Source organism: Phoenix dactylifera, chromosome 6 (assembly GCF_009389715.1).
Source record: "Phoenix dactylifera cultivar Barhee BC4 chromosome 6, palm_55x_up_171113_PBpolish2nd_filt_p, whole genome shotgun sequence".
In the NCBI taxonomy this organism is placed as follows: domain Eukaryota; kingdom Viridiplantae; phylum Streptophyta; class Magnoliopsida; order Arecales; family Arecaceae; genus Phoenix; species Phoenix dactylifera.
Window position 1 is genome coordinate 2688969 of NC_052397.1, and position 66269 is coordinate 2755237.

At 37.3% G+C, this 66269-nt stretch overlaps 6 protein-coding genes across 9 annotated transcripts; 4 read left to right on the forward strand and 2 right to left on the reverse strand.

The window, feature by feature from the left end:
• Positions 1-5878: 5878 nt before the first annotated feature.
• On the forward strand, positions 5879-14766 carry LOC103713191 (65-kDa microtubule-associated protein 6). The gene is made up of 12 exons (XM_008800023.4): positions 5879-6410; positions 7077-7280; positions 10557-10814; positions 12208-12423; positions 12539-12694; positions 12773-12932; positions 13016-13167; positions 13377-13464; positions 13548-13621; positions 13729-13803; positions 13896-14256; positions 14413-14766. The coding sequence occupies exons 1-11, from the start codon at positions 6342-6344 to the stop codon at positions 14238-14240; spliced, it is 1797 nt and encodes a 598-aa protein (XP_008798245.2). The 5' UTR covers positions 5879-6341; the 3' UTR covers positions 14241-14256; positions 14413-14766.
• Positions 14767-16020: 1254 nt separating this feature from the next.
• On the reverse strand, positions 16021-22063 carry LOC103713170 (protein OPI10 homolog). Of its 4 annotated transcripts, none has more exons than XM_008800008.4 (3): positions 21702-22062; positions 21127-21621; positions 16021-16324 (listed from the first exon to the last, which is right to left on the reverse strand). In XM_008800008.4, exons 1-2 carry the CDS (start codon positions 21802-21804, stop codon positions 21146-21148), a joined length of 579 nt encoding a protein of 192 aa, XP_008798230.1. In that variant the 5' UTR covers positions 21805-22062; the 3' UTR covers positions 16021-16324; positions 21127-21145. The 4 variants fall into 4 exon arrangements, with proteins under 4 accessions (XP_008798230.1, XP_038983036.1, XP_008798236.1 ...); XM_039127108.1 differs by lacking the exon at positions 16021-16324 and adding an exon at positions 16512-16832 and having other exon boundaries at positions 21702-22063; XM_008800014.4 differs by lacking the exon at positions 16021-16324 and adding an exon at positions 17691-20698.
• Positions 22064-25487: 3424 nt separating this feature from the next.
• LOC103713163 (calmodulin) lies at positions 25488-35348 on the forward strand. Its single transcript, XM_008799990.4, has 4 exons — positions 25488-25753; positions 31335-31492; positions 34648-34728; positions 34899-35348. Exons 1-4 carry the CDS (start codon positions 25678-25680, stop codon positions 35031-35033), a joined length of 450 nt encoding a protein of 149 aa, XP_008798212.1. The 5' UTR covers positions 25488-25677; the 3' UTR covers positions 35034-35348.
• A 3806-nt stretch (positions 35349-39154) lies between these two features.
• Positions 39155-43691, forward strand: LOC103713153 (cytochrome c oxidase assembly protein COX11, mitochondrial). Its single transcript, XM_008799980.4, has 6 exons — positions 39155-39653; positions 39853-39905; positions 42028-42100; positions 42184-42288; positions 43054-43134; positions 43235-43691. Exons 1-6 carry the CDS (start codon positions 39270-39272, stop codon positions 43340-43342), a joined length of 804 nt encoding a protein of 267 aa, XP_008798202.1. The 5' UTR covers positions 39155-39269; the 3' UTR covers positions 43343-43691.
• Positions 43692-47143: 3452 nt separating this feature from the next.
• Positions 47144-48016, reverse strand: LOC103713783 (zinc-finger homeodomain protein 11-like). The gene has a single exon (XM_026806476.2). The coding sequence runs from the start codon at positions 47969-47971 to the stop codon at positions 47393-47395; it is 579 nt and encodes a 192-aa protein (XP_026662277.1). The 5' UTR covers positions 47972-48016; the 3' UTR covers positions 47144-47392.
• A 7603-nt stretch (positions 48017-55619) lies between these two features.
• LOC103713775 (homeobox-leucine zipper protein ROC8-like) lies at positions 55620-59202 on the forward strand. Its single transcript, XM_008800802.2, has 5 exons — positions 55620-55827; positions 55964-56079; positions 56208-56398; positions 58523-58984; positions 59068-59202. Exons 1-5 carry the CDS (start codon positions 55733-55735, stop codon positions 59200-59202), a joined length of 999 nt encoding a protein of 332 aa, XP_008799024.2. The 5' UTR covers positions 55620-55732.
• Positions 59203-66269: the final 7067 nt, after the last annotated feature.

The window sequence follows — 66269 nt, forward strand, 5'->3', positions numbered from 1 at the left end:
TTTATTCACCCTCTTGGCATGTAAAGTTGAACAAAGTTTACATAATGTATCTTAGCCATGGTTCGAATAATGCCATTATGATCACTGAATCTTTCTCAAAAACATCATGATCACTGAATGACCATATTCCTAAAACTGCTGGGTGCTTTTATTGTTTTATTATGAATGTTATTTAGCTAAGAGAATTTGAAAATTGGTGCTACTCTGATTTCATGGAATTATCCATATAACAACTTATGACAAAAAAATATATATTATAATTTTTTATGACATCTCTAGAAACAATCATGTCATATACAAATAACAATATCATATATTTGATTACAAAATAGTTGTTTATGTACCTGACATTAAATTTAAATGGTGCAGTGCTAACCGAAAAATACTATGGCCATTATATAGTGCCATTTCAAAGGTTTTCAGAATCATTATGACGGTTGCTATAATGATAGAACATTCACTATCTGAGGCTAACCTGACATGTGCAAAGTTACATTCCCACATCAAATCTTATGTTAGAAAAGCATTAAATGGCCTCTAAGATATATGACCCAAGTATCAGAAAAGCAGATAGTATTTGGAAAGTCTTGAATAAATTTCAACTGGTCCAAGTGTAATAAAGGAGTGGTCCTGAAATCTCCATCCTTAAGGTGGACCCTGTATAATTGTTGTGAAATCATAAGCAAATTGACAGTACAACTTATAACAATCAATGTGAGCCCCACTGACCATGATACTATGTGGTTGGAATACTGGTCTGCAGAGAGCTGTGGAGCAACCTACACCTAATTGGTGCAAGTCTTTCCGTCTTCTTGTTCTTCCTTCATTTTTCTTTTAATTTTCATAAAAGAAAACAAGAGAAAAAAAAACAAAGACTAATACCACTAATATAACCCAAGAGGAAGGGTAGATATGGATTATTTATGGTTATTCTTGTCGTGCATCTTAAAGACAAAGTATTTATGGTTTGACCTTAAGAACCCGGTTGTTGTTGCAGTGAAATTTGTTACTTCCTATGATGAAGAGGACCTCAGACTGTGACAAATGACCACAGAGCAGAAGCTTGATGAAGTAACTTCATTGTGAAGCTTGTCATGGAATGGGAAGAGTGCTAAGACTAGCATCTAGTGACTTCCTAACTAATTCATGTAATGGATGACAGTAATAAGGGCTCTTGTCATTTGCTATGAAAGTTTCAGGTTTCAATTTGCCTGTTCATTTGCCATGTCACAGACCAAATATATATTTTCACTCTGTTCTTGTGTTTGCTGTAAATTTGGAAAAAAAAAGGAAAATCTAATGGGAATTCATATGATACAGTTATGCAATGTCTTTGTGGAATCGCAAATATAACCAGCAAGCCTTATCCTGACTACCTGTTACAATATATAAATACATGCATGCGTGCAAGTTGTGCAAGCAAACAAGTGCTGCAGTTTTCACTGGTGAAGTTAAATTTCAACAGGGTTCAGGAATTAAAAACCAAGATGTATCTGTAGGATAATTTGTGGGGGTCCCCAGTGAGAAAGGACCATGATGAGTGTCCTCTTAGATCCAAACCCACCAGGAAACTTCTTTAAAAACTTGAAGGTAACGTAGTGCCATATGATTGGCCTAATCATTATGAAAGGACTCATTCATGTTATCTTTTTCCAAATGGGGAGGGAGAGAGAGAGAGAGAGAGCAGTTCTAGGAACCTCTCTTAGCACCGTGGCCCAGACTTGAGTGCATTGCAATCATAGATGTTAATCAACTGAAGGACTTTTCCTAGTGTAATGACATGTAATGGAGCAGAAAGAGCTTCAATTAGGAACAGCATTAAGGACCAGTGTACCAGCTTAGAGGCAACCGTAGGTATATTTTTTATCAAAAAATATCAAAGTTGGTGGCAGTACGCACATGAGGTAGCAATGTCTCAAGTCCTAAGAAATCCATGGCAGTCATAAGAGTCAATGTATAGCTCTTACACATGGCAGGCTGAATAAAACAATGGTCAATTCTTGTAGATGTGAAGCTTTTGCCTTATAATTTAGCCTTGATTTACTAAAGTAACAATAATTAAGCCTTGATCACTGATCGCGAGGTGTAAACATATGATATATCTTTAATTTATGCTCAATTGCGATGCATGGGAGCCGCTTCCTCGTCATATGTGTGTGCACGAGCACGAGACCAGCATTGTGGTATACCAAAGGATTAGGATCGAGATGAGGAAGGAGAAGACTCAGAATAACATGATCTGATGTGGGAAAGGAAGAACTTGACAAATTCTCCATCTCTTTCTACATTACTTCCACCTGTGGCTTTCTTAGAAGTGAGTGACATAGAGTTTATGTAAACAACTTGTCTGAATTGTGGAGCTTTTAATTCATATATGCAGTCGCTACCAAATTTTATAAACATCTTTTCTCAAAAAATACACCTTCATAGAAGACCTAAAAATTAAATGGTAATCTTGTAAAGGTTCACTGAGAGTTTCTACAGTGTCTCTACAAATGAATTTCATGTTGGAATATTGTTTTGGTGATTAAACTAATGTGTCAGACTAAGAGAAAGTTCGAGTCCTGCAAGTAGTTCAGCTGTAAGAATCGAAGTGTCAAAGCCCCATTAGACCTCTCATATAAGTCCAGTTCATCCTAATAGTTAATGAGATTCTTAAATTTTTTATGTCATGCTTCTCTCTCTCTCTCTCTTATATCTATGGTTTCCCTTTTACACTGTACATCAGAATGAATCCATGAACTATTATATTTGGATCACCCAATTTGTTTGGTGATTTCTCCCAAAAATTTGTCTGATGACAAGCTATAACCCATTTATGAGTTTTTTCTCAAAAAAAAAAACATTTTTGAGTAGTTCAATTTTTGTTCCACTGCAGGTAACTGAGATGAGTGCAAAGTAGCATTGACTATCTGTACCTATGCATGATTAGAATCAAGGATACGTACAAGATCATACCAATTTATGCTTCTTGCTCCGTTCTTGGCATTCTTTAGCTAACATTTGAACCTTATCTGTGTGTTTTTGGACTATATGCTATAAATGGATACAAATAGGGCCAGATAACTATAGCTACATTATAGAATCAAAATAAGCTCTTTTGTTTCTCAAAATTAACTGATATATGAAGTTATTTTATCAGCCAAGGCCAAGAGAAACTAATTTAGGTCTAAAAAAATCGATTTTCAGAAAATCTGTATCCTACCCACCAGCTTCTGTGATTATGTTTAAGCTTGCTGAATCACAGAAGTTGGTGGATGGAACATATTCAAAAAAAAAAAAAAAGCCAGGAAGCAGGGTAGTTGCGAATTCTTATCGTGATCTTCATGCGATCGATATTTTAGCATCTAAATGTTACAATATAATTGTTTCATTTATTCCTTGAATTCACCACCATGTCATGTGTGTTCTTTTTGACTGCAAGAGAGAGTGCTTCATGGCTGTTAAGATGCCAAAAGAGCACTTAACTTCCTGAATCATGGTCAATAACTTCTCTTCTATGATTATGATGGCAAAGCTGAAGATAAATGGAATTGATGGTTGGATAAAAGCCAATCATTTTCCATGCCAGCTATCATTTGGTTGTCTTGTCTCTATCCTTGTTCTTAGTGTTCTCGTGTCATTCATACCCCACCGCCGAATTCTTTTGCTTTAGTTGGTATTTGTATTCCTTTAGCTTTATGTGACAACCCCTCTTTGCCAAAGCTTAAGCACTTCATTACAGGTAATAACAGCACTCACTGCCATACTTCTGCGTTTCAGAAAAATGGTGCAATTACATGACTTTTATCTTCAAGTATTGAGCAGGCTTACGATCATTATGGAATTATAAACCTTTATGTTTGTTCATGGCCTAACTTGAGCATGCTCAACTAATACAAGAGATTGAATAAATATTGGAACTATGCCGAGTTGATTGTGCATACACTGTATGCAAAGCCTTTAGAGGAACCTACATGCAGTTAGAGCTTCTCCTAGAGATAATTTTGTTGATATTTTCTACATTGTAATCCAAGAATTGCAAGTTTATAATAAATCACTCATGATTAAAATACTTGACATTTGAAGCTATATCGATCCAAAATAAAAACCTAAATATCTGGATGCGTACTTCAAATTTGGATCATAAATTTAGACCGGATTTTCGAACTAGTGGAGCAGGTTGGCGAAATTGGCTCGACTTGACCAAAATTTGTACCCAGTCTATTTCAAACATATAATTTGTTAGTTTTGGATCTGAATGTCAGGCCTGGAATCAAACCATGGAAAACATCACAATTACTTGAAAGCATATAACATCCTTGAAGCCTTCAATCTACGCCTAACATAACAGGGCTACCTCACCTACTGAAAAAATCTGCAAGGCTAAGATCCAACTTGGAGAGCCAATGGAAACTAATTAAGGTAGTTGGATGGTACCACCAACAAATTCCTTTTGGCTTTGTTTATCCTGTAGTCAAGGCAACAATAAATCATAGAGAATAGTTTGAGAAAATTGGCCGGAGGTCACAATCTCTTGCGTCTCCATATTTCTCACCACTTTGCTATGCCAATTGTAGTAGAGAGGGACTCACTATCTACTTGTGCTGAAAATCTAGCATAACATTCAAATGTGGCTCGCCATCCTTTTCGGACGGAAGTTGAGATTAGATTTGTCGCTACAATTAGAAGTAAGAAAAATATGTTTGAAGTTGAGATTAAATTTGTTGTCATAACAATTAGAAGTTAAAAAAATATGTTCGACATGAAAGGAAAAACAAATTTTAAATTTTGATATATATAAGAGGTGGAATTCTATGTTGATATCCAAACAAAGCATATCCTTTTTTTTTTTTTTAACGAACAAGCTTGTGGTGCACCAAATTATCTTGCAATTAGTATATCCAATTCTTGTAAAAAATTTCTTTTTTTCATTTCCCCAAATTTTTTTTTTTTTAAGGAATGAGAAAGACTTATTTCAATTCCTACTCAAAAAAAGTGAGAAGCTAAAGAAAATTTTCCCTAGATATAGGAAAGATGTGACTTTAATACACCTCATTTCAAATTTATTGAAGAAGTATAAAAAAAATAAACACTCATTGACAACACCACCTTACCTAAATAAATAAAAATCTACAGGACACCTTATAACACCAAATGTAGGTAGATAGATACATAGAATACACACACCTAACATCCCATTATGCGGTCCCCTTCAATTTCTAATGGTTGACTTCAGGCTAAAGCATCCCAATGGACCCAAACTATAGATGCAAACTATTAGAATATAGAATTAAACAATCTATATATAATTTGGTAATTTACCTATTTATTTAATGAAGTACCACCACAGTAAATGATCCAAGAGCTCTTCAAAACCCTAACAACAACATCAGCTCTTGTCAGGATCTCTCTTTTTTTTTTGGTTTGTCAGGATCTCTTTCCACCATGCTAAATTAACTAACAAACTGATAAATATATACAAAGTTATATCACATCCAACTGCTAGAGTCCCTGGGCTTGCAACTTTTCTTGCTATATATTCCTATTGATAAAAAATATAAAAATTAGGAAATAACATTAATGATGCCATGTTAAAGAAAAAATAGAAATATTAATCATCAAATAGTACTGAATAGAAAATATAAAACGCATTGGACAAATATTAGAAATTAAATAAAACAAAATAATAAATAATAAAAGAACATGAAATAAAAACCATAAAATATGAATATAAATATAAATATAAAAAATGACATTTATTGATTCTGTTGTAATATACAACTAGTGTTATTCAACTTCTGTTCTTTTTTATTATTTTTTATTCTCATTTTTAATTTGATATTTTTATTCCTGGCAACAAAAAAATAGTAAGAAAATTTTTAAAATTCTCTCAGTCTGCTCACTCTTCCTCCTATCTCTACCAAAACCCTGTACTTCCCTGTTTCTTCTTCTGTGGGTACTTCCCTCCTGAACCCTAGAAGTAGAAGCTGCTCTTAACTCAAACCTCTCAAAGCCTTCTCTCTAGTCCTACTTTATCAACATCAATTGCACCCTTCTCTCTCAGTCTCCATCGTTCCATCCAAACAGTTCTTTGGGAACTCAAATCAGTTTTTCTCATTCTTCCTTCTTCTCTCTAGAAACGAGAGAAGGCCCAGAGGAGAAAGAAGACGAAATGCATCCATTTTTTAAGTAAAAGAACCAGCATTGCCCCGTTTGTTTAGTTCTTTTTAGGTTTTTTCTATTCCTTCCTTTTGCGTGGCCCGAGAAGAAGAGGAAAGTCGGCCTTTTTTTTTCTTTTTGTTCTCCGTGTCCTCTTCTCTTTCTTTCTCCAGTGGAAAGGGGAAGGAGAAGAAAGGGGAATGGGGGGATTGGAGAGAACCAGTATCAGCATGGAGACCACCTGTGGTGCTTTGCTCAGAGAGCTCGAGGTCCGCTCTCTCTCTCTCTCTCTCTCTCTCTCATATCTTCTGTATTTCTTCTTTTTTTATTATTTCGTGGCCTAAGGGGAACGGGAAATGGGATTTCTTTAGTGGTCTTAAAGTTGAATTTCCGGGCATTTTTCGTGCTTTTGGGATCTTTTTTCGTGCTTTAGGTCTCTTGATTCCTTTCTTCTTTTTTCTCTTCTTTTCTCTGGGTTTTCAAAATTGGACGCTTTCGTGATTCCTTTCTTTTTTTTCTTTTTTTTGGCTTTTTACTGCGTATTTTTTTCTTAATTTTTAGCAATCTCTCAGTTGCAGAAAGAAAAAAAAAAAAACTTTAAAACAATTCGACGAAAATGCTTAGGAATTGAATAGATTCATGATGCTATTTCTAACTATTGTGTATTGGGTACCTGGATATACCTCTCTTAATTGTCCTTGTTCAAAAATGGAAAATTTTGAACGCATCGTTATCTTTCCATGAGTTGTCTTCTTGAAGATGGGGATTTCTTCTGACTTATTTTGAAATCCTTCTTTTTGATGATTTGAGTAATTTCAAGGATTAAGAATATCAGATCAAATTTTGTAATGATGCTCGTGTCAGATCTTGTTTACAAAATCTGGTTTTTCTGATACTACCAATGTAATTATGTGTTTATGGTTGCGGGAGAGCAGCAAATATGGGCAGAGATTGGGGTGAGCGAAGATGAGAAAGACCGCATGTTATTGGAGTTGGAGAGGGAGTGCATGCAAGTGTACACGAGGAAGGTCGATGAAGCGAGCAGCTCAAGGGCACGGCTCCATCAGTCATTGGTTGCAAAGGAAGCAGAACTTGCAGCTCTGGTTGTCTCCCTTGGTGAACACAGCCTCCAATTGAAGGTAGCCTCTCTCATCCATTTCTTCTTCCTGTCCATGGGATCAATATCAAGTGCTCCTACTAGATATTGTGCATGTAATCAAACACTTAATTTTCAGTCAACTTTTCAGTAAATAATTGCAATCTAAGTTGAGATTTGGAGGTGATTAAAGAGGTATTTATGTATTTCAAGGTCTCAGTTTGGACTACAATAACATATCTTGAGTTTTGACCAAATTGATCGGCTACACAAATCTTTGTTATACTCTTTCAGCAATCTTTCTGCAGGGTATTGTCAATAATAGCTTAGATACTATTGTATATTTAGACTGCTGTCTGGGAAATAAGAACAGAATAAGCTTACCTGTCCTGGGTCAGACAGGATACAGCAATATGAGCTGGCCTGTTGATCGTTGATTGGATAAACAGGTGGGTACACAGGCCATGTCAGATTGGCCAAACTAAATGAGAGTGGAAGATTACATGTCCCAACATGACATGGTGAGTGGATCCCACATTATATGCCTACTTAATTTCAGAGCCCCGTATCCCGTCTTGGGCAAGTCAGCATAGCAGTTCCAGATTATAGTGCAGAGCATTGTCTCATTAGCAATGTTCATACGTGTCTGATCAAAATAAATTTTGAATTGCATATATTTTTCCATAGGCTCTGAAACAACCAAGACCTCTTCCTCACGGAGTCCTACAATACATTTTGTTTATTAAAACATCTACTGCACCATTTCTTTGCATAATCATCTCCACCTTTACGCACACTTCCCTAATTGTTCATCCCTGTAAACCAGCAAGTAGTCTGTGCAGAACATATTATCATCCACTCTGTGGATGCATCCATGCCAATAAAGCTTGCAGGCTGTATGTTCTTAATCTGGAAATGGAAGGCATTATTAGATATTTACTGCTTGATAATGAAGCATATTTGCTCACCAGCCATGAATATTCCAGGCTCAGTAACTTCAGGAGGACATTAGCTGAGAACACGTAAGGAGCTGTACAAGCAACATGATGACTACTACTATTTACGCAGCCATCCATCATTGGGCAAATTATGTCACCTGCCGGCACTTTGTGCTGGCTGCACATAAAATCACGTATGTGTCATTTATGCATGCTCCTTAGGTTGTACCCATTTTCGAGAACTCTTTGTCCATTTCTTTCCAGTATAATTATAATGGGTCGAGATCCAATTCCTACACCATGAAGTTGTAATCAATTGCTGAATTAGTATTTTAGAATAACATAAGAATCAGTTCTTAACTTGGCAATAACACAAATGGAAGGAACGTTCTAAATACATGTGCAAATGAGTGACCCCTAAATAGCTTCCAATGACATTATTGATGGAAACATGATTATATAAATGTCTTAGTGAACAGAAATGAGGTGGCACCATGGCAGGGCTTTACTAAAAGAAACTATGGATTCTAATTCCATCTGAACTAGTTGTAGGAGTATCTCATTTACAACTAAAATCTCAACTAACAAATAGGCCATTACTCTGATATGCAGATATAGATCAAGGTTTTAAATCCCATGGAACTGGGCTTTCCCAGTTTCTCCATGGAACGGGACGTCCAATTGTCTCGTCCGGTCCAGTGGCCCTCCTGGTCAAGCATCTAGGTAGATGTTCTCTATCTCTCTCACCTTCTTTTATTTATTTATTTCTTTCTTTGTTCTTTTTCTTTTTCTTTCCTTCTTCCTTCTTTCCTTCATTCCTTTCTTTTTCTTCTTTTATTCTCTTCTTCTTCTTTTTTCTTTCCCTTCTTTCTTATTTCCTTCCAACCTATCTTCCTCTTCACCCTTCTTTCCTTTCTTTCTTTCCTTTTTCTTCTTCTTTCTTTCTTTTCATTATTGTTTCTCCATTTTTTTCTTTCCCCTTTTTTCCTTTCTTTCTTTCCTTTTTCTTCTTCTTTCCTTTTTTCTATTTTCTTTTTCTTTCCTTACTTTCTTTGTTTCCTCTTTCTTCTTCTTTCCTTTTTTCTATTTTCTTTTCTTTCCTTACTTTCTTTGTTTCCTCTCTCTTCTTCTTTCCATGCATCAATGGGTTTCAAAGTCCCACCCCCATCCCGGTCCCCTTTTTCTCATACAAATAGGACAGGAATGCAGGGATGCCCCCGGCCCCGCTGGGATTTAGAACATGGATATAGATAACGTCTTTATGAGAATCTCCTAGTGTCCATGGAGATCTCAGTATCACACTCACAAGGGAATGGAATCTTGTTGCTCAAAACATTTTATGATTGATTTAGAAAGTTACATTTGATGGATCAGAGTTCTTTTTAGAGAAGGTTGAAGAGGAATGCATCATCAAAAATCACCCTGTCCAGAATTTGACGGCGATGCTGGACTTTCCAAAGTTGCCTGATTTTGGAAGTTTGGATGATGATACCGGGTTCTAAAGTGATGATAAGACTTAGTTTACGGAAAACAACTGGAAGGATATTTAGCACTCTTACACGACCACAAACGTTGGCCTGCCAATTTTCAAAACTATATTGTACAGCATGGGAACTGTTTCACCAATCAAGCATCTGGGTGATTAGAAAATTTTGTAACAGCAGGCAATGTTGCATGGAAACAGGATAATGCTGAGGTTTTCTGATTTCCTCCAAATTATACAGGAATTTTAGATTAGAATTTTATGCAAGCCACATAGCTCTTTTGAATTGTGTTTGATTTTCTTAATTTTTGGTCAGCTGAATTGCCCATAGCTTCTATATAATCCCACTTAGTCATGTAATTTTGCATGCCAATAATATTTTAATATCTGCTTTTTTCGCTCACAGCATTATAAAATGTGTGCCTGATTATGCATGTGCTAAAGGGAGCATTATGTATATGTTTGTTTTTGTGATTATTTTTTAAGGCTTTGACTTATGAAGTAGAGATAAACATTTTTATGGTTTTACTTGGTAGTGATCATAATTTTGTACTTGACATTCTGAAATAAATTACTAACTGCAAGAAGTAAAATGATGTTTTTAGTTATGAAAACAAACAATTTGATATTCTATTTTTTAAGTTATACCTTTCAACTTTCTTCTGCACCAGGCTGGCACTGGAGGTACTACAAGTTAATTCCCATTATTTATATGTTTTTCTGTTCAGCATCATCTATCAGTTTCAATGGATTTAATAGCATAAATTATGCCAATTAAACAAGAGTTCCTTTCCTTCCATGCAACTGAAAATGATGTTTAACTTATGCTAATTTCTTTGGGACTTCCATGTCATGGCTCATTGCAGCAGTTGACTGTTTGATAAACTTATGTATGTAGATGGAGAAACAAACATCGTTAAGGGAGCAGCTCGCTTCAGTTACACCCCTTTTGGAAGAATTACAAGTAAAGAAGGGGGAACGGGTCAAACAATTTGCTGAGTTGCAATCACAGATTGAGAAGATCAGTGCAGAGATTACAGGCTATAGTCATCGGTCTGATGCTCTAAATCATCCCTTTACTGTGGAAGAACATGATTTGTCAATCACAAAGCTTACTGAATATCAGACACAGCTACGGAGCCTCCAAAAAGAAAAGGTAATTGCCTAGCTTCGCATCAGAATAAGGTCTTAAACTGCCAGCTTTATAATTTATCCTCCTTTATGTGACCCCTTGTAGCTTGCTAAGGAAACGCTGTTGCTTTAGACCATTGGAATGCAGCATCCTAGTGTCACTAATCTGTCATTGAAAACCAACTTAATTTGACCGAAGAGCAGATAGATGCTTGTGATAGGCCCATTATAACTAATAGTTGAATGGTAAATAACTAATATTTGCAAAGCTCCTTTTCTGGAGGAGAAAACAAAAATATATACAGATGATGCAACTTACAAAGAGATGGCAGCAGCAGTAAAAAGGTTAAAATCACAAAAAGGGGTCATGGGGGCTAAACATTTTGTACAATCTACAAATTATGAGACACTGTGTGATTAGATTGTCCTGATGTTCTATATCCCATTTAATTACACCTCACTATCATATATTTGTTTGCATTACAGCAATGTTACGAGCTTAAGTTGTAGTAGTGTACAAATAACTGCTAGTTTACTTGTATAGTTGTACCTTTCCCACAGATAACTATAATCACAAGTTCACAACCATTGGGCCTTATCGCAACTATTCGAGGTATCATCCACACATAATTAGTTTACTGTGCTTGCGTGCATGTTTTCACGTAAATGCTGTAGAAAGAATCCTGGAAACCTATGAGTTTCCAGAACACAGTCAACTATGTTCCATAGTGGACCAGAAAAAAGAAAAATGGTGGCCATATGTTTTCACCCAAATGTCACCATGGTTACCGAAAGACATCTGAGTCTACAACTTCTAATTCCTGGCCAGTTTTGAACATTTTAGCAGGTCAAAAATTAGTCAAATGTTGCAAGCAATTTTTTGGGCAAATCTATCCCAAGTACCCAGGCAAATTTGTCCCAGACAAAGCTGTTATTGAGGTACTAATTATTATGAGTCTTCTAGGTAGGTTTTATGGTCCCAGTTATTACAATATTAGTCTTGACACTGATTTTATTATGGCCAAATGATTCCTCATGTTGTTTTCTTCTTAAATTTTGGCTTCATCATCCAGCCTCATGCATGTCCCCTTTAAAGGTTGTGTTGCATGAGTACAATTTAGTGGTCCTTCCTGTATTTCTGCTGGAAGTTTGTTTTTGCATGCAACAAGAAGGGCACCAAGAAACAGTCTAAGGTGGATAATGCTAAATCATAAGTGCTCTTATACAATTGTTATGTTACTATTTGTTTTCTTAGCCTACATAGAGAACAATCTCTTTCTTCCTAAAGCATGCCAAGATTTTAAATGCTTGTATTCAAGTACCTAGTCTTTTTCTGTAAGTTTAAAATGCATTTTTTGTTGCAAATCACATGTTGCTTTTGTAAAAGGATTCCTGACCACGTGGTCTTCTGCTTCCAGTCTGATCGCCTTCATAAGGTTCTCGAGTATGTAAATGAAGTGCACTCTTTGTGTGGTGTGCTTGGAGTGGATTTTAGGAAGACAGTGGATGAAGTACACCCCAGTTTGCATGAGACTGGTTCAGAGCAATCCACAAACATCAGTGATAACACCCTGGAGGGTCTATCTCAAGCCATCCTGAAGCTAAAAACAGAAAAGAAGATACGAATACAAAAGGTAATCAACTTTTTGCAGTACAGCCAAAAGAAGAAAAAAAAAGAATAAATCTTTTGGTGCTGTCCTTGGATAATACTTGTCATATGTTTGTAACCCATTTGGTTTGGTATTGTAGTTGCGAGAAACGGTGGAATCACTCTTTGAACTGTGGAATCTGATGGATTCGTCTGAGGAAGAGAGGAGACGCTTTGGAAAAGTAACAAGCATTCTCGGATCATCAGAAAGCAACGTTACATATTCTGGAATACTGTCACTTGAGACAATCAAGCAGGTTGGGTAATGGAAGTCCCTTTATCCTTTATCTTTAACCTAAAGGCAGCTAGTTCGATCATCGTTATTACTTTGGCAGATGGAAGCTGAGGTTGCGAGGTTGACAAAACTAAAATCCAGCAGAATGAAAGAACTTGTTCTTAAGAGGAGATATGAACTAGAAGATATATGTAGAAGCGCACATATTGAACTCGATACGAGCACCGCACCAGAGAAGTCCATGGCATTGATAGACTCTGGTACATCTATTGCTCCAGACGCTTCCACAGTACAGAGAATATTGTGGCATGTATTTGGCCAAGTAACAATCTTTAACATGCAGGTCTTGTGGATCCTTCTGAACTTCTGGCAAATGTTGAGGCACAAATCATGAAAGCAAAAGAAGAATCTATGATAAGAAAAGAAATCATGGACAGAGTAAAAAAATGGCTAGCAGCTTGTGAGGAAGAAAGTTGGCTAGAAGAATACAATCAGGTGGGATAGTTTTCCTGAATATTTTCTATTCATGTCTTGATGTAATCTAGTATACTGCATACTGATTATATTTTTTTCTTCACATTAAAACTGATAAGCCTAGATAATTTTGCATATTCCTATGTAACATCATTTAAAAGTCAATGTTTAGTTCTTTGCTGAATTTGTGCATGCTTCAAGTCTAAATTTTGGCACCTACTCGGATTCAGGATGAGAACAGGTACGGTGCTCTAAGAGGCGCCCACTTGAATCTAAAACGAGCGGAGAAGGCCCGGGTGATGATTAGCAAAATCCCAGGTATTGATTGCTCCAAATTCCCATGTGGTCCAACCAATTTACTTGAGTATATCTATAGTGTCTGACTAGAGACTTGGTTTTAGCTATTGTCGACAATCTAATAAGCAGAACATTTGCCTGGGAGGATGAACAAAATATGCCTTTTCTATATGATGGGGTGAGATGAGTTTCCTTTTCTCTCTTTACTTTCAATATATGAATAGTCTATCAGCTTATTTAATTTCTTTTTATCATGATGAATTATTGTACTGTTAATTGGTCAAGGTTCGTTTGATTTCTATTCTGGAAGAGTACAAGCTTACTAGACAACAAAGGGAAGAGGAAAAAAGACGATATCGGGTAGCTGCTAATTGAAGTTTCAATATTCTTTGTCCTGCGCATATCTTCTGCAAAGTTGTTAAATGGTTACGCATTTGCCTTTCATGTTGCAGGATCAGAAGAAGTTACAAAATTTACTTACTGAAAAGGAAGTAGTGTATGCATCCAAACCTAGTCCAAGAAGGAGCAACAGTTTTAACAGGAAAATAAATGGGTATCATGCAAATGGAAATGGAAATGGCTTTATGACTCCCACATCACTGCGATTTTCTGTTGGCAGTGCAACTCCTGGGCTCCTCACACCACGATCGTATTCTGGCCAGCACAATGGGTATTTCAAGGAGATGAGACGGTTGTCAACTGCACCTTTGAACTTTGTTGCTATATCTAAAGAGGATGCTACATCTTCATTTGCATCAATCAGTGGTTCAGAACCAGGGTCACCACGTCTGGGTTAATGCCACATTTAAATTGGTATTACTCTTTGTAACTAGCTATTATTTTACTTAGCATTTATTTCTTTTACCACATTACTTGTTAGCAAAAGGTGCTTATGTGTATGTTTGTAGTATTGGTCAACTAAGATTTCACAGATACCACTTACATCAAAATGGAACTCTTTTTCTGCAGATAGAATCATATCAGAGCAAACTGGAGTTGGTGAAGCACCAAAGCAGCACTTGTACGAGTGGATGTATACTAGTGTGTTGATGTGTATCTCTGCTTAGGCTTTGGATTAGGAAACTATGGATAGTCTAGATGCGATTTGAGGTAGCATTCGACGAAGTATAACAATTAGAGTGTATATATAGGCACTAACTTTGAAGTGTTGTAGGCTTATTTCAAACTAAATTTGATTAGTGCTTTGCTGAGAATCACCACGGTTAAAATGTCACTGTTTGGATGCAAGTCTTCATGTACGTGAGTAGTGTTCGGATGAATTGATTTCTCTGTGCCCTGAATTGCTGAAGTTTCAAATGGTTATGTGGTCTTGCATGATTCTCAAGAACTGACATCAAAGCGAAACTAGTTTTAACCTAATGCAACAAAATTTTGATTAACATAATTATGGTTTTTATCTTTTTATCTATATTTTATGCTATGTAGTTGCAGCAGTTTTTAAATATTGCTTGTTTTTCGCCTGATTTTAATTGTGCTGCATTCTCTGCAATGACTTGTTTGATTGTTTTGTTTTGCTTTGCTTGACAGCTGTGAGCGAAAATATTTGTATTATTCTTTTTGAATTTGAGGTTCCTGATCATCTCATGCAAATTAAAATTGGGGTACGAAACATTTCTCACGGTTATCTCAATTGAAAGTTTTAACTGTGACCGGCCAATGATTTACCACGCAGGCAGAAATCTGGGGTTGGAAAAGATTTTGAGTTTTTTTTTTTTTTTTTTTTGTGGTTACTATGGTTGTTTACACTATTCTAGCAGCCAATAGAATCCAAAGATAAGAAATGCCCAAGTAATTGGGGAACTTCTCTTGATGTGTCCAAAGAACCTCGTCAGAGTGCTGCGCAACAAAGAAGACAACCTAGTCTTCCGTCCTGTTCGCCTTCATAACATGCTCTACAACTGTCTGTCATCTGCCAGATATCATGTAACTGTCATCTGCCAGATATCATGTAACAAAGGGTTGTCCTTCCTCCTTGACCCCGCCCCCCCCAAGATGAATCTCCTTCCACCAAAATGTACTCTGCTCCTAACACTCATGTCGCATTGGTAATACATTTTCATGTTGTCCCGAGCTCTGCGCCCATAGCCATCAGATTGACCACATGTTGCACCCTACCATAATCAGTCGCGAGTCATGACTCCTAATCACAAATCCCATACCTGCACTGTCCACACCATCAGATATACTTTCGTCGAAATTCAGTTTCAAATAGCTAAGCGCGGGGATAGAATTTTCACTGCAAGAAAGATTAACCTGCACCTCAATCTCTAGCGGACTCCTCAAAAAATCCATCAGCGAGAACTTAAAAGTGTTCAGAATGAACGATTCAAGGGCCAGTACTGTTTGGCTTTTGATATGATTCAAGCCTGATGGAGGTTTGAATCAGGTAAGAAAGACAAGAATTCGCAGTTCCTGATCCATATTCGAATCAGCTAAAAAAGACGAATTCAAGCTTGACCTGTTCATATTCCCAGTGGGGTAAAAGTTATTTTATTGATCCACCAGGTCTTTTGGCTTTGATCAGATCCACAATAAGGCAAGCATAATCCATGATCATAAAGCAGGAGGGATAACTGCATGAACATTATTTAAGAAAACAAATTTAACATGCACACACCACTAATAACTGGGGCTGTTAAATGAACCGAGCAGCTTGCGTTAGGATCATAGTTCAGCTTGAATCAATCTCGTTTCACAGCCAAACAAATGTAGTACCGATCTTAGGATCAGGTTCACAATTTCTGTTCTGCAAAGGCACAAATTTAAATTTGAAGCCACGTTCAACATCATCTGAGATTCTTTTCCAACAAATCTATATAAGCTGGTCATCATGTAGTCACAGGCTCTCAGTAGCTGCAAGCTTCATTAGTTCAAGAAATCGAATGTACATATTTAGTACTCATCAGTTAACATGAACAAATGGTGACAAAAAATAATCCCTCGGTGGAAATCAAGAAACTTTCAATATATAAATTTGGTGGGTCTCACCCTCCCTACCCGAAAAGGGGAAAAAGAAAATATATTCAAACATCTAGATTTGACTCTTCTTTTTTTTTTTTGAGAAAACCTCCAGTATTTAAACTGATTGCGCTGAAATAGAATATAAAAGTCCGACCATAGTATCATTTAGATATCAAACTACTAAATTTTGAGTTTACAACCTATCATAACCATCTTAGATAATTCTCAGTATAGTAATGAATAAATGTAGATGGTCGTCGCTTTTAACTTGAGTCAACCATTCTTCATGCATGATCAATACGCCAAACGGCATGTCCCGGAGTAGATGAATATACACAACTAAACTAATCTCCAATAGTCAGTATTGAAACTGGCATCAGAATAGCCATAGCATCCCTCGGTATCAGCTTCAAGTGAAACATTATTACACACACAAAAAAAACACTCCCTTTAAGCCATTCTCATGATGTAGAAAATATGACATTCAATTTATATATTTTTCTGAAACAATATAACAAATGTAAGATTCTAAAAATTCTAAAACGCATTTTAAAATAATGCTCTGCTATAGTAACTCATGACTACCTGCAAACTTTTTTTTGGTATTCATAATAAGTGACTGAACACTGAACACAACCTTGGTGTGGGTTTTTCTTTTTTGTGCACAAATAAGGAAGCAAACCCTGATTACATTCTTCTAAGAACGCTATCAGCCATAACATCTGCCTGAATTAACAAAGAGTGGCTCTGACTGGACACTTCCATCCACAAGAAAATAGGTTTACACAATGAATGGATAATCAGGATTGCCCACAGTCAAAAACACATTTAAGTGGATCAAACTAATATCAAAGTTAGCTTTTCATTTTCAGAAAAATCATAGTAGATGAGCATGAGCATAGTCAATTTACTTGTATGTTGAACAATATCATCAATCATATCAAACCTTTGTTCCCCTAGTGTTAGATCTTTCAATAAAAATACATGACCTCCAGATGGCAGCTTTCTCTGACCGTCATTACAAGAAAGAAAACCATATCAATCATGTTTCTGTCATTTTCTCGCTATTGATACATTTCCTAAGCTTTGTTTGACCCAAAATGGCTAGGCCAGAACACATCGGATTGTACAATCTTTAAATGCTACAATTGGTCCACTGCATACTGGCTGTCCACAAATTTGCTGATCGGAGGGTTGCTCAAAGCCAAAAAAAGCTGAAAACTATCAGCACAGAAAAGAAGGAAGAAAGAAAGAAGAGGAAGAAATAGACAAATTCCTTCATCAACTAGTTAATTATACTTAATTACACCTCTTAAATAGGTCCAAGATCTAGTTTCTGAGACCAAGTTACATAACTTGATGTAAGCATGATCCATCCTTCAGAGCTCCCTTTAAAACTAGACCATGAATATGGAAGCTTGCAGACCTGGAACAGCAAGTCAGTGAGCTGATTTCTTCCAGCTATTTTCTTTCAGTCATCTCCCTAAGCAGCAATCTAATCAGATAAGCTTCCTTGTATCTCACTAAACATAGAATTGTCTGAAAATGTAGTCATTACAGTGAAAGTACAGTATTCCTTCAACCATGATCTTCATCTTCATCAAAGCATTTCAGCCATATCAGATGGGGTCTCTATATACATATTATGTATGTATGTATGTATGTATCTGTACTGACCTCACTCCAACAGTTTCATGCAATCTCAAGTACCCAGATTACCTCCTATACATGCAGAATATCAAATGCCTTATCACAGATCAACTTTAGACCCGATACAGTTTGCAACTTCGCATAAGAAAATTCCTCAATTTGAAGATGTACATATCTTTAATAAAGCATTCCTACATCTAGAGTTCTCCTCAAGTGTCAAAAGATGCTCTTAAGTACACCAGCTTCCTTAGAGCCTATACAGGCTGACCGAAAATACTGACTAAAAATGATATATGAGATTCTGTTAGAGGTAGAAAAGCTAATTTGCCAACCGACATTTCTTCAGATTTTCAATACATTCACTGTCACCTCAAGATATCACATTATCAACCACTTTTACCGCCAAAAAAGGAAAAAAAAGCAATAGAATATGGTGTTTCCACTTTGTCAGAGTTCACCTGAACAATGGATGGTTCAACACCATTCGGGTTCATTAATAGACTAATTGAAAAGGTTGCAAAATCAAGCCCATCCTACGAACTATAAATAAGAAACCCTCGAAGTAATGAAATGCTGTGAGTATATCAAAGCGGATGATGGCTTTATCCAAAATCCTGAATATGATGTTGTAACAATGTTAGCTTTTGTAATCATGAACTTTGTTTTGCTGAGAACTTTAAAATCATAAAAGGATAGGAAAATAGGGATTCCTAGGTGTAACCCCCTTAAACAAACATTGAGGCTCATTGAATATATTTAAAAGAAGATTGACTAAAAAATATAGAACCACCAAATCCGACTTTCTATTATAACTTATTCTTTTCACTGCATATAGAAGAAAATTCCAATTTTCATGATCATTATTGTTAAATTATCACAATTCATAGTCTGAATCTTACGATCTGGATCAACTTAAGCAATCTAGATCCCCTCCTTGGATCATGAGAAGTTTAGGATCACATTTTCTTGGATTATATGATCTAATTTTATTATGTTATATATATAAATATACATATATATATATATATATATATATATATATATATATATATACACACAATCATGTATATGTCATTTGCTATAATTTCTTTGACTGTATGGTCCTTAAATTACTTATCACTAATAATTCTCAAATAGTAAAATTTTTATCACTAAAAAATATTGAATAGTAAAACTAGCAAGTCTGTTATTGGAGTTTATAGAGCTAAAAATAAGATGCAAGATTTCGTATTTTAACAGCCATATGTTGAAGTCTTATCCTTGTTTATTCCAAAGCATTCTACATAAAAGGATAATTAAATTGACAGATATATATAAACATCATTGAATAACCAATCAGAACATTTGTTTCATTAGAAATACTACGTATGGGCGTAAATTGGAGAAAACTAGACTTATTGTGCGCATGCTTTTTATTCTCCATTTATCCACTTTATAGTTGACTTGTATTTCATTTTTCACATTCCTTTTATACTTAGAGACTTCCAAAAAAAATCAGAAAAAGGTCTTGCAATCAACTATCCGATTCAGGATCCAATCTGATCTGATCTAGCCCCTTTTACGACTTACAACTTGATCCCAATCATGATCATATGCTTTTACCATATTAGATATATAAACAAATCTCCAAAAGTTGCCTTTTTCTTTTAAGTTGCAATTATAAGATTGAAGGCCTAATGTAGGTGGCGAAATAAGTCTTTGATTTTATTTATTTCCAAAATTCTAGTTACCCCTATCCTTAATATACATACATTTTCCCTGGTTTAGTACTAGCTCCTACTAGAAACAAGAGAAATGCAGTAATGAAAACTGGAAATGAATAAATCAGGTTCCTTAATTAAATAGAATGAATATCACAGCTGTCCATGCTTCATAGCATATGCATTGCACATGCCTACTACTATAAAGTTATTTAGATACATAGACACATATTTACATAGCTACATGTGTCTATGACTATTAGACACATACCTAAATACATAGGACACATTGTATGTAGCTATGCATGTCTACATACATCATCAACATCCACTTCTCTCTAATATATCACGTAAACTCCAAGGATTGGGTGCTCATGTGTCCCTGCAACCTCCATTTTGATCTACACACAAACACTCGGTATCCGGTCTCCATGCCCGCTATTTCTTGGCTAGCTATTTAGTAGCAAATGGTTGGAGAACAGGAAGTCAAGAGAAAGCATTAGCAGTAGAGTTTGGCCTCGCCTTGAAAACACCATCAATTATCCAAGTGGCAAAAGAAAATCATATAACCAGTGCAAAATTAGTGGCTGAATATTCGTCCTCCAAGACACAGGCAAGGAGTATCCCCTTGATACACCCACAGAATTGAATACGATCCCCCCAGACTGTTTCAAGATTTCCCTATCAAAGTTTTTGTTGGATTGGCCTCTTAGTAGCAGAGTTCTTGTAAGATGATGACATTTTTCCTCATGTCCTTTGATCACAAGCTTCCAAAACACCACTGCTATGTTTTAGAAAATGAGAACTCTCATCAGCAGAAAGAAGTCTCCACTCCAATACCCCATCCTACCTATCCGAGTATCCAAGCTCAAAACATGCTGCTTGTCCTGGCAACGAACTCTCTTACATTCTCATGGCGAAATCTGAAATAAGATCGATCATTTTTTATTGAATCTCGATGAGAGCCGATCTCAATCTCTTCTGTTACAGCTAAGCAGCCATCATACCAATAATCAAAGATGCAAGTATAATCGCCTTTATCAGTGAAAGAAATGAAATCCTCTGCTTTGTACCATTTTTATACTTCTCAAAAGAAAAGGTAATAATTTCAAATCGAACTTTTTAGCCATAAAAATATATATTCCCATCAAATTCATCCAATCTTAATGAACATGGAAGAAAAATTTCAGCATGGTTAACATTTCTAATAACTAGAAGATGGAAGAAATTGCCTTCTAACGAGCACAAAACTTCATTCGAAAAGAAGGAGAAAAACAAGAAAAACTCCTTTCTCCTAAAAATTCTTCAAAAGAACACACAAATATACACTCAGAATCCAGAAAGGTCTTACCTTTCCACCCTTAGTGCCCTCACAATGCGAAACCCTTGAGATAACTGGGGTCCTTCTTGGCCTTCTCCTGGAATTTCTTGAACCACCGGTCCAAAATATCCATCGGCACCACCAGCCGGCTCCCATCGACGCCACAGAAGGACTGCATAAAATTGAACAGGTTCTCCCCGACCCGGAGCGCGAGGCGCTCCACCCGCCGCTCGGCCCCGGCGTCGAGCACCGGCGGCAGCGCCGCGAGGTCCTCCACCGAGACCCCGATCTTGGCCGACGCCGCCTCGGGGACGACCACCTGGAGGGGCCCCGCAGCGGCGTCGCCGGCGGGGTCGGGCCAGGGGAGGGAGAGGACGGCGGAGGGGCGGGCGGCGTGGACGGCCCCGCAGAAGACGAAGGGGCGGCCGGGGGCCTGGCAATAGACGGCGAGGGCCTTCTCCGGCGGAAGAACGCCGGCGTTTAGGAGGAAGATACAGAGCTCCTTGACCTCGTGGTACGCTTCGCCTGCGGAGCACGTTCAATTAAGAAGCAGGGGAGCTTAGAGCAAGAAGAAGGAGGGAAGAAAAGGGCGGAGGTGAGATTACCGACGAAGGTTTTCATATCGAGGAGCCAATGGAGGGGGTCGATCTGGGCGAAGGATGAGGGGTCCATGGGGTAGCTGCGGTCAGGGAAGACTACTCCAAACATTTTTTTCGTTCTTGGTTTTCTTCTCCCTCTTAATTCTGCTTTCGTTCGCTTGTTTGTTTCCGATGTGGGATGGATTGAAGGGAGGGAGCAACGGAGAACGGGATGAACAAACTGAGGCGGGGGTTTAAATTACGGAGGTTTCGAGGAGAGGTGGAAAAGGGATCGAAGGTTCTAGTAATGTTTGGAGGGTTCTGGAAGATGGATGAGATTCATGGAAGATGAATATGAGAGAGAGGGGATGTTTGGTGCAGCGGAGAGGATTCAAGGCTTCAACCAAAAATTTATGCTAAAAACTAAATTACCCTTTTTCAGTAATTTATTTGTTAATTCTTATATTAATATGATATAAAGATTGATTCCGGAGCCAGAGCGTTTTTTAAGTGATGATCGTCCGCTGTACCGATTTTTTTTTTTGTGTGTCAGATATTCAACTTTATAATGATCATAAAATTGTGAAAATTAAGTTGAATGGGATTGAATTTTTTTTTTTTTTTTTGAATACTCCTATGTACCATGAGTTGGGCGTTTTACAATTATTTTTTTCTTATCTTGTCCATCGGAGGCCAATTAAAACTTAGAGAAGATTTTTTTATTTAAAATTAACAATTTTGTGTACTTAATTCTGGCCCAAATTGCATAGTGATAAAAATCTATAGCATATTTTTGACTATAGAAAGTTTTTTAAAGATAAAGTAACCAAGGGACATCCAAATATTATTATCCAAATATTTTTGGAAATGGACCGCCAAATATTAAAAAGAATTTTTAGTTGTTAAGCATGGTGGTGTAAAGGAGGGTATAAATCCTATTCTACATCTTGGTTATAGAGGATTCGCACTCCAAAATGATTCAAATAAGAAAGGGGAAATGTTTTAGGAACCAAAGGATGGATAACCAGTTTTTTTTAGCATATATATACATATATATATATATATATACATATATACATATATACATATATATACATATATACATATATATATATATACATATATACATATATATATATATATATATAAATGCACGGCGTTTGATTTCAAAACCTCCCCACCAAAAATAATGAAGGATCTTTCAAAATGGAAATCAGTATTGTCATTTGTCAATAATAATCCAAGATAAAGAAAACGACTAGGAATGAAAAATCATATATTTTTGAGATTTTTTACTTGTGCATCAAATGAAAATAAAATTAGCCATTTCAATGGATACTATGTTTCAATTTAATCTATTCATACGCTGGCAATATCTAGAAAATGACGCAACTATGTGTAAAGTTCCTAAGTGAATGTATGTAGCATCATCTAATAATGCAGATTACTGAAAACCAATTTCAGAAAGAACTCCTCTCCTCTCACGAAGTAAATAACCAATAACTTACAACCTTAAGCCCTATGAATTTTTGAAACATAAATAAGTGAAAACGACCAACAACAAACCAAAGTTCAAATAAGTTAACAAGCATCATTAGTGCAATTTGAGAAGTCCCGATGCATTATGTTTAAGAACTTATTTGATTCACACAAAGAATTTTTTTTCACTAAAATATATTTTTTGAAAAGCTAATATCTGAGTATATGATGTTTGAAAAAGTATTTTTTATATGTTTGGTTGATTATGAGAAAATAGTATATTTTAAAGTGGTTTATGTTTAATTGATCATTTATTTTTTTAGAAAAAATTGTAAAAAATATCTGTTATGTTCTTAATAAAAAAAAATCTTATTCCATTCTATTTAAAAGCTTAAAAGTATCTTTGAAAAAAAAATTACCTCCAATTTTTAATTGGTGGAAATTCGTTTTTTCATATTCCGCATAAATTTTTCTTTCTCATGACACGTGAGAATTTTATTCACATAAAAAAACCATTTTTCTTCTCTTTTTTTTTTGGTTGAAAACTTCAAGATATCTTTCTATTTTCCGTTGATCCTATTTATGCTTTTTTTTTCATTTTGCGAACTGAACAAGTTCTAATTGTCAAGTATTCGGGCATATGACTAGAAATTCATTTCACTGATTTCGTCCCATTTGTTGATTGCACCTTCCTTCTTTCCTAAAACTAACGACCAAACACAAGAGGAAGTGCAAATTGCAGGATTTAACGTGAACAAACTTATCGAGCATATTTACCCAATCTCACGAAGAAAGAGCAAAACTTTAGGCAAAAGAACCAAGCGGACATTGTGGAGGAAAAAGGAAGGGAAAAGATCCCTCGGTGAAATTGTGCTTCAACAGAATGACGTGGGTATTTAATCCCTCGGTGCGGTAACCTGATAGGTCGTCGGGACTCGGGAGACACATGCGTGCATCACCATAAAATTTCCATGCGGAAGTAAACTGCATAGAAATAAATATGCGGACTCATGTATATGAGGTCTAGATGGTTTGGGTCGCGTGATGCAAGCTCACCTATGGACGTTCCTATATTAATTTTCTATGCATATGATAATCCGCATAAAAATAAATATGCACATGTCCGTATACGCTTAGGTAAATAGGAGCAAAGATTTTGTATAAACAAGCACATACAGCATCTACGTGGAAGTAGACCTGCATTACGTTACAGATACAAAAATCTATAAAATTCGTGCCTAAGAGCCTGTTTTCTTTGCCTTCTCCCTCTTCTTCCCTACCTTCCTCCCTCTTTCGGACTCCCTCCGCCTTTTATTAGACGGCGGAGGACAAAACCTCCGTCATCGCTGCGGTTCCTATCTTTTTTCGGCGGAGGACAAAACCTCCGTCATCGCTGCGGTTCCTATCTTTTTTCCAACTCGAGTCTATCGTTGAGGGCCCTATCATAACCTTTAGTATAGACGACCATGATCTACGACTAACAAATAGAAAGGATGGAAGCGGATAGTATCACTCTCTCTGGGAGGGATGGATGAGGAACTAAGGAGGCAAGTCCAGACACTTTCTTGGTGCTTGATTGAATGCCTAAAAGAAAAAAAAAAGATGACAGATTTTTCTAATTCTTCAATGCAAATATATAGCTATGTGACAATTGTAATTAGGTGAAATTTATTTATTTTTCTCAAATCAAAAGTTTGATTTTGTTCCTAGGCTTCTATAGGTAATTTGGAAGAGGTGAAAACATATTTTTGAGCTTTGGCAGCTTTCAATGCATGTATTGATATATAATAAAGATATAACAGCACAAATTTACACTGATATTTTAATTTTTAAATTTGGAACAAAAGAAAGTTAGACAAGTTGACTTATTATTACATATCAAGTCCTCTTTTCATGGTGGTTTCATTTAAGCGATGACATTCTTGAACCGCTCCTTCTACGCACCGTAAAACAATTGCTTCACAAAGCCATAACCAAGTAAGCACAGATCCAAGGAATTTAATTTTGACATCTTGTATCCAATCCAGCATCAGATCACTTTCTTTCTTTATGTCAGGTCTAATACTGTTGGCATCTATGGCTTAGCTTCGGGCATCGGGATCTATACGAACATCCGCATAAAATCTTATCCAGAATTTCACAACCACAGCCCAAGCTTTCGAGGACGAAAAAGCGACTGACTCGGGGAAAACTGGACGGCTCCCGCATATAAAATCTATGCATTTTCAAACGTGGATGGTCGCTCAGCCCTCAGATGCTTCGCTGTAAGTTCCTGGATCTTGACACGTATCCGGAATACCTAATTCGGAGAAGACCTGCGAATGGGAGATCTCTTCCCATTTAAAAATGACGGACTCCCCAGCCTTCTGAGCTGTTTCCCTCTTTGACGAAGAAATTCTCTCCGCCTCTACGGAGACCGAGAGGGAAAAAGGGAAAAAAACTATAAGGAGAGCAAGAGACGGCGAGAGAGAGGCGAAGCGAGAGCGAGAGATCGTCGTGGTGTGCTAGCTTGGAATCGGAATCAATGGCGGAGCAGCTGACGGAGGAGCAGATCGCGGAGTTCAAGGAGGCCTTCAGCCTCTTCGACAAGGACGGAGATGGTATCGTCCGTTTTGCCCTCTCTCGGTGCATCTTTTCTGGTTCTTTTTTCGATCTTTCCCTCGCGTTCGATTTCTTCTTTGGCTTCTTCGTACCCTAGCACCAGATCTTATTCTTGGTCCATAAGGTCTTATTCTTCGTTTCTGATGCGGTACTGTGCTTAGATGAGTTTGTATCATGCTTTCTTGGTCTCGGATGACAGGATTATTTTGGAATTTTTGATAGGTTTGGTGATTTCTTGCTTTCTTGGAGTTGACGGAAGGCTTTGAACTGGATTGCACTTATTTGCTGTTCATTTGTGAGATCTGATATCTTTAGATCGGATTGCGCTTTGTATTCTTGATGGGTTAGGATCTGAAATTGTTCGGTTTGATTTTTGTGTAGTTATGTTATTGTAGAAAAGATCTTGATTGATATGCTTGGCCTTAGGAAAGATCTGTGTGATGGGATGTGTAGGGGAATCTATTTTTTTGTGGAATTTTCGGTGGTTTCGGTACTTGTCTTTGAATCTTAGAGATGCTGACTTGGATTTTGTTTCCATTTTTATTCTTTTGTATATTTTATTTATTCTGCTTGAAAGGGGTCTGAGGATTTGGTTTTCATCTTTCGCTGTTGGTTTTGAGTTATGGCTGTCCGTTGTCGTTGAAATTTGACATGTGGCTGCAAGGTTGCTCTGGCCAGCCAGCAAGTTTGTTTTTTAGTTGTGGGAAAGGTAATTAATAGTTTGGTTGGCGGGGAGCATCTGTGGTCGAGGCAATGATTGTGGTTAGAGGGAAATGGTGTTCCCAAGGATTGCGGTCCTGTTGGTCCCAGTATTGTCTTGGTTTCCGTGGAAATAAAGATAAGATAGGTTTGGAGTTTGTATTTTGCTGTTGCTTTCTGTGCATCTCCTAATGCGTATCCTGTTGTAGAAGTGCTTGCATCTCTAATAATATAAGAAGGGTGACAATCTTTTAGAATTGGGTTTCTATCATTGTCATTATCATTAACTTCAATAGAAGTGATATTTCTACCATATATTAATTAGGTGCTTGTGAATCTTGCAAGCAAGTATACATCTTTTAGAAATCAGAATGGGTGACTGTTTGAGACAGTGTGCTTTTAGTCTGTCCAGAGAAGACAAGATAATTGCATTGCAGTATAGGCATGGTTAGGTGGGTGTCAAAGCATAAGAGGAGTTCTGACACTGGAGGCATCTAAGTTTTATCGCTAATTCATTTGTTTGGTTAGTATTGAAGTTTTGATGTTAATAGGATTCTTAACATAAGTTATTTGTTCTTTAATAATTAGAGTTCTATCAAAATTGGGAGATCCTACATTGGAAAGGGGAAGAAAAAGGTTCCTATTGTATTATTTGTATCCTATATTGGGATCCTAGTGAATAGTTTTTTGAGAATTATCCTTCCCTTGTTCTCTCTTTACTCTCTCCCCTGCCTCTGGCAGATTTTTAGGGTTTGTGAGTGAGCATGTGGAGAGCTATATCCTTAGGGTGGCCTACTAAGGTGGTGATTTGGCCTTTGAAGAGCGAGATATGCTGCGCCTCTTCCTCCAACAACTGTCCATAGCCATTTGTAAATGACGAGCATGTGGATTTGCTGCTGCTTCAATTTAGGGTCCGGACATTGTGTGTCACACATCCCAAAGTAGGGTTTCGGCCTCGCCACAATCAGTTCTATTGACATCCTCTTCGTTTCCTCTATTTCCAAGTCGAGTTCAACACCTCCAAGTGCCAATTGGTATTAAAGCACATGCTCCAAAATGCCTCCACACCACTGCAACATTGAAGAGGGTGTTGAATGTGTGCAAGATCTGTGTGACTTCAAATTAGAAGAATTGCACTGCTAGCTTCAATAACCCTGACAAGAAAATTAACAGCTTCGACAACGTCGAGAGCAGGTTGAACGCCTACATCGTCCAGATTCCAATCATGACTCATAGAGAGCTCTCTAGTGATGAAAGCGAACGTTCTAATGAAGTTGAAGATCTAAATTCTTTCCACAATGAAAGAGAGTCCTCATTAAATGCAGAATAAGCATGTCGCCAGTGCGAATGGAGAGTGCAACACAGCCGTCGCGGCCTCGGCATCAAAATAGATATCTTCAACTTTGAGGATCGAATGCAACCAGATGAGTTCGTAGATTGGCTTCACACTATTGAATGATTTTTCGAGCTTAAAGAAGTTCTCGATGATCATCGTGTTTAAATAATTGCCATCAAGCTCAAAAGTACGTGTCAATTTGGTGAAAAAATTTGAAGCATCGATGTGAATATGAACGGCGTACCTAGATGAGGACTTGGGATAAGATGCACCATGAACTCAAGCGGAAGTTCTACGAAGATTACCACTAAGGTAACTTCTTAAGCTCCATAACTTTCAGCAGCGCAACATGAATGTAGAAAAGTGTATGATAGAATATGAATAACTCTTCATGATATGTGGCATCAAAGAGCCCGAAGAGTAGACCATAGTGCGATACCTTGGTGGACTAAAGCCTAATATTGAGCAAATTGTGCAACTCCAACCTTATTTGATGTTGAATGATGCGATTCAGTTGGCATTGAAGTTTGAGAAGCGGTAATTGAAAAGAAGTAGCTCTTGCTTCTAAAAGGATAGAGATGGTGCATCTGGCTAGGGAAGTTCCACATCGGAGTAATTATCATCTACTAGAGCAATCTCCTCCAAGCCGACTCTGAAGAAGATCAAGGACATCAATTGAAGCCATTCCAGCACTACCTCCTCCAATCCCTGCAAGTGCTTCAATTGCCAAGGGTTTGGACATATTGCACCGACTGCCCAAACCTCAATACTATGTCATTTTTAGAGGAAGAAGCTTGCAAAGAGGAAGAAGAAGCTTGCAAAGAGTTCTATACTATAGTGCATGCCTTGGATCATTGGAGCCATTGTTTATTGCATAAGGAGTTTATTCTCTATTTCGACCACAAGGCACTCAAGCACTTGAATTTCTAATATAAGCTTAGTCGTCGACATGCATTTTGGAGTGAATTCCTTTAGCCTTTTCTGTTCCTCCTTAAGCATAATTCTGGCACTCAAAATCGAGTGGCGGATGCTTTGAGCTGGCGACATGCACTTTCCACCATGCAATTGAAAGCTTGCGGATTTGAAGTTGTAAAGGAGTTGCACGAGAAGGATCCAATTTTTGCAGAGATTTGGAAGCTAAGTGTTGAGGGTCTGCATTGGCATTTCCATCGCCAAGAAGGGTTCTTGTTCAAGAGCAACCATCTATGCGTGCCTCAATGCTCGTTGTGCCAGGCTATTATCTTTGAATTCCATGTTGGTGGACTTATCAGCCATTTTAGACAAGACAAGATTTTTGCTATTATTAAGAGAAATTTTTATTGTCCAAGGATGGAAAAAGATGCAATGTTCTATATTGAACGATGTCGAGTTTGCCACATTGCCAAATCTACCGGTAAGAATACGGGGCTATATTTACCATTGCTAGTTCCCCTAGCACAATTGGAAGATGTGAGTGTGGATTTTGTTGTGGGCTTACCCAGAACTCAATGCAATAAGAATTCAGTCGTGGTGATATGATGCAGCCCAAGAAGAAAACAATAGATATTTGGTGGTAAATTAGAATGTGGAATTAGTGTGGGAGGAGTCCACCTCCTAGGACAGGTCTGTAAGCAAACCAGATCCTAACGTATGAAGGGTTTAGCCTTAAAATTTCTGGAAAAACACCAGAATTTTTGAAGAAAATTGTCACTTTATTCCTCCTCTCAAATGCATACAAGCAAGCTAATTTATAAGGCTTTAAGACTCTAGAATAAACCAGACTTTGGAACCTGAAACATTAATTAATATGCTAGACTTTGACGGACTGATGTGACTGTTTTCACAATTACCATAGACCTTTGACTAATTGATAACAAGTGATTAATCATCATTAAGACAATTTATTTTCAAAGATATTTTCAGTATCTCTAATGTCCATCGTGATCGTTGATCCATTCTCTAAAATGTTGCACTTTGTGCCATGCCACAAGACGGACGATGCCTCTTACATCACGGAGTTCTACTTTCACGAAATCGGGCATCTTCGTAGTATTCCTAAGATGATTACCTTTGATCAAAATCTGAAGTTTATGAATCATTTCTGGTGCACCTTATGGAGGGAGATGGGGTACTCAACTTCAATTCAGCTTCACTAGCCATCCACAAACCGAAGGATAGATTGAAATTGTGAATCAAAGCTGAGGAAATTTGTTGAGGAGATTTGTCGGTAAACATGTGCGACAATGGGATCTTTTTTTGGTACAAGCTGAGTTTGGCCACCATAATTCAATGAGCAAAGCAATAGGGAGATGTTCGTTTAAAATCATCTATGGCGGACATTCTTTGAGCCCATTAGACCTGGCGCCACTGCCAACAACACACCAATTCAGTGGAGATGCTGATGAGAGTGCTAAGGAGCTAAAGAAGCTACATGAAGAGGTACAAGAGAGAATCCTTAACCAAATGGCAAATTACTAGTGTCACACTAATAATCATAGAAAGCACGTCATCTTCAAAGTAGGTGACCTTGTTTGGGTATATTTGAGGAAAGAGCTTTTTCCTTCCATGAATGCCAAGTTTATGACAATGACAATGCTTACAAGATTCAACTTCTTGGAGATTAGGATGTATTTGCAACGTTCAACAAAGCTGATCTCTCTCCCTACCATGAAGACCAAGAAGACCAAAACTCGATGGCGAGTCTTCTCCAACTGGGGGAGGATAACGTCGGAAGCATCTTAGTTTTATCGCTAATTCATTTATTTAGTTAGTATTGAAGTCTTGATGTCAGTAGGATTCTTAACATTAGTTATTTGTTTTTTTAATAATTAGAGTTCTATTAAAATTGGGACATCCCATGTTGGAAAGGGGAAGAAAAGGGTTCCAATTTTATTACTTATAAATACCCACTTGGGCTCCTACAGGACAACATCCTTGAGTTTATTGAATAGTGAACATTTTTTTTTTAGAATTATTCGTCCCTTGTTTTCTCTCTATACTCTCTCCTTCCCTTCCTTTGGTGGATTCCTAAGGTTTGAGTGAGTGTGAGAGCTGTATCCTTAGAGTGGCCTACCAAGGTGATGATTTGGCCTCGGAACAGCGAAACATGCCATGCCTCCTCCAACAACCATCTGTAGCCATCTGTAGATGACGAGCACGTGGATTCACTGCCGCTGCCATTTAGGTTCTGGATATTGTGTGTCGTACGTCCCATAGTAGGGTTTCAGCCTCCCCACAATCAGTTCTGTTGACATCCTCTTCATTTCCTCTATTTCCACGTTGAGTTCAACACCTACTTGTGTCAGGTTCTCTCTCTATATATTTTTGCATCCATATATAGAGTTATTAATTGTATCATGTATGCAGGTATATCATAATGTCCAATTGTATTTTCTTGAGTTAGACAAAAATTGATGCATTATATTAACTTCAAATTGGCTTGGTTATATATTCTAAAAAATGAATTGGATAACAAACTGGTATTGTTACATATTTTTGCCTTTGAACAAGAAGTCTAATGAGGTCATTACTAGGTATTTATTTGCTTTTGATCTTCTCCCATGTAGGCTGCATAACTACCAAGGAACTGGGCACTGTGATGAGATCCTTGGGACAGAATCCCACTGAAGCTGAACTGCAGGATATGATTAATGAAGTTGATGCTGATCAAAATGGAACCATTGATTTTCCTGAGTTCTTGAATTTGATGGCACGCAAAATGAAAGTAAGCTGTACATCTTCTGTCAGGGTCCATTTTGTAGATTTTGAACCTATTAAGTCATGACTTACTATTCTACACTTGGTAAAGTTGCTTTTTGATGTTCCTTTCTGATTGCCATGTTGCAGACTTGTTCGCAGCAGTAGATTTTTGTTGTTATATTTGAAGAATAAGGAATCTTGATCTGTCAAGACTTAAACTATGCTCTGATTTCTCCTTGTAATTGCTAACAATTTTGTGATCATTGGTTTTTCCCCCTGGGCTTCAGAATCAGCTTTCGTCTATGACTACATCAGTCTAGAATTTACTTGATGGATTCGACTGATAATCTGTACCTTCTAGGTGTTCTTGATTTGAAATGCTGTTAACTAGATGATAGTCCGCTGTCCTTACCACAACCATTGCGTGCATATGTTTGTTTAATAACTCATGTCCAGGTAAAATAAAAGTCCACCTTGTGATCCACTGAGACATTATAGTTTGAGAACCAGCAGCTTTGGCAAGACTACAGTGAAGGCGAAGTTTAACAATTTTAGTTTTAAACCTACTGGGTAATTGTTTACTGGCTTCAAAATTGAACCATGGTTCATCTGTTATATCAATTAATTAATTGTATTTTACATGTGCTCCATGTCTAACTGTTTACCATGTCTTGCTTTGTAGAATATTTGGATTATATCAATCCTCACTCAGGTTGTTGACATTAACTGACTTTGTGTATTTATGCTATGTGCTCCATTACTTTCTAAAGACCTTGTTAACTTTGACTACTCTAGCCTAATCTTGATCATGGTCTATACCTGTGATTCTGTACTTGATATCGAATTTTAGCTTTGTGTAGGTCTTAATTTGTGATATTTTAGTCAACTCTTATTACATCAAATGATTATGCTCTTACCTAAGATTTGTAGCGTTGCAAGGATTCTTGCCCACGCCATTGTGACATTACCTGCCACTGTGGTGGTGTTGCGGCTCTAGTCCTTTCTGACTCTCAACTGTTGCTTATATTTCTTATTTTACCTAAGCCATGTAAGTCTGGTAACCTAATTGGATGGTAAAAAGTGATGTTTTTGTTGTTTGGAGCTTCAAGAAAGTTGTCGCGAAGGCAACTCACTGCAGTTTTAGCAGGGATGGTGGGGGAAGTTGTATTTAATTAGTGTTAGAAGTCCATTCTCTGTATCCTGCAAGTTAGCTATCTGTCATTTCGGTATGTTCTAGTATAGTTGGATATATGTTCTACTGTATGCAGGTCATAGATTTCATTGCAATCATACTCATTTGATTGAATTGAGTTTTGGGAAGTAGGACCAAGATTGAGGCCTAGATCAACTGAGAAGTCTTGAGGCCTAGGCGAGGACTGTATATTGGAAACTGTAAGGTTGACTTCGATGTATCTCTTGTGTGGGTAAACTGTGAATTATATCTATCACTGATCTTTGTAATAACAACAATTGGCTGAAGGATAGATATGTGGAAGTCAGTCCTCACAATGGATCTTGCAAATTCCTAATGGATGCTGTATCCTGCTAGATATGCCAGCCTGCAATTACCTGGATTCTGGTTATGCTTTTGTCAATCACAGCATATCTCAATTATCACAACTATATTACTTTTAGTAGCCTAGGCTATATCATGGACTTTATGTAGTTTTGGTGGAGAAAAGCAAATGAAAATGAGCCCCCCCCTCCTCTGTAAGTATTAAAATGTTGATGTGATAACTATGGATTATCTTGTGCATTTTACACTGATGACTGGAGAGGTAGGCTAGAACTTTCAATTTTAGATTGTAGTGGTCTAGGTGAAGTCAAGGTGTTTACGAAGTTTGATTTGATCATTAAATGCCTTAAGAGAAATAAAGGGCAAATTGCAGTGTGAAATCAGGCTGAGCGTCTTGTGTGGGCAAAAATATTGGACAACAATCCTGGTTTAAAAACATAAGATTATGGGATTCCAGCCATATAATAGATGTGAATGCTGAGAGGGGTATGCTCTTGGCAGTAGGAAAGTTCAATAAGGGCAAACTGGACGAAGCATCAGAGTCGCACTTGATGCTAAACAGATGCAGAACCAGCTGAGATGCATGTATGACAGAACAGAGAAGAACCTCGTTAGGGGAAGGGTTTTACCTCCTGTCTAAGTGAATCTGTGGGAATGTGGGAGAAGTTCAAATATATTTGTTTTTGGACTCTTTAACCACTGATAAGGATGACTGGCAAAGAAAGTTTTATAAAATTAATCTTAAATAGATGGATTAATGCTTGTGCTTTATAGTTATGTTGTCACATAAATTGCTTAATGTTCCAGACTTATTCAGGTTTTCTCCATGATCCTCATTGATCAATTGGCTGTTCCATTTGTATCAAATATCTTTCTAGATGTGGTCTGCTTTGATAAATAATGCTTTGCCTCTGTTAGTAAGCTGTTAGTGATTGTTTGTTTGGTCATAAGGCAGAAAGCAAGGTAGGATTTGGGAATTGCATCACTTTGTGTACATTTCTTCTGTCTCAGTTTGCATAAGAGAGAGTTGAGAGATCCAAAATATGTTTCGGGAATTCTGTCAAGAAAAAGATACTAATGTTAAGTTGCCTTGTACATACAAAGAGCTGTACCTTTATTTTTCAAAGTAACAATTACTTCATAGTGTCAGTGCATCTTTGTTGCTACCATCCTATGGATCATTCATGTCTGGTTGATTGTATGTGATTCTAGGGTCAGGATCTGAGTTTTCGACAAGCTGTTGTTGGTAATATATTTGAGGTCAATAAGTAGAATATGTTACTCAGAATTACTTGTGTCCACTTTCTTTTTGATAATCATTATTTCCCTTGTGCCTTTCTGATAAATTTATTCTGCTTTTTCTGCACATTGTTGTAAGGAAGCATCTGAATTAAGTTGTAATTCCTCCTGCCTTGTTGCTAGACTTCTTGGTTTTGTTGCGTGACTAGTTGGTCTTGTTTTTATATGCAAACACATTATTTTCTTTTGTTTTTTACATCCTTGAATTTCTTGTACCATGAATTTGGTATCTGGTTGTGCACAGAAGTTTTTGCCCGTCCACATGATGGTTTTCTTTTAGCGTCATGTGCATGAACATGAAAGCAAATGACTTCTGCATCCATTTGTTCAAGTTTTTCTAACATATGGAGCTTCAATATTTGAAGGACACTGATTCTGAAGAAGAACTCAAGGAAGCATTCAAAGTGTTTGACAAGGATCAGAATGGTTTTATATCTGCTGCCGAGGTGAGCTTCCTATCCTGTTTTCAAAGTTTGATCATGTTATATGTCCTGAAGAAGTGGGGTTACCATCGTCAGTTGTCTTTCCATAGTTTATTGCCTTTCCAAAGAAGCTAGCTGGACTTCTGTATCATAAATTTTGTCAACTGACAACCTCGATTCTTTTTGATGTCTAGCTCCGCCATGTGATGACAAACCTTGGAGAGAAGCTAACCGATGAGGAAGTGGAGGAGATGATACGAGAAGCAGATATTGATGGTGATGGGCAAGTGAACTATGAGGAGTTTGTGAGGATGATGTTGGCCAAGTGAGAATCCCATCTTTTCCATGGGGAACTTTCTAACCGCACTTCAAACTCTTGTTACGAGTATCAGCATTCCCCATTATCCACCTTTCATATATTCGCTGGATTAGCTTTTGCCTTTTCTGGTTTCCCTTTCTTTTAGCTGTTAAGCCCCTACCTCAGGAGTTCGGTATTGATGAGGTTATTTGTGTGAATGACTCCTTGATATAAGTACCTTACCTCTCAGGGACCATATATGTTTGGCAGATTTGAAGTTGCAGAATGAGATGATAAGCCTTTCTATATGCTGATATCAAAATGGTGATACCTCAAGTTAATGTTACTGATTTGCATGTGGAGGTTTTTCTAATCGCACTGCGCTCTGGGCTCATGCCTCGTATGATTTCAAGCAGGATAAGAATTCAAGCAGGTAGGTATGCTTTGTCAAATTACTAGGGTCAAAAATACCCAATGAAATCAAATGACTGCGCGAATTCGAGACATTACCACACCCACTTAAAAGGACCCACCGCTTTGTGAAATATTTGGATATTTATTGTCCCGTCATTTGATCTCACAACTATTTGAGTAATGCCTTCTTTTGTCTCTTAAAAAGTGCCCATGCCTTTGGACGCATTGAGAACAACTCCAAATTCACAATCACCAATAGGATCTAATACTACAGCTGCCTCTGAATAACCATAACAATTCTTCCTTCTAGTTTTGTCATGATCCAAACGTACCTATCTAATGTATCATATTTCTTATATTAATAATACCAATGTACCTTGCCCTTTTTCTCTAGACTTGGGTCTTCACCATGCATTCCCATATCCATTCGCTTGTAACTTTCCTCTTACTACTAGTGTAATAATTGAAAAGGCCACTTGACTACTTTTCCTGCAGGGCTCCTTATCAGTCAACACTGACACCACTTGTACCTTTGAAGCTAATGATAGGACCATCCCATGCGCATCTTGAAGGTGTATAATTACCTGGGAAAAATCTTACGCAACAGACTTTTCCTTATACAGGCTCTTCAACCCGTCCTACAATCCTTCAGCACTGGATTCCGAGGAAATTGTTGTCCAAAACAATTAACTATTTTTCTAGTCAACTCCAAGTTTTGATACCATTTGTCAAGGAGATGGGTTATTCTAACACAAGAAAGACTATATATGTATGTATGTATGTATGTATGTATGTAATGTTAGATCCCAACTTAATCTAAAATATTAAACCACTGAGTTTCAAGCCAATCATCTACACCGATTTTTACCCCCGCTCTCTAATTCTTCCTTTTGGGACTAACCTTACAGGTGATCCCCAACAGTTCTGACATTTGAATACATATGAAACTCAAAGCAAAAAATGTATCTAGCATTAGGGAGAATGCTTGATGAACCATTTATAGGATAAATCACATTGGACAAATGATCAGCATGCCATCTATTGAGCCTATGAAACACAATTAAATATTGTATTTTGTGAGTCAAGTTAATGTTATGTTGCTAAAAATTAAATGATACACCAATTGTCCTATGAGATGTATCCCATAAAGTGGCCCATCTATCATTCCTCTAGTAATTATTGTTAAATTCATTATTTCATGTGGATGAAAGATTCACGACGTATCTGTTATTCCCAGTAACTTTTGCCATAAAATAGTCACACCTATTGTTATCTCACATCTTTATTTTTTTTCCCTAATTTACATTTCATTTCCTAAGTTTTCCCTAATCTTTTGATAATATAAAGGCTTAAGGCAATTTATGATTAAGGTGGATTGACCATCAAAACTTACTACATGTGTTGCCATATTTTAAGCTAGCTAGTCTTGGTTTTAGCTGCATGAAAAATAAATGATCTCAATCTCCTGTTCCATTAAATTAAATATTTTTTAATTATATACCTGATAAACAAACAACATACTCTAAGCTCGTGATTTTAGTCCAATAAGGGTACAACGTGAGCAAGGGGTAATTTCATCAAGGATGGTCATACATCTAATGAAATGCAAAGCTTTTTATGTTATAAACAGATTCATAACTACAATTTATTTAGCTTTGTTTCTGAAATATTTGTGGTTTTCATGTCAATCAAAGAACTTGGTTTTATTTCTAAAAGTTGTTTCATTTAATTTGATGACTCATTCAACATTACGTTATTAATATCAAGGTTTATTCTTGATGAAGTAGAAAATTTTTTGTTAAATTTTTTGTAGAAATCAAACAAGCAAAATAAGATCACCAAGATTAATTTTGCTAAAAATGATCAACAAATAACCATAAAATAAAAAATCTAGTTTTTCTATTTTTGTCCAAGCACTCCTTCCCCTTCTCATCATTCCAAAAATCAATATTAATAAACAAAAATGTAGATTGGATAACTAGACTACAAAAAAAATTGCTTTATACTCAAAAACATTATTCTTAGTGATTGTGGAAAGAGATTGTGCAATATTAATAGAATTCTGGACAATTATTATTAACTTATATACTTTATCGTGCCGTTGAAGAGTTAATTGCTATCCAATTAAGGAATGACTCTTGATTTGGCAACCATCTTAACTATCATCAGTAATATTAAATAAGAAAAGGTAATCTGGGTCTTACAATATATGGTGCGAATAGTTTTGATCACAAAGTTATCTATAATATTAGTTTTCTCCATTGTCTAAAATCAATATTTTTATTTTGAACTTGAGAATTATTTTCTTTAGAGTATGTTTGTGATACTAATAATTATGCAAAGTATTACTAATTGTAACACCATTTAGAGAAACTTTCAATGACTATTATATTTCTTGTATGTTTATTTATAATTTGTTAAGGAGTTATGGTCTATTAATTAGGCACTGGTAGATGTTACAATTTAGAAAAAAAATAGAATGAGTATTTTGTATGTGAAGAAATATAAACGCAAGAATTAAGAAGCATGATTCTTTTTTTTTAAAAAAAAGCTTAAATCAAGCAATTTGTTATGCACTGTGCTTTATTTTATATGAGAGATATGCATCAGTATTGGTGTGTATTAGATAATAAAACTATTATAATAGATTCATTTGAATTCAAAAGGACATGTAGACATTGGGTTTGACTTAGATCTACTAAACAATTTGTTAGAAAGCAACTAAACAAGTATTTCTAAGAAGCTCATTAACTTTGGTGAGCAAAGAATTTAGAGCTACATTAGGTTCACTAGAATGAACATTGGAATAGATTGCAAATTTGCGCTTTGGCTTAGAAATCACATTGGTGATTCAACTATTAAATGGGAGGAATGACCATTCCCATGAGGATGGGAATAAATGATAATTTCGAAAATAAGTTGATTAATAATATGATAAAATGTCAATAAATAATATATTTATATAAGTCAATTATTGATAATTATGATATAAAATAAAATATAAATAGTTTAAATTAATATTTAACTAATAATTATTTTTATAAATAAAATAATAAAAATATCAAGTAACATGTATTGTAGTATTATATTAATTTTTACTAAACAATTTACTATACATTATATTAATAAATGAGAACTATGTAATGCATGTTGGAAATAAAAATTTTAAAAAATAAAGAGATAGCATACTTCAACAAAGTACCAAAACAATATAAGATTGAAATATAAGAAAATATGATACGAATAAGAATAGGAATAAAACTTTTAATAAATAAATGGATAAGTAATCAAATTTTAAATAAAATATTAAATAGAAATAAATTTAAAGATATTAAAAAATAGAAAACTAATATTAAATAGTATAAGAAAATTATAACTCATAATAATTTAAAAGATTAGAATAAAATATAAATAAAAAATTGAGATTAAAAATAAAATAAAGTAAAAAGATAAAAAAAAGGATAATAGAAATGATATCAAATTGATATCATTCTAATGTATAATTAGTGATATTAAATATTAGAATTGAATTGGTATTTCCTTTTCATGCATTCTTTCATCGAACCGGCCTTCCATTCCTCTTCCATTCCAAATTGAGATTTTCATTCTTTTTGATTCCTGCAGGCCAAGTAGTGGATCAAGAAATGGGCATCCCAATTAAGCTTTTTGGGCCAGATCTCTTTTTGGTAGATTTTGGGCCGGATTTGAAAGTATGTACCCGGAGTTCCATCCAGTACCCATGGAAATGGGCACCCTCTTGCGTTGACAGGGCTTCCACAAGAGGAAGAACAGCGATAACCTCAGGCAAATCGAAACCCTAGAAAGAGTCTTCTAATTTCTTCCGAACCCCGAAATGCCCCCATTCCCGAGATCTCCTCCTTTCTCCCTTGTCCGGCGTTCTTTCGCCTCCCGATCCTTCGTTCTCGGCTCTGGGCTTCAACGCCGCTCCGGCTCACGCTTCCTTCCCCGCACGCCTCCGTTCCCTCCCCCCACGGATCGATTCCGGTCCCCTCCAATCCCTCCCGGCTTCTTCTTCCACGTCGGCGGCCAGTTCCGGTGCGTCTCCGGCGGCGGCGGCGCAGCCGCCAGAGCCGCCCGGGAGCGGAGCTCGCGGAACATACTCATGTACCTCCTCGCCGTGGTCGCCGCCATGGTGGGCGCCTCCTACGCTGCCGTCCCGCTCTACCGCCGTTTCTGCCAGGCCACTGGTTACGGCGGCACCGTTCAGCGCCGAGAGGTAATTTATTTTCATCTGTTGCGCGTTTCTCTTCGAATTGGTTTCGATTGGGGCAGATTATTGAGATTGAGATTGTCAATTTTGGGTTCAAAATTGCTTTTATTTTTATTTTTTGAGAAATATCATGCTATTAGTTTTGGAATTTGGTTGGCAATAATGAATGGGTTCATGGCTTGTGACAAGGAATGAGTCTCTGCAGAGTGTGGAGGAGAAAATCGCCCGGCACGCTCGCGAAGGGACCACCGCTTCAAGGTAATAATGGCTTTTCATTTGGTTTGAGTTTCTCATTGTTATTTAAATTATTATTTTTCCCCATGACGGTGTTTCAATCTGATAACCGTTATTTATTTCATACTCTTTAAAATCATTTCTTTGACACGCAATATGATTTTACAATTGTGACAATGAAATGATGTATGAGCATTTAGGTGTTGTATTTTGGTTTGGTACTTTCACTTATGAGTGTGATTTATTAATGAATGTGTTTCCCTAGGTTAAACCTTTCTTCTTTTTGCTCTGCCTAACATTTCAAGTCTTAGAAAACCTTGTTCGCTTGCCGACAGCCGGATGAACTTATATTGTGCGGTAAGTAGTAACATAGGTCTTCATACTTGCAGACTGGCCTTAAAGATATAGCCTACTCTTTTTTTGCCCAATGTTGCTCTAGCCAGAAATCTAGAGCCAAAAGGTTAAGATTATGATGGGGAAGCAAATTGAGCTTATTTTGATAGTGAGCCAAATCTGTTTGGTTGAATTGGTTAGTTATATTGTTACCAAAAAAAAATGGTAAGTTATACCATGTTGTAGTTACAAAGTCATCAATGTTTTAGGTGTCATTAGGTTACTATTATAGGTTTTGATGCCTGCTTAGAAGATGTTGCAGTGTTTTTATGGGAACATTTAAAAATTTTATTTTAATTTTATATATGTGAATGTCCTTACCATCATCTCTTGTATTGTTCGACTTATGACCTTCTCTCTTCATAATTATACATAATTGGGCTGCATCAAATGTATTAGAGCTAAGATCTCTCTTCACCTTCTCCTTTGTTCATTTAACAAGTGGTGCAAAGGATCTAAGCATGCAAGTGTCAATTAAGGTATATAGCTCATGGAGCAACAGATTGACATGCTCATAGTTTCACCTAAGGATGCCTCATAGATGCAAAGCAAATTTTGGTTTGGGGATCCATCATGAAACACAAAATCTATTTGTTAAATCTATTTGTTTTAAAATTATTATGAAGTTCATGACTCTACGTAGTCCCCTATCTAGAGAATCCAAAAAACCAAATCTAGAAAAACATAAATAATGTAATGTTTCTTAATTCTAGGCGGGGCTCTTAGTCTATATAGGATGATGTTAGGATATTTCAACACAGTTTGACTCAAGATTCCTGATCAACAAGCAATTCACTTCCCTAGATACACATGACTTTACACTTCTCACCTGGACTAACTACAAGCAATATTTATATATATATATATATATATTAAAAAATTCATCCAGAGATGTATCCAGAAATACAAATAAAAAGATAAACTTTTTCAAGAGCCATTTGTCTCTATTGCATGAAGCGTACGATAAAGCTTAGTTTAGACTCAGAAGAAAAGAAAAATCAGGGGACTCCAAAAGAAGTATGTCATATTTTTGTAGAAAGAGGGGTAGGGGGTGGAGGGTATCATTATTATTATGATTGTTTTTCAATGATCAAACATAATAATTAAGGAAACACCAGGGCATGTTCAACATAAGATATTTTAAGGGACACATTAGAAGTGGTTATACAATTCCAAAGGTAAATACGGTAGTTCATAACAGCAATATTTGCTCAAAATATATTGACTGCAAGGACTTTTTTTCTTGTTTAATAACTTTATGGATAGTTTAGCAATCATTTGCTTATTTAACGCACTCCCTCCCTCCCTCCCTCCCTCTCTCTCTCTCTCTCTCTCTCTCTCTCTGTGAGTAGCTGTCCATCTACTTTTTTGCTAGAGAAGTCATTTATGCAGTATTTTTACATGCAATTTCATCATGCATCAACTTGAGTTTTGACTTTACACTGCTAGATTCTGTTATTTCCCAATTACTAAGAAATAGTTAGAAACACCGATCACAATTCAATAGGTAGAAACATCAGTCACAGTTCAATCGCAGGATTGAATATCTATCCGAAAGTCCTGCCCATGGACTTTTTATCAATGGAGAAACAGGTGCTTTACTCCCAAGGAGTGACATATTTTTACTTTAGAAGATATCTTTGTGTTGCTGAGCGCTATGGAGAAATCCATATTTTTCTCCATTGTAAGCCTGGATTATTAAGGGACAAATTGCATAGATATTTTGATTGAAATCCTACTTTCATATTTGCAGGGAGATTGTTGTTCAATTCAATGCAGATGTTGCTGATGGGATGCCATGGAAATTCACTCCTACACAAAGAGAGGTTGCTTTTACTAGGGATTTTGAATCAAAAAAATATGTCTCGTTGTACTTGTATTCTCATTGTCATATTCTTGGTATTTGTAGGTAAGGGTTAAACCAGGTGAAAGTGCACTTGCATTTTACACTGCAGAAAATCGCAGCTCAACTCCAATAACTGGTGTTTCTACATATAATGTGACACCGATGAAGGTATGGAGCTCTAGATCTATAATTATCTACAACTTAAATGTGATGTTAACTTCTTTTTGATTTTTTAATTTATTTAAATTACGAAATTTTTCTAAGCCGTAAAAATGAGCACAAGTCAGTAATCATTGCTAGAGCTGTGTGGAAGTGCTGATAAATCGTATTATACGTTCAGTGCATTTGCTACTGCTAACTTCTTTTGTAAACTTTGTTAAGGCAGTAATTTACAGGCATAACCTGCTTCTTTTGCAACTCTCCTGACTTCCAGTGGACCAATTCCAGTACCATCGACATGCAATTTTTTCTTAATAAACTTAATAGGGTGCTGTCAAGTGACTCTCTCTCTCTTTCTCTCTCTCTGCACACATGCACATGCTAGGATAACATGGTTCCCAATTCTTTGTTCTCGTCTGGATTCTAACCCAATTGGTAAGCTTGTCCGCCACTAGATTTGCCTCTCCTTGAAATAGATGCAACCTTTATTTCCACTAAGAAGCTCAACGACTCAGTTTTGCAGAATTTCTTCCAACTAGCTGGCCAAGTTGCTTTACTATTTGTCAAGGAGATTAAATGGACTAGAGTCTCCTTTTAATTGTTTGTGTAATTGTTATCTGTCTTTCTCTGTTCATGAAGGCATGTCCGGGTTCCAGAGTTATTGCACCTTTGCAAATTTTACTCTCGACATATGTTAACATGAGTCAATTGACCTTACTCAAGAGTTGTATTGGACAAATATACAATGTTTTTGATGAAATTGATGTTCTGCAGGCTGCTGTTTACTTCAATAAAATACAGTGTTTCTGCTTTGAGGAGCAGCGACTTCTTCCAGGCGAGCAGATTGACATGCCGGTAAGAAGCACCTGCTTTTCTCATTTCTTTCTGATCCTGGGGCTGATGCATGATTTCTTGCTCTAGTCATCTGGTTAACAAATCCATTGGCCGTCTGCAGGTATTTTTTTATATCGATCCCGAATTTGAGACAGATCCAAAGATGGTTGGTGTAAACAACCTAATCCTGTCATACACCTTTTTCAAAGTTAATGAGGACCACTCATAGCGGCACAGGCTTTGATTATAACCAGCATTTGGCGTTGCGCTCCCAATTTGGTGAATGTATTTCAGTAAAATTTTACACAATTATTGTGTCATTTGTTACGGATTTTTAGTTATTTAGTTTTATAATCATTTGTATTTCCTATTCATCAGACAGGTTTTACAGTGCTTTTTTAGGTCTAGGAAAGAGATTTGGAGGGATATTGGCAATGTTTGGTAGAATGGTCCAAATAATGAAAACACTGCCAAATTATTATAGCTTGACAAAAAATTTGTACTGGTTGTCGGAGTAATCAAATTTTAGTGAGATATAATGCTAGAAAAGCTAATATCATGCTGTTGTTTGTCTTGGATAATTTGGTCGCATTCACAGGATGTTTAATTCTTGTTTTGGTAGCATATATATGGATGTGTGTGTGTAATATATTTGTGTGCATATGTGTATCTACAACTTTAATGAGAGATTCTATGATGATTTTGGAGGCTTGTTATTGTCATGTTGGAATTTTCATGCAAGGAATGTACGTGCACATGACGGCATCTTTGTCCCGTTCCAAAAACCGGAGACCTTTGTGTGTGTTTAATTATGTCGTAGTACAGATATCTCCTTTTTCTCTGGTAATAGAAATATCCAGAGCCGACGCGGATGGGATAATGCTTACTAGCGAGTGTAGACGCTTTTTTTAAGATTGCAAATCGTTTGCAGAATGGATTTGGAGGGAATAAGAAAAAGTGATTCAACTTTTATTTCACAGTATAGAAGTCTTTTGGTATTTGATTGGAAGAATAGATACGAGAGGATAAAGGAAGGGAGTATAGTTATTTGAATTTTGTGATCATTTGTTTTATATCGCTAAGTTCTCATTTTTGGGCCCCCTCAGCTCATTGGATTCCAAAACAAGTTTACACATGGTTTAAAATCTCTGACAGATTCCTCATCCATATAATCTTTGCTACTAAGTTTTTCCAATGATTAGTCTAAGCACAACACAAATGATTGGTTCATTTGTGAGCCAATACATATTACCATCTGACAAAGGCATCAAGATTGTCGGATCAAGGCATAATACAAGTTACTGGTAACTGAGGTTAGTGTTCAAGTTGCATTTGGTGCCAAAGTTTGCTTCTAAATACTTTGCATCTAAATTCTTTGCATCAATCTTTTGGGGCTCAAGCCTCCAAAGTTACAAAGGGTGCTCAGATTGCAGTTTCATACGTAATGCCCTCAAATCATTGGTGTGTCCATAATGAGTTCCACTAATCTCAGGAAATTCAGAGTATTCTACGAATCATGGTGTCTGTGATATATGGCCATAACGCCTATACACGGCAGAATATTTGTTTGTCCATGTTGAATGCAGTCGCAAGCAACCAAGCCATGAACCAGGCGGATTAGAATTGTATCTCTTAAATTGTGACCTATTACTTAGCCATCATGACACTTCTAATTATATAAAGTTATAGTTTATTATACTTATATAAAACCTATTCACATTATAAAATATATTGATTTTAAATATATTATAGTATTTCATATTTGAGTAATTAATTATCTTTATAAAAATACTTTTTCTTTTTGATTAAAAAAATAAAAAATGAATAACTTTATTTTAATATTTATTATGTTTTGAAAATATTTTTTATCTATAATATTTTAAAATATCAATAATTTCAATATATTTCTATAATCATATATTTTTTATTCTAAAGTTCTTTAAAAATAGATAATGCATGATTCTTTTTATTCATGCTGTAATTGAAAAGTAATAGTGTGTACTATAGAAAACTTTTAATATATAATATTATATATTGTACTTAAATAGTTTTAATTTAATATAATTTTAATACAAATTAAGTTGGATCAATGATTCAAATTTTTGGTTAAATTGGTCTGCATGCAAGTTTAATAGTTACGTCTTAAACCATATTACCTAGTTATTGTGTGTTGCTTGTAGTCGTGATAGTCGATTTCTATCTAACCTGTACTTATCTTATTGTTAAACTAACTTGACTCGTGTAACTTGTTCATTAAATGAATTGGATTAAATCAAGTAGAAAATAATATATTTAATTTATCAAAAAATTTCAAGTAAAAATATAATATATAATCAATTTTTATTAAATGTATTGTTTTCTAATAACCTATAAGTATTAAAGATTATTTTTCACAAGAGTAGGTAAAAGATATTATGCAACTCCCTATATTAATAATTATTTGTAATACACCTTTAATTAATTAATAATTACTAATGTATATAAAAATATTACCAAATAGATTAAAAATTTTGAGCGACCTACACTTTTCCAACTATTTATCTAACTTGACTGATCATGTGATTCATCTAGTACATAGGTCATACCAAATAAAGTTGAAAATAGCGCATTTTCAACTTTACTTGGCTTGACTTCATCTTCGTACCGAGGCCACATTATTTTGTGGTATATTTGTCGACGTAAGGTTTGATTCAATACAAAACTAATTATTTGATCACAAAGCTTGCTCTGCTCAATTGATCAATTAACCAAAGCCATCTACAGTCACAAAATTTAACTCATTTGCTCAACACACTTACCAACATTATTATTGGTTCGTCTTCAATTCAAGGCCATTTTAAAGTTGGCAAATGAAGTAATCAATGCCAAAGAAAAAAACAACAATCAAGAAAGAAAATTAAGAAATGAGAAGAGTTTTAAAGTAGGGTCGGCCCAATCCTTAGGCGATTGAGGCGGTCGCCTAAGGTCCTAGCCCAAACAAGATCTCAAAGACAAAATGGAAAGAAAAAAAAGGTTTTCGTGTGAGTTCGCCTTAGGCCGCGCCCAATACAGAGAAGACATTAAAGACAAAATAGCTTTAGGCTTCAAATAGATTAGGCCGCTCCTAGTTTATAGGCCAACTTAGGAGAAAAACAAACAAACAAAAAATATTCTTCTTCATTACATGACTGGATTCATAATTGGTTACTTTCTAGGAATAAATAATTCAGCATTCGGTTAACAAATAAAGTGACTAAGCCAAATACGTTCGTCAGCACGCATGAGAACAAGGTGGGACCAGTTAAGCTGTGGTTGGACATGATAGAGAGCCCTGCGCAACGAAAATTGACGCCTTCTAACACAAAATGGTGAGGTTAATTAATTACATCTAGCTTTGTTACTGCCACCTTTGGCCGAACCGTGCCACGTAAATTAGATGTGCCATCGATGCATGACACGTATCTCAACGAAAGCTGGCTTGCAACTCCCATCTACGTCCAGAATAACGCGCAACACATCTCACACATCAATAGCGACCCTAATGCACGTGGCAACAATCGAACATAACGCGCATGGCACCAATTGAGCAAAGTGAAAAAGTGTTATTTTTTTTTTGGTTTTATTGGATACATCTGTACTCCTCAGATATGGTTCACTCATCTTAGCAAAGAAAAACAAAAGAACAGAAGAAGAAGAAAAAAAAGAAAGAAAAGAAAAAAAAGAAAGCATAATGCTGTCGCCTTGGTTCTGCGGCTTTTTGGCCCCATGGAGAAATGCGTCATTTTTGATCCGTTTCCATCGGCCGGTTGATCAAGCCTAAGCGCATAGAGGACCCAAATTCACCGCATGGATCCACATTTTTCATCTGTTTTCCATCGAAATCCAAATTGTGGCAAAGACTTCATCTTAATTGCTTAGCTCTTAGAATCCAGCAGAGCCCACATCAAATGGAATGACAGAGCTCTCAATCACAGCAGAAGTTAAAAGGAAAGGGAGCATGCGATAAGCTATTAGAAGCCTTTGCAACAAGAGCATCCACAAGGCCACAACATTAAACATAAAACTAGTCTTTCACATGTTATTTATATTACAAGATGAACGGACCAGATGCAATGCATGCAGATAGACGACTCCCTCTTCTCCCCTCCTCTCTCTCTAAGAGAGGGGAAGAAGACGACTACAGTAACATGCTATATAAAAGGAAAGAAAGTAGAACGAACGGTAAAAGGTGACAGCAACGACAGAGACTATATATGGACGCATGCAACAAAGACAACTAAAGGGACAAGACCCTCCCTCCTTACTTTTCCTCCTCCATGGAGGCACTCCCCTTGACCTCCTCCTCCCGTTCTCTCACCACGCACGCTACAATATCTCCCTCTCCGTTGCCATCAGGCGCAGGTGCAGCAGCTGCGTTAATGCTCGTGGAGGTGGTCGCAGCAGCACTACACTTGTGGTTGTGAATCCAGATCTTAAAGACCTGGCGGGTGATCCCAATGTCCTTGCAGAACCTCGACACCTCGTCTTCGCCGCCGACCTCTTGCTTCCGGACCTTCCAGCCGATCCGGGCTGCGAAGGCCCCCATCCGAGCCTTTTGCTCGGCCGTAAACTTGCTCCTCTGGCGTCGCCTTGCCCGAAGGACATCCGCAGCCATCCCCACCGGCCGGACGTTGATGCCGCCGCCGGCGGCGGCCGCGCTGTTCAGCGTCACCTTGCGGTGGAAGTTACGGTGACACCCGCAAGCAGTGCAGAACAGCGCGTTAGGGCGCAGGGTGTCGGGGCTGTACTCGCAGCACCCGTCGCAAGCGTAGGTCCCCAGCCGAGCGGCATGGTTCCTCATGCACTCTCTGTAGGTCTCCCTCGTTCTTGCTGGTTCCATCTCTCACAATGGGAATCTCTCTTCCCCTCTCTTACACGCTCTCTCTTCCTCTTCCCCCCCACCCCCCCGGGTTGTTCATGCTCTTATCACGTAGGGAAGGGGGGGCTACTTATACTGAATTTGGTGACAATTGTGGTCATGTATTTTCAGGTTATTTGCAGTAGTGCCACTGGGATTTGTGGGTGGGTTAATTAGGGTTTGATTGAGTCATTTTTTAGCCAAGATTAAGGGTTTTTCCATGTATCCTAAGAAGGCGATGATATCGATGCACCGAAGGGCTGATTTGGAAATCTGCAAGATTAACTTTCTCAGGGATGATGTCGAGATAAACTTATTTATGGTGCTGACGCACATTCTTGCCACGTCTCGGAGGATATATTGGGTGCACCAACGTTGGCTCATAGCAATTGAACTGTTTGAATGGATTTTTCTGAATACGCGAACGTTACGAAATCAAATATCTTCGAGCATATCGTCACCCGGGATAAAAGTAGAGGTGAAACTGTAAAGGATATCTTCGAGATTCGCACGATATGAAAACTGTAGACGTCGATGCCGGTTTTGAAAACCAGCTAAACCTAGAAAGTTCGAAACTGACACCATATCTTATCTTCATATAATGCTATAATAAATAGGTAGCTTTAGAAGGAGATAGAAATCATAATTACCACTTTGAGAAACGATTATTGGAAACGATGTTTGAAACTAGTGAGAAACGCAAAAAGATGATGAGAAATTTGCATTATAAATATACATAAATAACACTAAGAATCATAGCATTTCTTTATTGAAATTTTTTTTTCTTTCTCTCCCCTACGGACAAAGAATGGAGTCCAACAGCTAAAGGGATGACTGGTCAATTGGATTACATGAGAGAATGAATGAGAGAAAGCAACGGTCTCGGTAGTCATAGCTTCCTTCTTTGGTGAAATATCCATCTAAGTTAACAAAATATTGCTATCAATGATTTATTCAATCTCCTCCGATATATTTTCGTATCTTTTCAATATATTATTCGAAAGCAATATAGCAAGGCACTTGATATACACCAGTATAGAAATATAGTGTAGAAAAAATTTTCTCTCCAGAGTCCATGTAGTAAAATAGATATTTGATTATATGTAATTCAACTATTCACGCACAATTCCAAGAGTCATGATTGTTACTTCTTTGGTGTACTATTTTATTTGTAAGGCTAAAATTATATGTTGCTTTACATTCAAACAATTAGTTCAACATATTACAACATTATCAAGGACTAAGATAGTACATCCAAATGCAATAATTTGAGAACAATTTGTGATGTTCAACAACAAGAGCTATAGTTGCTATAGTTCCGCCCCACACAACTTTATTTACTCGACATTTTTTCTTATTAATAGCTAAACAAATATTCTAAATACTCAACTGCATTTCATCAACCTTCATTTAAATCAATTTAATTCTTTTTCTAGTCTTGTTTTCTAAGAATTTTTAATAGTACTACAGGGCATCCATTTACTTGATGATTATATTAAAATTATTTTCATCTGATAGCCATTCTTAATTAGGTGATCTGAATATGTTGACATGTATGTTCCCTAACTCTTCTAAACTTTCAACAGATTCAGCATAACTTTTGGTGATCTCATGCCAGCCTAAGTACAACTACCAATATTGGAAAGTTACTTTTGCATCATTGATGAGAAAACCAAAATTGGTCGTATTAAATAAAAATACCAGATGTAGCCGACGAACTCTTCGTGCTCAAGTTTCTTGGCATTTCAGTAAATGTTCTAACGACTAGGGTGGTTATGTTGTTGGAGGATGTGCTAAAGCCCACGCTCATGGTTCAAGGACTGGAACCCCCCTCCCCTCTCTCTCTCTCTCTCTCTCTCTCTCTCTCTCTCTCTCTAGCTTAGTTGAAATTCTGGGGACCTTCTCTAGTTTGTCGTGTGGGGAAATTGGGATATCCATTTCTTTTTTCAGTGACAACTGATCGGAAACATGTTGGTCATCTTGACCTCGACTTATTTCGACCTCATTGTTCTCGACCTTAACCAGAATGAATGAACTTGGTATTGACTGATGCAATTTTTTAATTGATTTTGTCCAAAAGTAATGTAAAAGGTTATCGGATGAGTTATAATTATGGTCTCGCCATACATTAATTGTTTTTTAATGTAAAGGGAGGCAAAAGGAGCCATCCGACTTTATTAAAGATTAATCATATTTACAACATACATGAGGGGTAAAGATGCGTTACATTGTTAAGAGAGGAGATGAATAGACGTGAGAAAAAGAAGCTAAATGGCTCCAAACTAAGTGTCTGATAATTAGAATAGAAAATGTTGATGCTTGTAAGACGAAGCAGTGGAGGAAAAAATCTTCATCCAGATAAGAAGTAGGAGCATTCATTGCTTAAAAGTTCTAAGCAATTTTACAAAGATTTTCATGCCAACACTTTCTGCTATACTAGCCTTTCTTTAACATGAAGAGCTCTATTTTGCTGATCTTAGAAGACCAAGTCTCGGACATTGAAGGGGCTGGTTGCAGTTGAGGCACATGTAGGAGCCGCACGTCAATTGTGAAAAGCCATTATTGTACTGTTAATGCACGATTAGCCATTATAATGTGGTTATGACACTTCCCAATAAATTAGATAACGAACACTGCTCTCATCCTATATATAAGAATGATTGAGGGATCTTCAAGTAAGTATTTTGAAGCTCCCATTTTTTGAGAGCATTCCTCTATGCTCATTGTATCTCTAGATCTCTACTAACTTAAGCATTAGAGAGTCTCTCGCCAGAAACCTTCCGACAAGTAGACTTCTTAATTTGTAGGTTGATCTCCTGTCTCCTTTGTTGGTTTCGGCCGACCTCGTCATTTCTTAGCGTCGACTGACCTCAGCACAACTCGGATGGTGACCGACCTCAACTCAGATTCTAGAAGCAATGCGTGAGAGCTATTATGGGGTGGTGTAATGGCTTATCCAATAATTCAGCATAGGGAAATTGAGACAGGCCACAGAAAGTGGTGAAATTGCACAAAAGAAATCTGTTTGCACTTTTCCTTGCTGGCCATCCCTCCTATAAGCTTACGATACTGACCCTGCTCTGATGTCTTTCAAGAAACATCACATTCCTTTGTTGTTTTTGCTTAGGACATGGCTGCTTGTTGGCTGGTCTACAGAAATATCAGATTTGAATGATACCCGATCTAATGGGCAATACCTCACTGTAAAGGGCTTCTTATTTGGTGAAAACACAAAGTATATGCATCGTTATTATTGTAATTGGTGCTCCCCTTGGCCTCATATATACCTGGTGCCCGGTCCACCGGAGCACTTACATTCTTACGGTGTCCTTTCTCAGAAGAGGAATTAATTCTAAGGAAAGTGACAAAAAAAATGAGAGGATTTTGGCTGGGAAGCACAGAATATCACAGGTCCAGATTTCACCATCAATTCAGCTAGATGCAGTGATTCAATTTTTTTAAAAAAAAATCAAAAACTCAAGAAATAGATAATAAAAGTTAAAAATAATAAATTTTAAAAATGAACTCAATAAAGGACAATTTGTCAATAAATCATAGAATTTGTATATAATTCAAGAATAATTGAATAAATCATGGCCGGTGATTTGCAGGTTAGTATTCAATTAAAATACTAATTCTTCGTTATCCCGAGAACCCTCATCGATCCCATTAATTCCTTCGTCTTCTATATAACACTTCAAATGCATCATATTAGAGTAAAATAATAGGCAACTGGTGGGCTGGTGGTTGCCATTTTTCTTTTTTGTTTATAAAATCCTAAAAACTCTTCATCATCTCGTGAACCCCGTCTCCTCGATGCCATCCCTCCCATCTCCAATACAATTCCGAATTCCATCACCTTCTCGCCTAGAACCCAGAATATCCCGTTGTTGGCCTTGACTGCCTTTCAAGCCTCCTTCGCTGCCATCATCTCCTTCCCATCGTCGATTCAGAATGTGTTGATCTTTACAAAGGTCGAGTTCATGGAAGAAGGCAACTGAGATCCTCTAATTCCAGTTAGGTATCATGCATGGATACCTCAAACACCCCACTACTGACCTCGATCGCTTCCTGAACCTCCTTCGTCGCCAATGTTTCCCATCTCTTCATGGTGTTCCAGGTTATGGAAGAAAGCGGCTTAGGACCTTGTCCAATCCAGCATGGTGCAAGGGAGATGGAACTAAACCATTGGGAGAGGACGAAGGAAGGGGGTTGACGTGCATCGCAATCGACCATAGCTCATACGAGGCCGTTCAACCAAAGCTCGTCACAAAACCAGTGTACTACCAGTTAGGGCCAGCTACTTAGCACGTCCGAAAACGCACCGATGGATTCAAATTTCAAAACTCTTTTATCGCTAGCAACATGATAGTCGAGATTCCAGACGATCTACGAAATCACATCGACCTAAAAGACGAAGTGTGGTCCTTGTGCAAAATGCCACGCCCCATATTCGAAATGTGCGAAGGCCTACCAATTCTGGCCGATTCACACGTCTGAATTACATAGCAATAGGCTCTCACCTTTATCTATACAATCAACTCTCTGGAGAATCTTACAGGTAAGTGCTTGGATTTTTTGAGAAATTACATAAAATTTATTCTTGATCTTTGAGTATCATTCTGACTTACGTATTAGAGAATTTTTTGCTGGACATACTCTGGTAAGAAGACTTCCTCGTTTGTACTGTTTTAGATCGGAGTGCAGTCGTGAACTAGCATCTCGAAAGCTGCCACCCGCATTATCTCTAAATCCAGCATGATCTAAACAGCCGAAGTCGAGTTCTCCCATACCAATACTTCACTTGCTCGACGCCTTGAACATATCGGTTCCTAACAGCAATATATGCCAATCATGATATTTACCACGCATACTTGCATTCCTCATGTGCTATAACCAGCGGCCATCGAAAGCTCGTAACAGAGAGAAATCTTAAAATTTATTTTTGTTCACAGCCTGCACGCATGGTAGCGAAACCTAAATACCATTCGACAACTATTATAAGAACATAAACTTAAAGACACTGTTACTTTAGGTTAATAGTGAACTATGTATTATAAAATTATAAAACGGCAATCTTAACATAATGGGTATTTTCCCTCTGAACTTTAATATTATTCTTTTCATCTGTTAGTAATTTCCCCTTTTTTTTCCTCCAAATGCGTCATGCGCCTTCCGCATCGTCCAGATCCCTCGCCCTCCATTCCGCTTCCAACCTTTTGGATCCCATCCGCGGATTTCGCGATGACGCGTGTACGTCCACCTCGTGCGCATCTTTTCGGGCCCACGTGGGGACTATTAGCCGTTTGATGCATCAAACTACGGTCATCATCGGAAAATAAAAAAATAGCGAGGGCATAATGGGAATACAAATAAACCATCCCCAAACGGCAAACTCTGGTCCAAACGGCCTTAAGGGCGTGCTTGTTCGACCCTCGTACGGACGTAATACCGTTAGCACCTTTTAAAACTATTTCCAACCATTTTCTAGTTCACTCGTGTTGCTACGTCAAATTAGGAAGTACAAAAATGAGAATAAAATTATATATTATTGTAAATCAGGAACTATTTATAGACGAAGATAAGCAAAACATTACATCCAGCTTTCGAGTTGTTCATTAAGGACAATAGAATATAAGAAAACAGACATATATAAAGACATCACTTTCAGTTTGGTGATGGTCTTCTCAGTTGAAAAAAGAAGCTTTGCTGATCAACAGTTAATCATCAGAGACGCATTTAAAATCGAAGGCGACCTAATAAGAGCATAAGTTGTTGTAGCACTGGCTTAGGTATAGGAGTGAGATGCCTCTTATATTTTAAATCTACCACCATATGAATTTGAACGCAAATCTCTACATGATGCATGATCGATGCTCACCATTGGACATAATAACTAATAATGTCTTTTGATTTAATCTTAGTTTATATATATCTTTTGATATATGTTTGTAATTATCATTATTATTCTAGCATTGAATATCAATGTTTCTTTTTTTTTGAAAGAAGTGGGAGGTGAGAGCAAGCTCTCTATACCAATGAAATATTAAAAGAGAAATATATACAAAGGATAGAGGGAAAAGTTAAAAGTAAGGAGTAGCAAATATTACATCAAGGAATTAAAACAAGATTTGAATACCGATATTTTATTTTAAGCAATATATCTCTTGAGGACTTGTATATCACTATTTATGGTATCAGCACTCATCAGGCATTTCATGCAATTCAATTAAGAATGAAGACCAATTGACCATAGTCATGGAATAACTTAGCATATTGCAAAGTATATCTTTGAAAGGAGCCATACAAGGGTCGAAATCAATAAGTCATATGGTCGTTGTTTAAATACAGACTCATCTATTTTTTAAAAAATAATTGAAGTGTTTCAATTAATAGTTCTTATAGTAAATAGTCAAAGCATAAATGCCACTTCTTATAATGGTGATTATTATAAGATGAAGAATGCTTTAGGGTCCACCCTAGTACCAAAGAGAATTTCATTACTGCATATCATGAGGAGATTGGTCACCATGCGTCATAGAACATTTTTGGGTACCACGTTTGGGCTTTGTAGCATTGCTTATACAAGAACTTTGATATAACAATACTCATATTTCATCTCCCAGTACGATCAATGCCATGACAAAATAAACTCGACTACATAATGATAACTATATTTTTATAAACTAGTTAGTCAATAACATTTAATAATACACCATGATTATCACTAAAAATTTAACCTAATTTTATAAAACTATCACGTTATCAGTTATTGATATTTGTCATTGATTACATGCATTCAATATATCAGTTTATGATGGAAGGGCTGCACCAATTCTCTTTCAATAATAAAATTATGACTACGTAACAAAGTTAATACTATATTTAATTAGATAATTAAGATAAAATTCCAACAAAGTTCATCCCCTCATTCCATCAATCAATAAAGATTTAATCTATTTTTAGTAGCTTTACATATATATAATCTATTTTTATAATACTTATTGTTATCGTTGCGTCATAACGGCCGGTAACCAGGTGACAAGTAGGGAGAGAGAGTCTCTGCCGTCTTTCTTAAATTCTCAAAGCTGTAGCTTGCCCTGGCAGCGAAGAGAGAGCACAGAGAGAGAGATAGAGAGAGAGCGTGGTTGAAAAAAGAAGACCAAAACCGAAGCCGAAGAAGCCGAAGCCCACCAGAGAAATGGAGAAACGAAGATCACCAGAGAGATAGGAGAAGAGTCTAAGAATTCAAAACGCCGGCTTTGAATCTTGTCCTTTGTTCCTCCCTCTCTCTCTATTTCTGGAAAGTAGGAAGGCTTTGAAGGCTCAAGAGTCAAGAGAGAGCAAAAGGAGAGGAAAGGTGGGAGCTTTTAATACGGACCTCGAGCATTAATACGGGGGATGGTCCGGGGGAATCCACACGGATTGCTGCCGATATTTCCGGTGCCAGCATTGCCGGTTGCCAAATTTGGCCTCGCCCAGAGCCCGGACGTAGATAAGCTCCCAGCGAGACAGGGGAAGGAGGGAGGAATAGGGTCGATAACGACAAAGCTCCCCAACGCGAGTGGTGTCACTGCCACGAGCCTCTCGCGGGGCGGCAGCGCCACTGCCTTGACACCGGATTCGCCCATGTATATAAGGCTGGATGGGTCCTCGAGGACGCCCTCTGGAGTGTTTTTGGACCGCAGTCGGGTGCACTTCTAGGAAAAGGACCGATTTTTCGAGGCAGACGAGGCCGAGGGAATGGATTCCGGGGACGAGCCAGAGGCGGCCGAGCAGCAGCGAAGGAAGAGACGATGCCAACGGCACACGCCAAAACAGATTCAAGCGCTGGAAGCGTATGCTCTGTTCTTCTCTCTCTCTCTCTCTCTCTCTTCCTCTCTCCGTGTGGTTTTCTTTCGGGGTTTTAGGGCGGGGAGGGGGTTTGGTGGTGGAATCTGAGAAGAGACGGTCGTGTTTTTTGGGTTGTTTTAGGATGTTTAACATGTACCCGCACCCGGATGAGAAGCAGAGGATGCAGCTGAGCCGGGATTTGGGCCTGGAGCCACGGCAGATCAAGTTCTGGTTCCAGAACAAGAGGACTCAGATGAAGGAAAGCACCTCTTCCCCTTGTTTTTGCTGTGTTCTTTGTGCTTTTGATTAAAAGATTGGATTTTGAAGCCGGTGGTGCCGGAAAGGAGGCACCTTTTGGCATGTCTGATCGATCTGAGTGGCCTGCAGGCACAGCACGAGAGGGCCGATAACTCCACTCTCCGTGCCGAGAACGACAAGGTTCGTTGTGAGAACATTGCGATGAAGGAGGCTCTCAAGAACGCCATCTGCCCATCCTGCGGCGGGCCACCGACCGATGGAGACTCTTCTCTCAATGAGCAGAAGCTTTGGATGGAGAACGTCCGATTGAAGGAAGAGGTAAAGTTGCGGCTCCGGCGTCACTTCCTTTTCTGCATTCCATCTGCATGTAGAGGTGATGGTACTGGTAGTATCTAAGGTGGCATTTAAATTCATTTCCTTTTGTTAGAAAATCTCATTGCAGCTAACTTTAAAATTAGTCTGTAGATGATTCTAGATTTTGCTATTGAGAAGAAGGAAACGCAAGATTTTGGAAAAAAATGTAGTAATCTATCAAGACTCATGCATGCCTTCCCTCAATGCAATCTATTTGCGTAATCAGCCAATATCCATAGCTCCATTTAGATAGGTAAAATGTGTTTGTTATAGTCATGATCGATTAATCCAATTAGAGATTTTCATAACCCTATCTTGATGTTGTTGCAGCTTAATTGGGTGTTAGGGTTCGGAGAAGCAGTTGTTGTTACAGATAATTTTCAAAACATGTTTGAAGCATTCACAGATTTGAAATATGATGATAGATTGAAATTTATACGTTGCAATGAATGTATTTGAAGACAGGACTGCTTATCCTTTTTCTATTCCAATATGCATCTCTGGTCAATTTACATTTTTAGTTATTGTTATAGCTCTTGGACAGAACAACCAATTGTTATTAGCTTCGGTTAATTTGATTAATTATATCTTCAATTCATTCCCCTGTATTACTGTCATCGAAGTTTGATCGTTACTGTAGGATTATACCTAGTATAGGTGAAAGGAAGTAGCCGTTATATCAACAATTCCTATCTTCAACATTAGGTTCTTTAAATTAGTATATTTTTCTTTTATAAAACGACAATCAATTATAGTGGAGATTTATAATATTTGTCTTTTGAGTTTAGGCATTTATGTCCTCTTTTGATTCAATATTTTTGTCCACTCATGCCATATCTTATAATCCTGTAGCTCCATATGAGCAGAAGGGAGAGGTTGTTCTGGTTTGGTTAATTCAATTTAATATTTTTCTCTTCATTTCCTGATATTAATGCCATTGCTGCATGAGCAGATCTCAAGGTATGGAATTTGGTGAATAGTTGTTATTAGCATCAATGTCGTCTTTGCAAAGTGGTCAAGATTAAAATCAATGATGGATTAAAAGTAAAAACTATATAGAAAGTAGTCTTTGATGGCTAAGCTTTCTGGTTATGCTATTTTTAATGCTGCTGGTTTAGTTGATAATATTTCTTCACTTCATTTCCCGATATTAGTGCTGTTGCGTGCTCCCTTAGAAAAAAATATTACTTCTTGATCAAGTTTGGATGATTGTATCTAAATGTAGAATCAAGGAAGTAATTGTCATTAGCGCAATTTCAACTTTAAAAACTAGTGTTTGCTTAATTTCTTGGTGCTGATGGCTTATTCATATATTTAAGATTTTTATTTAAATCAAAGTTCGCCGAATCGGTACCGAGACCCATATCGGTCGGTGTTCGGTATGGATCGGTACCGGTTCGAACTAAGTCGAACCGGACGGAACCATCTGGTTTGGTCCGATTCTGCCTGGTTCCGGCAATAGCCAATTAGGTTCCACCCTTCTAAAAGTCAGAACCGTTTTTTAATGCCGAGCTGACCTGGTCTCGGTTCGGGTTAAACCAGCCGGTTCAGCTCTGTTCGGCTTTCTTTAATCTAGATATAGGCTCAAGGAAGTAGTTGTTATAGTGGCAATTTCATTTTTCAAAATGAGAGTGTGCAGCAATCACCGGTTAAATATGATAATGGATTAAAAGCAAAAACTTTATAGTAAGAGTAAGCAAATGTACCCTCTTTTATTTTATTTTATTTTTGGTCTGGTCATGCTAGTGTTAATACTTAATACTGTTATAACTCCATATGAACCGGAGATTGTTCCTGCCTAGGCTAATCTTATTTGATGTTTGTTTGCTTCATTCTTTATATTACCATGGTAGCATTACTGGTTGTTGAAGATTACATCTAAATGTAGATTCAAGGAATTTGTTTTTGTAGCAGCGGTTTTAGCTTCAAGATTAGGGTGTCAAATTGTCACTTTTGCATACAATCTGTTTATCGCTAACATGTTTCTGATGTTCTTTTCACTCGATCAAGTTGAGGATAAAATCAACATTGTTACGTTAGTTTGATCAAATTTTGTTCTTCCCATTACCCTGTGGTGACATCTTGCAGCTTGATCGTGTCTCGAGCTTTGCATCTAAGTATCTAGGAAGGCCGATTAGCCAACTTCATTCGGACCAGCCAATCTCAATGTCTCCACCACATCTGTCAATGGGGGGCTACAGTAATCATGGGCCTAGCTCCTCCCTTGATCTTCATCTCCTCTCTGGAAGTTCATCTACTGTCATTCCATTTCTTTTTCCTGCAGCAGTTTCAGAGATCGAGAAAACTATTCTGCTGGATTTGGCGACCAGGGCAATGGAAGAATTGATCAGGTTAGTGAAGACTGATGAACCCCTCTGGTTGAAGGTTGGGCATGATGGGAGGGAGGTACTTCACCTGGAAACCTATGAGAGGATCTTCCCAAGGCCTGGCCAGCAGTGCAAGTACCCAGATTTCCATTCTGAGGCCTCAAGGGATTCCGGCGTGGTGCTTATGAATTCCACACTATTGGTCGATATGTTCGCTGATGCGGTGAGTTTTATTCCGTAATTGTTTGATCAATACCCTTTCACTGATTCATGTTTGGGAGTGAATTGGAGTTGATATGGCTGTAGAGCGAGTGGGCGGAGCTATTTCCTACTATTGTTTCTAAGGCAAAGAACATTGAAGTACTTGCGACTGGAATTGCAGGCAGTAAGAGTGGAACATTGGTGCTGGTAATTACACATCTCATTTCCTTCTCGTTGTGATTCTCTTGAACCTCTCTCTCTTTTGCTCTCTCTCTGTTTTGTTTAATTCAAATTCAATGCAGATGTACGAGGAACTACAGGTTCTTTCGCCAGTCATTCCTACCCGTGAATTCTGCTTCCTGCGCTACTGCCATCAAATTCAGCAGGGTCTGTGGGCAATTGTTGACGTTTCGGTGGACTACCCTAGAGAGAATCAGCTGGTCTCTCAATCGTGGAGGCTTCCTTCTGGCTGCTTGATTGAGGACATGCCCAATGGCTGCTCTAAGGTGATTCATAGTGTCATATGCATGAAGATATCTTAGTTAATACATTTTAAGTCTACCTTTACTGATTAGGATGTCATTGGTTAATGGTGGCATAGGTTACTTGGGTTGAACACATGGAGATTGATGTGAAGAACGAGACCCATCAACTTTATAGGAATTTAGTAGATAGTGGATTGGCATTTGGAGCACAGCGTTGGCTCTCCACCCTACAGAGGATGTGTGAGAGGTTTGCATGCTTAATGGTGACTGGGATTTCAAGTGGGAACATTGGAGGAGGTAATGCATTAACTTTTCTTTTTATGTAAAGTGATGCATTAACTACTTGAAGTATTATATAAGAAACTTTGGTGAGTTTGTGGAACTGATGTTTGACTGTGACTTCAACTACGGTAACCAGTGATTCCTGGGCCTGATGGAAAAAGGAGCATGATGAAGCTTGCCCAGAGAATGGTGAACAATTTCTGTGCCTGTGTTACTGCGTCCAACAAGCATGGACACAAATGGACCAATCCCTCAGGATTAACTGATGTTGGCATCCGTCTCACTGTTTACAGAAGTCCAGGTCCTTCTGACCACCCAAATGGCCTCATCCTTAGTGCAACAACCTCTATATGGTTACCTCTGCCATCAGAGAGGGTCTTCAGCTTCATCAAAGATGAAAAAACTCGAGCTGAGGTTTGTGCTTACCTTCTTAAGATATCTTGGTCATAGTATTTACAGTATTTCTCAAGTGCAAAAATTTTGTACTTCTAAAATTGTGTAAAGTGGGCAGCAGCCCAGGGGTCGCACCCCTCCATTTGGAGGAGGACCTAGGTTCAAGTATTGGGAGAGGCAATTCTCCCATCATTTTTCTGAAATGGCTGGTGGTTCTTCCACCATTTCTCTTACCAAAATTTAAGAAGAAGAAGAAATTCTAAATCCTTGTTTGTACGAATACTTTTTAGTGGGATGTTCTCTCCAATGGCAATTCGGTGCAGGAGGTTGCACGTATTACAAATGGTTCACATCAAGGGAACGGCATTTCCCTGCTTCGGGTAAGCTACTTGAATGTTTTTTACCCTCTTTGTCCTCAAATCTTAGATTTTTCGATTTGGTTCTCCGTTATATAAATAATAATGCATGAAGCCAGATACTACCTACGTAAGTACTAATCTTATTATTCATTTTATACCTATCATATATTATTTTTGATAAATCCCACCATTAATTTTATCTTAAGCATCCAAATCACAAATTTGAGCTGGTTCGAAATGGAAGTGCGCTGAGTCAGGAAGGTATTGATATTATCTTCTTTACAATGGTGAATGATGCAGGCTCTCAATTCTAGCCTGAGCAACATGTTGATACTCCAAGAGAGCTGCATCGATGCATCTGGCTCGCTCATAGCCTATGCTTCCGTCGATCTACCATCCCTCAATATGGTGATGAGTGGCGAAGACCCATCAAGCATACCACTTCTGCCATCAGGCTTCGCCATATTGCCCGATGGACAACCCACTGGGGGAGGGGCCTCTACCAGTTCAAATCCTATGGGAGGTGCCTCAGGCTCACTGGTCACTGTCTTATTTCAACTCCTTGTAAGCAGCTCGCCCTCTGCCAAACTGGATATCGGAACGGTGACAACGGTCACTCAATTAATCAACACCACAGTGCAGCAAATAAAGCTTGCCTTGAACTGTCCCAGTATCTGATAGTTGAAAAGAATACAATCCTTCTTCACTTCCACCCACCACCATCCTCCTTAACTTCAGCATTTCTGATGGGCTTGGATGCTCCTTGAAGTGGGCATTCAAGAAGGTATTTATGTGGCTCATTCTTTTTGCTTTTCTTTCTGTTGGTTGGCCTTGAATGCTTCCAACCAAAGCTAGAACCTGAGTTTCAAATAATGCTGCTGCTGCTGCCAGCTGCAATACAAAAAAGTTTTTAACAGTAATCAGTCAGGCTTTTATTAATAAGTATTTAAACAAAGGAGTCAAGAACGCACCATTGCTGCTACTCATTCCGTGCTGTCATGACTATTGCTTGGTCTTCTGGTTCTCCACTTGGTCTGCTTCACTTCTTCCTTTTACTGCCATTCCAAACTTCTTTCATGCAGCAAGGGGTAGTGGTTCGGGAATTGACTTCTGTTTGTCGATGAACATTTCTCATGAGCATTTACTTTTGAAAAGAGATTAAATGATAAGATGACAATCTTTTTTTATTACCTTGGTGTTATTTGCATTTCTCTGGCTATTTAACTTGAGCTGTGGTAATAGGGAACATGGAGTTTAGTATTGTTCCCTAAGGCAGTATTTGGTTATGGAATAAATTTCTGAAAAGATATCCCTTGTACTGTTTGAGGAACAGGCTTATTCAGCAGAATGGGAGGGCTTTGATGTTTGGTTGTAGGAATAACTGCAGAGAATATCTGGATTCAATAACATGCATGTAATGCATATTGAAATTCGAGATTTTTCTCCACTGAAAATAAGAAGAATTTCATGATATTTTGGATTCTATCATAAAAATAAAATTCCCCTTCCACCTTTTTTATGAGTTGTGAGGGTGGAAGAGGATAAAATTATAATTGGAGGAAACAGGGTTGCAGTGTAAGTCCTCCACCAAGATGGTTGACTATCATTATATTGTGTGGGTCTATTTATGTCCCCATACAGTATAAGTCTCTATTCATGACCTTTTATGGCGTTTGACAAGGATATCTATTCGCAACTAAGCATGCGCTAAGATTTGATGAAGCAGTTGATCTGGGACTTCAATGATAGTGTGGTCCTATTATAGTGTCACATGAATGAGCAAACCTGTACTCTTGAAATGGGGCATGTCATTGAACTGTGCTCTATTTCTGGTCTTTGAATCTAGGTCCTTGTTGAATTTGTTTAGCAAAAATGAAATTCTGCTAGCTTTAGTTACAGTCAACTTCAAAGCTTTTGTTTCCTTTTCTGCAGACAGTCATCTTGCTGTTATAACTTCTTTAGATTTTTAATTTTCACCAGTTAGTTTAAGTTTGAATTGTTGTATTTTTTTTCTATTTGATACATATTATTTAGTTTTTGAGATATAAGCAAAAAATAAATATAAATTACTTTCTGATATTTTTAATAGCTATAACCTGGCATAACACCCACCAAAAAAAAGCTACAACACAATGTTTAAGGTTTTTCCTTTGTTTTTTCTCAATTCTTGCATACAAATTTGTTTTCCATTCGAAAATTCTCTTAACATCCACTTTAATACAAGAGCTTTTGTTGGTAAAAATAATTAATCCAAGCATCTTGTAGGCAAGGTCACAAAATTCAATTACTGGAAAATCTATAATTATTCTTTTTCTTTTTATCTTCCAAGTGATTCAGGTTGTAATCTTGTAATGCTATTTATTATATTATCCAGTAAAAATTCAGAAATTCTTGGATTAAAAAAAAAGAAAGTAAGTTATTGCTAGCAAATTGGGCTTTCACTGGAGGCTGCGCTCCTCATCTCATGGGAGGTGGTAGTTGCTTTGAAGCTACGTGATGTTGTTTTTCTGGTATTTGAACAAGGTAATTGAAATATGCAGCATTCCTTCTGTTCTCAAAAGGAAAAAAAGAGAGAGAAAAAAAAGAGATAACTACAGCTTTCTAACTTGTCATGACCTTCGCAAACTATTCCCATGACCTATTCACATGTGATTCATAAACAATGTTTAGGTGATGATAGCATAGTTCCTTTTGCCCTACTTTACTCACATGTTTATTAGATATAAATGTACTTGTACAAACAAAGTTTGTTTTTTTTTGTTGTTGATGTATAATTTTGGCAATAAACTAATAAACTCTTTGTAATTCTTACATTTGTGAATTATTCAGCAATTCCAACTTGTATATTATTTCAATTGTTTTGTACAGTTTTGTGATTCATAAAATATTTTCCAACCGTTTGTTGAATTTTCACATTTCAACTTTTTAAAATCACCTTAACTGAATTGTTCTCTAATATTAATTTTTCAAATATGTTTTCATCAAATCTCATGCAAGCTTTCAACCATTGTTGCACCTCTGCAGGTATTTCATTTTTTAATGCTAGAGACCGATTACTTCTTAGAACTTATGACATCTAGAAATGCATTACGAATGGACATGTGTAATGTATTCGATATCCATGATGCAAGTAGGTGGATAAGGATGTTTGCCACTTTGGAGCAGAGATTGCTGGAATGAACCAAGAATTGCTTTAAATAATGATTCACAATAATAAATAAGAGAGATTTTGGGCAGTGTTTTTTAAATTTGAGCATGATCATACATTATGATCTTCCTACTTATGCTTGTGACCTGGCATATGCTACTAGTTCACTTTGTTTTCATTCATTTACAAAATTATGTCACACAACGCTTTATGAAGTTTTATTTTTTTTTATGTAATAGGAAGCAAGGGAATGTTGTATAAAAATCCTACTTTTTCCATGATCAATCAGCTACTTTGGGCAGTTCATATACTCTTATATAAAACACAATCTACAATTGGAATTGAACTGGAGTTAGGAGTTATATGGTCTGAGCTTATAAAATCCAGGTTCTATGAGCTCTTGGCATGCGGCATTCTCTTCAACAAATCTATTAGAAGATATGAGGATTTATCTATAAAAAATGTTGCTCGACGCTCAAACTTAATGAGGAGAAATGTTGGAGACTCTGCAAGATTTTAGGAAGTTTTAAAAAAAGATTGTTCTTTCAGAAAATGTTGGAGGCTTTGTCAAGAAAGGGATTGTCTCTCCTGAAGCTGTTTAGTCAAATATGAAATATATTTTTTTGAGAGGAAGCATGGGTGGTTTCTCCATGGATTCATTTCAGGTGATGAGAAATAAATACAAAGCAATATGCTGAGAGCATCAAGACAATTATGAAAAATGTTACCATGAGATTTGTTCTGCAGAGGGTTGAGCTCATGGGGATATGCTGATCTTATACCTGTTAAAGTAGATGGCACTAGTCCACAATGCCATGTTAAAGCAGCTTTATCTACATGGTTAATGCTTATATAATACAAATTCAGAATCGACCATATCGAGTGATGCCATAAATATGTCCATTACCATTGGAAGTATGCTAGAGCACCCGATCGCTTTTATCTTTGCACAATTCATCTTATTTAAGGGATAAAAATCAAAATTTTCTGAAAGATTTTTCTTTCAACGAGCAAAAGTAGAGTTTAAGAAAAATAAATTGATGCCGATAATTGGCAACACAATTGATTGGAATCTCCTTTTGATGCAGTGGAAACGGTGGCAAAAGAATTCAGCAAACACTGAATTAATAAGACTCAAAGATCAGTTTCAGCGAATGCTGAAACCAGTAATTCTGATAACAATTTTCAGAATTTCAGAAACTTAGTAAAACAGATTTTATTCATCAAAATAAGAATGCCTCTAAATAAGACGTTACCTCCTTCAAATAGACCTTTCTTCCCCTAAAATTTAGAGTCCTAACCAAATTAAAATTTTGTGAATAGAAACTAAAACAAGCCTTAAAACAAATTAGAAAACAAAACAAAACAGGACATTGTAACAAACAAAATAACAACTACTACAAAACAAAAAATTATTCAGCCATCCCTTGATAGGATTCATGGGATTGTCACGCACTCACAGGATCTTCGGATCCTTCTGCTCGCTCGCATTGTATGCTCCTTCTCCTGGTTCTGCATCAGTCTTTCCCTGGTACACATCTTCCCCTTATGGGGAATCTATACGTCACTGTGTTCTTGTAAACTGCTCGACCGTCTACACACATTCGCCAACTTCCATCTTTCTTTGGCGTTAGCAATGTTGGAACAGCATAAGGGCTTAGGCTTTCTTGAATAAAACCTTTTCTCAGCAACTCCTCTACCTTTTGCTTCAAAATGTCACCCTCCTTTGGACTCATACGGTAGTGAGGAAGATTCGGGAAGCACAGGAAACAAAGAAAATAGAAGCGGAGGGGGATCTGGGGAAAGGCAGCTAGCTGGAACCAATAGCAGGGAGCCACTCAAATCTTCAAACCCTTATGCTAAGGCTGCACCAGTGAAGTGCTATCGATATGGCAAGCCGGGTCACCGTTCAAACGAGTGCTCATTGAGGAGGCTTGTGAATCTGATGGAACCTGAAGAAGAATCGGTAGGGGAAGATGAAAAAGATGGACAACTCGTCTACGACAACGGCGTGTACGAAGTGGGAGAAGAGACCCAGGGCGAGTGGATCAACTTGGTGCTGTAGAGGGTCTTGTGTTCCGCCAAACAGGAAGAGTTGTCGCAACGCCATAATATATTTCAATCTCTAAGTACTATCAGCAATAAGATATGTGATCTTATCGTTAACAATGGCAGCTGCGATAACTTTGTGGCCAGAAAGCTGGTTAACGACTTGAAACTCCCCACCGAGGTACCCCCCGCACCATACTCCATAGGTTGGGTAAAGAAGGGCCCTACCGCGAGAGTCACAGAGGTTTGCAGGGTACCCATGTCCATTAGGAAGCATTACAAGGATGAGATCATGTGTTGCTGGGAAGACTGTGGCAATACGATGTGGATGCAACCTACAAAGCCAAGGATAATGTGTACTTGTTTACTTGGAAGGGTCACAACATCGTAATGGTTCCCACTATAGGATCTGATCAAAGCTTCATACCCACCAGGTCTGGAGGAAAATCATTCTTGATGCTATCCCAAAATAAGCGGAGTTTTGAAACGGAAGCAAAGGAGTCCCACTGTCCCAGGAAATTCACATCATGGTGGTGAAGGAGCTGGTGAATGCTGTAGAAATTTCAGCAGCCAAGGTAGTACCTAAGAAGG

Excerpts from the sequence above, each read along its gene's own strand:
- LOC103713191 (XM_008800023.4), top strand. The coding sequence starts at position 6,342 with ATGGGGGGATTGGAGAGAACCAGTATCAGCATGGAGACCACCTGTGGT. Across the intron at positions 7,281-10,556 it reads AACACAGCCTCCAATTGAAG|ATGGAGAAACAAACATCGTT; the intron begins GTAGCCTCTCTC and ends TTATGTATGTAG. Across the intron at positions 13,168-13,376 it reads GGCTAGAAGAATACAATCAG|GATGAGAACAGGTACGGTGC; the intron begins GTGGGATAGTTT and ends ACTCGGATTCAG.
- LOC103713170 (XM_008800008.4), bottom strand. The coding sequence starts at position 21,804 with ATGTTTGGAGTAGTCTTCCCTGACCGCAGCTACCCCATGGACCCCTCA. Across the intron at positions 21,622-21,701 it reads CGATATGAAAACCTTCGTCG|GCGAAGCGTACCACGAGGTC; the intron begins GTAATCTCACCT and ends CGTGCTCCGCAG.
- LOC103713163 (XM_008799990.4), top strand. The coding sequence starts at position 25,678 with ATGGCGGAGCAGCTGACGGAGGAGCAGATCGCGGAGTTCAAGGAGGCC. Across the intron at positions 25,754-31,334 it reads CTTCGACAAGGACGGAGATG|GCTGCATAACTACCAAGGAA; the intron begins GTATCGTCCGTT and ends TCTCCCATGTAG. Across the intron at positions 31,493-34,647 it reads TGATGGCACGCAAAATGAAA|GACACTGATTCTGAAGAAGA; the intron begins GTAAGCTGTACA and ends CAATATTTGAAG.
- LOC103713153 (XM_008799980.4), top strand. The coding sequence starts at position 39,270 with ATGCCCCCATTCCCGAGATCTCCTCCTTTCTCCCTTGTCCGGCGTTCT. Across the intron at positions 39,654-39,852 it reads GCACCGTTCAGCGCCGAGAG|AGTGTGGAGGAGAAAATCGC; the intron begins GTAATTTATTTT and ends GAGTCTCTGCAG. Across the intron at positions 39,906-42,027 it reads GAAGGGACCACCGCTTCAAG|GGAGATTGTTGTTCAATTCA; the intron begins GTAATAATGGCT and ends TCATATTTGCAG.
- LOC103713783 (XM_026806476.2), bottom strand. The coding sequence starts at position 47,971 with ATGGAACCAGCAAGAACGAGGGAGACCTACAGAGAGTGCATGAGGAAC.
- LOC103713775 (XM_008800802.2), top strand. The coding sequence starts at position 55,733 with ATGGATTCCGGGGACGAGCCAGAGGCGGCCGAGCAGCAGCGAAGGAAG. Across the intron at positions 56,080-56,207 it reads GAACAAGAGGACTCAGATGA|AGGCACAGCACGAGAGGGCC; the intron begins AGGAAAGCACCT and ends TGAGTGGCCTGC. Across the intron at positions 56,399-58,522 it reads ACGTCCGATTGAAGGAAGAG|CTTGATCGTGTCTCGAGCTT; the intron begins GTAAAGTTGCGG and ends GACATCTTGCAG.